A 72,089-nucleotide genomic window follows, 5' to 3' on the forward strand; every position below is an offset into this window, starting at 1 on the left:
AGAGGAAAGATTAAAGTGAATCTAATGAAAAACAAAGTTGCAGAGGGAATTTAAGCAAATCCAGTGATGGAAGGAAATACACATAACTACATGCACTCTTCGAGATATTTATTGGTCCACGTGGCTGACGCGTTGGCACGGTGCATGTCGAGTTAGCGAGAACGACTTTTGGTCGACAGATGCAAACAAATGCTCCTTATATTGATGTTATTACGTCTTCAGGTCAGAGTCTTCCGGGATCTTTTTAGCTCTGCTTTGTCACTTTTTCGCTGCAAGGCATGACGCAGGTGCGCTGATTCTGTGTCGTTTGTGCTGGTTTTAGCCCATTAGCATTGTAAAAGTTGCACCCAATTCTCATTGCCCGGAACCAATCTGGGTGTGATTTGAGGTCTTATATGGGCTAGATCAAAGTTTCTGGGAAATTCTTTGCGGTCACTGTTGTGATTTCGTTTTCAGGCTGGAGTGTGGTTACAGGAAACTGTAGGTGGCATGCGGGGGAGGTCTGCAATGGGGGAGACCTATGCCATGTACAAGCGTGTGCCTTCCAGAGAAGGTGTAGACAGAGGAGTTCAGGAAGTGGGAATTCCAGGTGGGTATAAGGGTGGTTTCTGTATTGGGTACCAGGTGCCATTTTGCGGGTGGATAATTGTTCTGTGTTTTTGATCTGGGGTCATTTCGTGGAGGAATTTGAGTAGAATTGTGATTTATTTCTGTGTTGGTGTGTGATTTTGTTTCTGATTTGTTTTATTGGATTTTGGAATAGTGTATTCACAGTTGGACGTGATGGATCAAGAGGTCATCAAGCCTTCATGGAAGCTGTCCCTGCCTCACGTGTGCGTCGCCACCATTGCCTCTTTTTTGTTTGGATACCATATTGGGTACGTGTGAACAATCTGCATTTGATTTCGTTTTAGCTTATTTTAATGGAAATAGGTCTTTTTTTAGCATGCGAGTGTTCGGTTTGAACGCTAAAGGTCTATATATTAACACCAGATCTGCAAGCCTGGTTCTGATGTACATGACATGAGGGTGAGGGTAGGGCTGGGGCTAGGGGTGGAGTGAAGTTGTGAGAGTATGGTGGGGTGAAGTTGTGCAAATGCATGAGGGCGAGGGCATGGGGTGAAGTTGTGCGAGTATGGTGGAGTGAAGTTGTGTAAATGCATCTTGAGGTTTCCAGGCTTGAGATTGCAGGTCAGGTTGGTCAGCACTGTGAACTGGAAACATGCATCCTCTTGCTCAGCATATCTGCGATGTTGAGGCACATATCAGGCCAGGGTTTAGATGGGTGCATATCAGAGTAGGGTTTAGATGGGTGCATAATGGGTTTGTGCTGGTATCCAGATTTGATGCGGTTAATGCACATTTTAGATTCAGTGAATCGCAGAAACTGCAGTGCTGATGGATCACCCCCACTCAGGCTGCAATTTTGATTGGTCATCTCCATCAGGGCTGTAGAATGTACACAGCTTCTGTCAGTTGGATTAATTTTGGTTGCATGAACGATAGATATGATTTAGGTAGAAAATATAATCTCGAAGAATTTACCGAAGATTGGGAGATGGTGGTAGAGTGGTGAACGCAGTCTTGGAGTACTCCACTTGGGCTGTAGAATGCACCTCATTTCTCTCGGTACAATTAGTTTTCCTTGTACGAAGGATAGATAGATGCCGTGTTTTTGAAGAATGTAAAGAAGATCTGGGGGTGGTGAACTTTAGGGTACTCAATGCACCCCTGGAGTACCACACTTAGGCTGTAGAATGCAACCTGCATCTTGCAGTGCAATCGATTTTCTTTGCGCTACAGATAGAGATAATTTATTTAGATACTGCAATCTTGAAGAATTTACTTAAAATTTGGGGGGGACGAATATATTCCCGGAGTTGCCTATCCCGGCTGTATAATGCACCTTGCTTCTCTCAGTGAAATTAACTTACATGAATGATTGATAGGGTTTAGTTAGATGCTGCGATATTGAAGAATTTATTAAAGACTGGAGTCTTGTGAAGTGCAGATTGGTGGATTCACCCCTTGGCTATCTCACCCCAGCTGTAGAATGCACCTCACCTCTCTCTGTGCAATTAATTTTACTTGCATGAAGGCTAGATAGGATTTAGTTAGATGCTGTGATCTTGAAAAATTTACTGAAGATATTGGTGTTGTGAAGTGCAGAGTGGTGAATGCACCCCTGGAGTACATTGCTTTTGATCTGGGGTTCTCAGGGAACACTCTTGCAGAAGGTCAGGCCATACACTTGTATTCAAAACAAATTCATCAACTTACCAATATTGTTGTGATGGGGTACCGAGTGTCCATCTTCTGTATATGACTGTTCGTTATCATTTTCAATGTAGGTCTTGTTGTGAGCATGTTTCTTGTGGGGGCATTTTTCGGTTGCTTAATCAGTGGTTGGCTTGCGGATGGGCTAGGCCGGCGTCGGGCTTTCCAAGTGAGTGCAGTGCCAATGATAATTGGTGCATTTGTCAGGTAGTTTGGCTCAACACACCCTGATCTCATTATCTAAATTATATAAAATTGTTTATCAATTCCAGTGACAAGCTCTAGTTGCATATCTAGATATTTGTGACTTCTAGTTAACTACAGTTCCTATATAGTTGCTGTATTTTTAAAAGTATTCTTAGTAAATCCAGTTCAATTTTGTGTTTTTGTCATTACATAATGGTTTCCCAGTCCATAATGCTACTGCAGATTTCCTCTTTTGTATTTCTTTAGTCTGTTTTTTTTTCTGATTTTATTGGCATCATTGTTCTAGATTTTGTTGCCCTAGGCTTTTCAAGAATAATACATGTATTTCTCATGTAATCTTGGGTGCATACAACTTGATTAATTATTGTAGGATTTTTATGCAACAATGGGTCGACAGCCAAGTCTTTCATCCTCATCTTACATCTAATTTCAAGATTCTGGTGTCTGTAATGATCTCTTAATGCAAGACAATTAGAATTTCCTTAGTCCTGAGAATGTTTACTGTATTGCTAAATACATCTATCTACATTCCTGTATTGCTAAATACATCTATCTACATCATTTCACCCTCCAGTGATAATCAGTGTGATTTCCGATTTCCAAGTGATATTTTCGCACAACACAGTCCATCCATTCTAATTCGTTCAGAACACTTTGAGGTTATTGCCTATAAAGGGACTTTATCCACCAGCTATTTCTGGTGCTTTTCATCTCCAGATTTTTCTTTGGTTCCTACTAAATTTTAAGACGGAGTTCAAATGCCGAGATATAGCTGATAAGAACAGTGTTACTCAACTTAATGGGCTTTACTGATGACACAATTTGTAAGTACTCAATTGTTTAATGAGTTCTGATTTCAGGTTGAAACACTTGGGTTTCCAAGATGAAGCCAATGTAATTTCAGCGTTATGTATAATATTATATGAGATGACTAAGTAGTATCATATTGCTGAAATCAGGCTTGATCACAAGACAGTTGTTCGTGGAAATGTGAATGTAAAGATACAGGATGGGAATAGAACTCAACCTATATATTATCAGTTAAATTATGGTCACCAAAAGCTACTTTCGCATTGCACAACAGTTTGTATTCAAGAACCCTCCCAAAGATATCCATTGCTCTGCTGTTTATGGAGTTCACAAATATGGGCACATAACACGTTGAATTTTAGCATTCAGATAAGAAGTTAAATTGAGATCAAGGTTTCCTAACTGGATAGGCATGCAGTGTGTCACCATGTTTTACTGACATCTTTGTAGTATGTATGTCATCATAATAGTACCACAACTAATACTGCTACATCAAAAGGGAAAAAACATTTAGTTATTTGAACTTTTTGCAGTATTGGGTACTGAACTGTAGGATGTGATGTTTTGTCTTTCTATGTATATTTGTTTATGATAGCCTGCTTGTATGATGCTATACTGATTTGTGACTATCCCATAATGCCAATCAAATGCTAAGACTTAGCATGTTTTTTTCTAACACAATCGGATATTGGTTTTCTATTCAAAAAAGGAGGTAGGAGCAAGCTCCCTTTACATAGATTTTGGAACCAGCCAAGCTGAGAGGGAAGGCAAAGAGAGCACAGTCCTGATCAACATAGAAGCTGAGTTCATATGTTCCTAATTTGCCAACTACAGACTGCTTGTAAATTCTTACATACTGAAACAAGAAAACTTGACATTTACAGTTCATAAAAAACTATTGATGCAAGGAAAATCTTAATTAAAACTGCTGAAAGTCCCTATTTCTGATTAACAGAAGGTTCTTGCTTTGGTTTGTTTCTGCTGCTTAGATGCCCAGAGTTCTCTCCAGACTGGTTGAGGAGAATTCCTTTCAGGTAGGCAATGGATTCCTCCACGTTCTTGAGTGCTTTGATTTCTGAATTCTGGCTGGCGAGTTTGCTCATGAGGAAAGCATTTTCAGACTTTGACTGATACCAGATATCTTTGACAGTTTCTCGAAGCTGGGCGATCATGAACTTATTAGCTCTGCAGTAGATGCACTTGTCGTTCTTTGAGACTGTTTCTAGAGGGTCCATGATCTCTAGGTTGCTGAAGAGGGCCATTGTGCTTTTTTGATTAATGCTGATGAGGAAGGAGTTCCTCGATGAGGTGGGAGCGAAGCAGGATTGATAGGCAGAGGAGATGAGAAACGAGGAGGGGAGAAGGCGACAGAGGAAGAGCGATTGAGGAAGATAGCTACGATGTGGGAGAGGAGAAGACTGCGAGGGACAACAAAGAAACAATATAGCTACGATGTGGGAGAGGAGAAGACTGCGAGGGACAACAAAGAAACAATAGGGGAGCGTGTTTAAATGCAGAGCCCAGGTGGGCACAGGTGATCGAGGCAGGGGGAGCCAAACTTAGAAAGAAGGATAGACAGAAGCCACATGAGACTCGGCCAAAGAGAGCCGAATGTTAGATGTGGCGATGCAAGAAGATGGAAAGCCGCAGAGAGGAGTGAGGGAAGAATCAGGGAAGAGTGAGTATAAATAGGCGAGGGGGCAAATGGGGATTGACAAGGTGGATGGGGATGGAGGGGTGTCATGAGAGACATGAGGGAGGATGTTAGTCTTGGAGATTGGACTTTGCCAGAGATTGAGAACGATGAAGATTTGTGAAGGATTATGGATCAGTTTTGATAAGATAGGAGCAGATTTAGAGGAAGGCCAACCCAGATTACAAAAAGACTTTGATTGGATTGGTAGGAGGGTGGAAAAATTAAGGAATTGGGAGATGAAAGGAGTCATTTGCAATGCATGCTTCTCCAGGAGGCCGTGCCACAACCTTATTTGCTTGGATATCTACTGTTTTATTATTTTCCCTTAGAATGTGCATGAAAGTGACCTGTCCCAAATTGATTAGATGTTGCCTGATCCTTTTTGTTATTTGGCTCAATGCTGCATTTTTTGGATTGGTCTTCTTGACCATGGCTTGAATAAGGATAGCTGAATCTCCCAAGATAATTGGATTTAAAATATTTCTTTTTCTTAAAATTTTTGCTCCCAAGAGGAGGCCATAAGCCTCAGCCTTATTGTTTGAAATTGTGCCTAATCCCCATTCAAAGGCAGTGGAATTGTGCCTGCCTTGTTCAATTAGAATGCCTCTTGCACCTGCTTTCCTCGGATTTGACTTTGATGCTTCATAAAAAAAAGACACGGTTTTTTGAGAGCGTTCATCCATAGGATGAATTCTTCCTCTTCTACTCTGATTTTGAGGGGATGCTAGACCAATATCTTTTGATGGTGTTTTATTTTTTAGAGAATACGGGTATTCTTTTTCCCATGCTAGATAAAACTCATTGAAGGGTCGTGAAAGGTTCAGATCTAGTTCTAAGGGGCTTGCTAGTAGAGTCTAGCATTCTTTTGCAAAAATACAGTCGAGAAAGAGATGTTGAATGCTTTCTTCAGCCTTGTGACACATTGGACACCAAGAGGGCCCGAAAATTCCTTTTTTTTTTAAAGTTGTCAGCAATGAGAATTTTTCCTTTTAGAAGAGTCCATATAAACATTTTAACTTTTGGTAGGCTTTCAGTTTTCCACACTGACTTCCAAGGAGACCAATCCTGTTTCCCTTGCTGTTGTTGGAGTTTCAAGTATCCTGACTTCACTGTATAATCTGCTCCAGAAGGGTCCCAAATGAAGGAATCATGGGTGTCTTGATTGATAGGGGCAGCTCCCTTAAGAAGTGAAGTTAAAGTTTCCCACTGCTTTTTGAGATTTTGGGGAAGATTAGGAGCATTCCAATTTTCCCAAGTGTTATCATGTAGATGCCATTGTGAAATTGACTCAAGTGAGGTTAATCCTTTTGCACTCATCCACCTTCTTAATCGTTGGATTCTTGGGAGATCGACTAAAGGTGGCTTTCCCATTATGCTGTCATTCCATACATTTATCTCACGACCATTCCCTGGCAGTCTTGAAGTGTTTTCCTTGATGAGAGGGAGGACCTTTTTAATAAGCTTCCACATTTGGGTGCAAGGCCTGATTGGAGTTCTTTCAGAGAGGAGGGAGAAGCGAGAGTGGTTAAGGTATTTGGATTCCAGAACCTGTTTCCACCAACAGTTGTCTCCAGTAATGAGTCTCCAGGAAATTTTAGCTCTGAGGGCCAGATTCATAAGTCTCGGGAGTTTGATTGAGAGTCCTCCTTTCTCATAGGGTGAAGTTACTTGTTCCCATTTTACAAGGCTGGTTTTTTTTTGTTTCTAATTTTCCTCCTTGCCACAGGAAGCTCCTTATGATTAGTTCTATTTGTTTGTGGATGCTTGTCGGAGCTAAGATTGCTGCAAATTGATAAATAGGTAGAGCTGTCAACATTGACTTGATTAAAATTACTCTACCTGCTAGATTTAACCAAATCATTCCCCAATTTTGGATCTTTTTTTGTTCATTTTCTCAATGTATTTAGTCCATAATTCTGATTTCAGATTTTCTTTTGATACAGGTAGTCCTAAATATAAGAAGTGGTTCCATCGAACCTGGAGGGGGATCCCCAAAATTTGTGCAATTCTTTGAAGGGTTCGGGATGGTGCATTCCATCCATAAATTCTACTCTTTTTATTGTTAAGAAGACCTCCTGAGACTTCCATGAAATTGTCCAGGACTTTTTTGAACCTTTGAGTGACTATACAAGATGCCCTCCCATTAGGAGAGTGTCATCTGCAAAGAGAGAGTGATTTATGCTTTTGACTCCAGAGCTTATAGATAGACCAGTTAAGGTGCGATCTCTTTTGCAGTTTTCAAGATGTCTACTTAGTGAATCTGCAAATAAAATATAGAGGAAAGGAGACAAAGGGCAGCCTTGTCTCAACCCTCGGGAGCTTTGAAAATATTCACTTGGTCTTCCATTGATGAGGGGTGCTATCCATGGGCCGACAATACAAGCTTTTATGATTTCTATTAATTCCTTAGAGAAGCCAAATTTTTTAAGAACAACTGCTAGAAAGGATAGATGATGATGCCCTGCTCATTTCTTGCTAAGCTTGAGTGCAACGCTTCTTGAACAATCATGATATTGTCCATGATTTGTCCGTTGGGCACAAATCTGCCTTGATTTTCTGAGATAAGATTGGGAAGGAGAGGTTTTAGACGGTTAGCAAGGATTTTGGTAATGATTTTATATGAAGAGTTGCACAAAGAGATGGGTCAAAATCGACTGAAGGTTGAAGGTCTTGCTTCTTTTGGGACAAGGGCTAGGAAGGTCGAGTTTGTATATCCTCCTATCTTCTTTTTTTGGAAGACATTTCTAATCATTCTTATGAGATCTTTTTTGATGATGGCCCAGTTGAAGCGATAGAAAGCTATTGAGAACCCATTTGGACTGGGAGCTTTGTCAGGTTGGAAACTCCAAACAACAGTTTGAATCTCACTTTTTTCGAACCCTTTCAGAAGATTTGAGTTTAATTCTTCATTTATCCTTTTTGGAATGTGCTTTATGAAGTTCTCAAAGTTAGGAATTATTGGATCAACTGTTAGAAGGTTTTTGAAATGGATGTATGCTTCTTTCTTCAAGGCTTCTTGCCCTTTGATTTCATGTTCTCCTTCACCTTTTAGAGTGTCGATCTGATTTATTATTCTTCTCATCCTTGTTGTGTTGTGGAAGAACGCTATGTTTTTATACCTAACTTGTATCCAGAGACTCCTGGATTTGAGCCTCCATTCCTCTTCCTCCTTTTTGTTATTTCTGTAGATTTCCCAATATAATTCTTTCTCCTTAACTTGGCTCTCTTTTGTTTCTTCCATGCATTCTTTCTTTTCCTGGATTGTTTCCATTTCTTTTTGCAGTTCTTTTTTCCTGTTTTGTGATTCATTGTGATTGATCTTTGCCCAAACTTTTAATTCGTTTTTCACAACTTTTAGTTTTGTTTCCCAAACGAAGTTTGGGAGCCAGTAATTTTTTGCGACCATGCTTTTGCTATTATTTTGTTTTGTTGCTTCTTTGCTGTTCCAAGATGGGCAAAATTGGAATGGGAGAGGCCCCAGATTTCCTAAGATCCCTAAGTTGATTACCATAGGTTTGTGATTGGAGGCAGAAGAGTGGATGATTTTTGAAATCACTGAACTGAATTTTGCTATAATGCTGTCTTGAATTAAAATACGATCCAACCTTTATTTTATGTTGCTTTGGCCTATCCTTTTGTTATTCCATGTGTATTTCCCATTGTTTGGAGGGATGTCCAAAAGATTATGGCTTTCTATAATACTTTCAAGGGATCCTCAGATGGGTCAGCGTGGAAAGAGCCTCCAAATTTCTCCTCAGCGTTCATAACCAGGTTTAGATCACCTCCTACAATGATGTTCTTGTTCTGATCCTGAAGTAATATTTCTTTAAGGGAGTTCCAACATAATTCTTTCTCTCTATAGTGGTTTGGAGCGTAAATGTTGAACATGCAAATTTGCTCTTCATTTACTTTGTTTCTTAACTCTGTTTTGATCCAATGTTGGTCTTTTTACTGATGTTGTAGTTCCCAGTTGTCCTTTCTCCATATTGTGCAGATTCCTCTAGATGCCCTTGTTGCTTGGAGAGCTATGCCATCATAATTCCTTATTTTTTGGATAATTTTCCCCATTTCTTGTTCATTTATTTTGGTCTCCTAGATCATAAATATGTCTGGTTTCTTAGTTGATAAGAGGTCTTTGACTGCATTGAATTTAGTAGAATGTCCCATTCCTCTGCAATTCCAGGAGACCAAATTCATTATTTATTTTGGTTTGGAGCGGAGGGACCTTTCCCTTGATTAGGGTGGTGATTTTCTCCTTATTTCCCTCCGTATTTCCCATACTTTTTTCAAGGAAAGCATCCATTGGTTGTTGAGTTCCCATTGCCATTTCCTTTGTTGCTGCTTCATCTCTTATTTCCTTGTTTGATTTTCTTCCTTGTCTTTTATGGAGGTCTAAGGAGATAAGGGAGTCTCTAGATTGATTCCTAGTGAGGATTCTCTCAAAGGAGGGAGGGGGAGGGCGATTGAGAGGAATGTTGGGGGAGGAGGAGAGGGAAAACGGGGGGAGGGAGGATGGGCTAAGGGGGAAAGAGGGGGGGAGATGGAGGGGATGATTGGTTCATGAAGGGCAGGAGGAGAGTCAAGGGAAGGGCTGATTAGGACGGTGCTTGTTGGGAGGTTGTTTTATTCCCACGTTCCAACAAGTTTCCGGGACATGGGGGCAAGGGAGTAGGGATACACTGGAGCGGGTTATGCAAAAGCTTCCCACCAATTTTTAGGAAACGTGGGGGGACGTTGGTGTCTTAAAAACTTATAAATATAAAAATATATGATATATCATTGAAATTTTAATATTTATTATGTAACTGTCTTTATCATTATATAATATATAACACTTACATCATGAAGGATAAATGATAAATCGATGAATTATATAATTGAAGTCCGAAACAAATTTAAAAAGAAAAGCATGATATCATATAATCATACATCATACATGTAAGTTTGTAATTGTATAGTGTGACTAACAATGTACAATGAAAATAAATTTATAAAATTTTAAAGTTTAAACTTTAAACCATATTGAAATTCCAACTATGAATACTGAATATTGAAATAAAAGTTAAGTCTGATATATTAAGAGTCAATTTTTTATAGAGTCAAGACTCAAGTCTAATATATCATATATCAAGATTCAAAATAAACTAAAGTCTACAGTTGAAGTATGAAACAGAAAAGCAAATAAGTTAATAACATAAGAACATATAAAATGATAAATCATATATGAGCATAATTGCTCAAGGTAATGCCTCGCTAGTCTCTGCATCTAGCTGCTACATGAATAAATCAGGATCAAGCATGAAAAGATGAAACATTGTGAAATGAACATTGAAAATAAATTTTAAAGTTTAAACCCTTCCCGGTTCATAAAAAATATGATTTTTTGTTTCATTAAAAAAATCTGTGATTTTTGTCTAGGGAAACGACCCCTCACGACCCCACACGACCCCTTTCGCCTAAGAAACAACCCCATTTGGAGGATTCAACCCTGAAAATCGAGGAAACGCCCCCTTACAAGTTTCCACGCGTACCTTGCTTTTTGGGAGTGTGGGGAAACAACTCGCAGTCGTCCCCAAGTCCCCAGAGTGCGAGGGAGCTAGGAAACTCGACCCCCAGGTGGGAGGACGCGACCCTTGCTGTCTTTTTTTTTGACTTGTTCCCATTTTGTTTCTTGGACTTCTACTTCTTCAGTTTCTTGGTTTTTTGGACATCTATTAGCAAAATGACTGTACTCGTGACATACCTTGCATTTAAAAGGGATTTGTTCGTAGTCCAATTGCTGAATGTGCGTCCAACTATCGACTTTGATCTTTACTGCTTCCGGGAGGCCTTTCCCCAAGTCGACTTCGACGCAGATCCTTGCACAAGTGTGCATATTCTCCTTTGGTTCGCTTCTATCTATATATTTTCCCATTGCGTTTCCTATTGCTTTTACTGAATCATCTCCCCAACAATGGAGGGGGAGGTGGGGGTGATGCACCCAAATTGGAACAACACTTGGGACATCCAACTCAGGGTCAAAGTTTGGCGTCCATCTGTTTAGATAAAGTCCCCTTGTGTCCATGAAATATGGCCCATTCCTGAATATCAGATCTCTGTCTTCTTTAGTTTCGAAATGGAATGTGAAATATCCTCTTCCACAAAAACGAATGGAGATTTTTCCATTGATTGAGTGTGACCAGTTCCGCTCAACCCATTTCTGCACTGATCTTGGAGAAGGCCAGAGGCCTGTAAACTGACCCACCAAACCTCGTTTTGAAAGTGAGAGAGCTGCTTGACGAGGCAAAGAGGGGTAAAACAATTTCTAGAATATCTTCAAGATTCTTAACGAATTTAGATAATAGATGGTCTTGATCGAGGAGGACCAAGAGAAGAGATAAAAAAGCGAAGGCTGAGGCAGACTCTTTTGGAGGATGGCAAGCCGAATGAGGAGAACCAGGAAGGTAATCCCCTGCCGTAGGAGGCTCCGTATTGGCCATGGAAGTGGATAGAGGCCAAGGCAGCGATTAGGTTTTGCGCAGGCAGAAGAGCGCAGTTCGGATTGTTGAAACAAACTCTTTGCTCATCCTAACACTTAGCATGTTGTCCATCAAAAGCATTCCCAGTTACAGAAGTGATGCAGTTAGATTGCTTGTTGTCCATCAGATTAATTCCCAGTTACAGAAGTGATTTAGTTAGATTGATGTGTTGTGTCGTGAGTGGAAAGTAAAAATAAAAAATTTGCATAGCAGGGGCCGTTACATATGTTCAAGTCTGTTACTATACTGTCTGATCCATCTGGGCCATGTGTGTAAGTAACAACAAATTTTAGCCTGTTATCTATTTCTAAATTAAATAGAGTTTCTGAATAGAATACCACTTTGTCCTGTTGATCATCCTGTGTCTCAGGCATAATTAAGCTGAGTGTGTATAGTGTCAAAGTAACACCATGTTTTAAGCTTTGACAACATTGAGATGGATAGTCTTATATGCTACCAAAAAATTGGCATAGGGTGGGCCCTTACACTTGTTAATGTCTGTTACTACACTGTCTTATCTATCTGCGGCATGTGTGTGAACAATGGCAAATTTTCGCCTGTTATCTGTTCCTAAATAAAATTTAGTTTCTGAAATGCATTCCATTTTGTCCTCTCAATCGTGGCCTGTCTCAGGTACAGGTGCCTTCTATTCATGCTCTGAATGTATAGAGGAAAATTATCGACATGTTCTAAGCTTTGACAACATTGTAATGATAATTCTCATATGCAGGCAAATGCCAAAGACTGCGATTTTTATTTGAGTTCACTCTTTTGCATCTCAGTGTAGCTATAAAACAATAATTCATGTTATCTTGTATGGTTTCATCCTTTAAAATTTTATTCATAAAAAAAGTTATTATTATTATGGAACGGTTATGGAATTTTCAGTTGTTTATGGGAATCATACCAAATTGGGGTACAAAAGGGTGTTCAGAATAAACTTTATTACCTGGTAATATATCAGGTTGTAGAAGTACAATGAATTTTTTCGGGTTTTGGATCATTACATCATATTGTTCTCGTTGTTTCTCAATATCAAATTATTCATGTTTTTTTGGGAGGAAATGATTTAAGCTTGACTTATTTGCAATTTTCTTTCAGTGCAATGTCAACAAATTCACAAGCTATGCTTCTTGGGAGACTAATAGTTGGATTAGGAGTGGGTGTGGGTGGGCCAGTTACAGCGCTGTATGTAACTGAGGTAAGAATGGAATAGGGATAAGTGTCAGTTTAAAAGTTGATGTCATTTTTCCAACAGTTTTCTGATGTTAAACTTATGTAAGTTTCTTTCTTTACATTATTTTCTGCATTTCCTAGGAGTTGCTCTTGCACTCCTACATTGTATTCACAGTGGTTGTACCCTTCAGTTTTAGTTAATCATTCTGCTATCTCTTACCAATAGGTCTCACCAGCCCATGTGAGGGGAACATATGGAAGCCTATGTCAGATTGCATCTTGTCTAGGCATTCTGGGAGCCTTGTTTATTGGGATCCCTGCAAAGAATATTTCAGGATGGTAAGATTTGGATGGCAAGGAATTGTATTGTTTTCATTATGTGCATATGATGTAAAGGTTCAAAGGTGAAGCATTGGGCAGCAAATTGGAACAATTCCCAATGCTTCAGTTTCTATTAGCTATGTACTGAAGTGTTTTTTTTTAATCACGATCGTTGGTCTTTATATTGTAAATTTTTCTCCTTTCGCTTCGCCAGCAGATTATTTGAAAGTACCTTTTTTCTGATAAAATTGGTTAAATACCAGGTGGAGGGCATGTTTCTGGATATCTGCCGTTCCAGCAGCTTTATTGGCTTTGGGAATGGAGCTTTGTGCAGAGAGTCCACAATGGCTGGCCAAGGTACTCTTCCCCTCTCTTTTGAGCAACGTTCAACAACCTCCTAAAATGTACTTCACTAGCTCTGCTTGGACAAAACTTTTACACCTGGTAGTGGTCACAGTGTAACCCTTTAGAACCAGAAAGCACATTACAATTCTCTTTTCAGTGTAGGAGGCCAGCTAAAACGTTTATTTAATATTTGACTTAGAATTTCAGGAATTTCAGTGTTATATTCTAGATGCTTGACAGAAATATGGTACTGTCAAATTTTGTGAAATGCATGAGTAAATCAGGTTTTACAAATATAATTGGGTTTAATTAAAGGAAATCACATATCATAACTTTTCTGAAATGGGATAAATAAACAAGGCTCTATTAACATTATATATATATATATATATATATATATACATATATACATATGATCAAGAATTCCTAGTTGATAAAATTAAAACATTTGCACCTTGGATTAAACTTTGAACATGTTTAAGAATGGCATTCTGGTTATCAAAGTTTGTTACAGAATCAGGATGAAAGGACAAGATGATAGCAACCTTGTACCCACACAAACATATTCACAATAGAAGCATACATGCCTACTACAGCAACTATAGAAATCAATTATGGTGCACAGTGATGGACCCACCACCAGAAAAAAGCTATATTGCCAACCAAAGACCAGTGCCCTATTTTATCACTGCCCCAATAGACTGTTCAACAAATGAAAGTAGGGAATCAATTGGAATGAAAAATTGTTAATTTTAGGTAACAATGGTATGTTCTTATGCTTTAGAGCAATTTTACTTCAATTTCTTTATTAGCCCAATATCAATATCCAGTTTAGCAATCACATCAGCATGAAAGTAAAATGCAGATAGAACAGAAACAGTAGAAGACAAGCCAAGACAAGAGGACACAAGATGTGGCACCAGCCAGGGACAAACCCCAATGTGGGGAAACCCTTGATCAATTCTTTTATATTCTTCAATAGTTCAGCAGAGAGAGAGATAGTACAAATTACAAATCTGATAATTTATGACAGCAGCAAGAAGCTGTAACCAAAAAAATCAACGCTGGTCAAACAGGGCAGAATTCTTCCTCTAAACAGCTTGGTCAAACCCAGTCAACTTCGGCCTCCAACAGCAAGCCCAATCAGCCCAAAACAGTCCAAAAAAGTCCAGTCAAAAACTGGTCAATGAAAGTCAAACTGCAGCCAGCCCTAGGGCAGTCAACGCTGGTCAAATGAGAGGTCAGATTGCCTCGATTTCAGTGCCCAGATCTGTGGCTTGCTAAGAAGGAGATATCTCACCCAATCCGCAGTCAAAACAGGTCAACGCTAGAGGTCAACACAGTCAAACAGTCAAAGAGAAAATGGTCCTTCGTTCGCATGTGTGAGAGACAGCTGCCCAAATTTTCGTACCCAATCACAAGAGGAGAGAGAGAGATGACGAGATGAGATGATGATGAAATGACTTGAGGTCTCCTCCTTTTATATACAACGTTGAGGATGAGCTGGGGGTTTGAATGCCTATTTTGCTTGCTGGCCAATCTTGACAATTTGTCCATAATATAAATCAATGTTTTAAAACTCCGACTCCGACTCGGCCGAGGGTTGACTCCGACTCCGACTCGGTATCGACTTGGCCGGCTCGATTTCAATGACTTGGTCATTGTAAAAAATATATTAAATATTTTCTTTATAAAAAAACATAATTTTAAAGATTTTCATTCATGTTTCCAAACACACAGCGTTAGAATATAGATAGAAGACAACATATGATCAAAGTAGGCTCATGAATATATCCATTATATCAAAATGGCACCCAATGCACTGTCCAATACATACATGATGATGATATAGAGATCAAAACAAAAACACATAACCAAGGAGGCTATAAATGGCCTCTACAACAAAAGTAAACTGTGACCAGTACTATTGGCTACTGCTAGAGGAGCCAACATCATCTGGCTCAACCTCTGGATTAGAGTCAGACAGGGAAGCCCAGGGAGTCCCCAAAAATGAAATTTCAAAAAAAAAATGCTGTTGAAGTGACTTGACTGGCCGCTGTTACTGAGCCGGCCGAGTTGGCTTGGACTCGACTGTAGCCAACTCGGCCGGCTCGGTAATAACCTGGTCGGCCGGTCCAGTTCAAAGGCTGAGTTGACCCGGTTGGGCTATGACTCAGACCAACTCGGCCGACTTGGAGTCAAAATGGGTGGTTTTTAAAACAATGATATAAATAAATTCATATCTTCATTTGTACATGTCGGAATCGGATGATCTTTAGATCAATCCTACACCTCTTGGAGAGAGGAATCCAAGAAAAATATCAGCTGTCATAAATAAGATGACCCATGTGGAGTTTGACCCTAGTTGCCAATTTTAACACTCCCTCTCACCTAGGGAAAACTCCATCTGCCAGTCGGTACTATCTCTGCCATCAATGCACTGTTCTGCACTACTCTGCTGTGCTGAACTATGAAGAAGAAGTGATTGAGAATGTATCATACCATTCTCTACTGACCCGGAGTCAGTCCCAGATAAAAGAGTGTCTCATACCACTCTTACTGAGCCGAAGTCAGTTCCAATCAAAAGAGTGTCTCATACTTCTCTTACTGACTTAAGTCAGTTCCCATCAAAAGAGAGTGTCTCATACCACTCTTATTGAGAAGTCAGTTCCAATTGATCCTAGATCAATATTAGTCATCCTAGCATAGGGAGTACGGTAGTACACCATGTGTCCATCGGTAGTACTATGGTCCCTATTCTCATTGGCCAAATGAGAGGTATTTCCCATGAGTCCCAGATTGCATGGGTAGGATGTCTCAGTAGGAGAAGGATGAACCACTCGTCTGGCATACATGTCGCCATGGGTATCACAGGGGAAGGTTGAACCACTCACCCTATACACAACAAATCACTAGTGGAAGGCTGAACCACACACCCTATGGTTGCTCATCGCTCCAAGAAGTACCCCGAGCCCCCCCGGAGCTCCAAGAGCTCAATGTCCATATCATATAGGACCCTCAGAAGAGGGTCTCTCCACGGCTCCAAGGCATTCTTGGAAGGCCAAAAACTTGACCTTCCCCAGGGGCTTTGTCAGAATATCGACGACCTGCTCATCAGACCCAATCTGATGGAGCCTTATTGCTCCTCGTTGTACCATATCCTGGATAAAGTGGAACCTGATATCTATATGCTTGGAGCGATCATGAAACACGGGATTCTTTGATAATCGGATTCCACTCTGGTTGTCACAGAGGATCACGGTGGTATCCAACACATGTCCAAATAGCTCACTGAAGAGCTTCCTCAACTAGAGAGCTTCACAGGAGGCCATTCTAGAAGCTATGTATTCGACTTTAGTGGTGCTGAAGGCAACTGATTTCTACTTCTTGCTCTTCTAGGATATCAAAGCATAACGCAAAGAAAAACAACATCCAGAAGTGCTCTTGCGATCCACCACACTGCCAGCCTCACATCTCTGGCAGTACATCTCAGTGCATGAGTGATTGTGCCCCGAAGATATCTTAGAAGATTATTGGCACCAATCCAATGTATATGATGAGGCTCAATCATATATTGGCTCAACGTGTTAACTGCAAAACATATGTTTGGACGGGAGTTCACCAAGAACATTAGTGCTTCTATGAGTTGACGATACTCAGAAGCATTTCCCAATTTAGGTCTAGCAACACTACCACATAACTTCTTGAAGTTAAGTTCCATCGGGGTAGTCACATGCTTGCAGTCCACCATCCCAAATCTTTCTAATATCTTCACAACATATTTTCCTTAAGATAGGGAAATTTGTCCTGGCTTTTGCCAGATTTCCAACCCTAGGAAGGAGTGCATCAGTCCTAGGTCCTTCATCTCAAATTCAGAAGCCAAATCTCTCTTACATTGTGAATGAGAGGGTTGCACCTCTCAGAAAGAGGTCGTCCACATAAAGTACTAGTATGAGAGGTTTATCATCTTCAAACTTAAAGTAAATTTTCAGATCGGCTTCACTTTTAGTGAATCCCAACTTCATCAGATCGCTGTCAATCCTCTCATACCAAGCCCCGGGTGCTTGCTTCAAGCCATAAAGAGCTTTCTTCAACCTGCATACATGAGATTCCCGATCAGACCCCTTGGGTTGTTCCACATAGACTTCTTCTTTGATCGAGCCATGCAAGAAAGCGGTCTTGACATCCATTTGATCTAGGTTCCATCCTTGCGAGGCAACAATGGTTATGATCGAGCAGATGGTGGTGTATCGGAAAACAGGTGCAAATATTTCATCGTAATCTACACCTTCCTTTTGAGAGAAGCCTTGAGCAACAAAGCGAGCCTTGAACTTTTCTGCGCTTCCATCAGTTCTATGCTTGATTTTGTAGAGCCACTTAGAGGTTTCAATCGATTTTTCCTAGGGTCTAGGGACCACATCCCAACATCATTTTTCATAATTGACTCGTATTCTTCATTCATAGCATCCTTCCATACTTGTTGCTTCACAACTTCTTCAAATGATGAAGGCTCATTTTGAATGATATTGTTCATGACGGTCAAGTATCCTTGATACTTGTTCGGCTTCTTGCTCTCACGAAAAGTCCCCCTTGGTATGTCTCTCGATATCTTCAAGAGTCTCCCTAAGCCATCAGGGTCTCCTCTTAGAGGAGGAAGGCTCTGGAGGAGGATCAATAGGATCCATAGGTTCATCAACATTTGGCATCATTTCATCTTCTTTTGCACCTTGTTTTCTAGTGTCAGCTTCTTTGTCCTTCCTTAGGATAGCAAGGTTGTTGCTCTTGCTGAGGGCCATATCTTTGTCAAAGGTGACATCATGACTTATCTTAACTTCCCTTTGAGCAACCACATAAATTCTATAACCCTTAGAATTTTCACTGTAGCCCACAAAGATTCCTTTCTTCCTTGATGCACCCAATTTGCTTCTTTTCTCTTTCGGCACATGAAAATATACAGAACTTCCAAAAATTCTAAAATGAGAGACATCGGGTTTCTTACCAGTGAACATTTCTTCGGGAGTCTTGGAGTCCAGTGCTTGATGAGAGCATCAGTTTTGAACATACACGACGAATTTGCAGCTTCGACCCATACAAACTTCGGAAGCCCTTGATCATGAAGCATGGCACAAACAACTTATACAATAGTACGATTCTTTCTTTCAGTCACACCATTATGCTTAGGGGTGTATGGTGTTGTAGTCTCCCTCTTAATGCCAACTTCTCTGCAATAATCATGGAATTCATTTGATTCATACTTAGTCCCATTATTAGTCCTCAATATCGTGATTCTCTTCTCGGATTGATTTTCAATCATGGCTTTGAAATGACGGAACCGGGTGAACACTTCATCCTTCTTTTTCAAGAAATAGATCCAGGTCTTGCGAGAATAGTCATCTGTAAAGGTGAGATAACATAAGTATCCTCCTAAAGAGTTTACGGGCATCGTACTAGATATGTCAGAGTGGATCAATTGCAACATATCTGTGGTCTTGCTATTACTTGAGGGGAATGGTACCCTTGTAATTTTTTCTTCGGCACATCCCAAACATACACCTTCATGCTCTACTTTGAACTCGGGCATACCTGTCACCATCTGTCTCACATCGGGTAGAGCCTTATAATGAAGATGGGCAAACCTCCGGTGCCATAGTTCAAATTGTAGAGACGTGTCGCAAGACATAGCTCCCAATGGACTTCCTCCAACTTGATACAAAGTGTCAACCCTGAACCCAAGAGTAAAAGCATCTTTAAAGTTTCTTTTTCCAAACACATACCTTTCCATCAATGAATGCCACCTTGTATCCTTTGTCTTCCATTGCCGAAATGGACACGAGGTTCTTCTTGAGATCAAGTACATATAGAATTTCTTGTAAATGAATTGTGTTACCTTGATTCAATTGAAGGGTAACATTCCCTAATCTCTTTACGAGATAGGTGGCATTGTCTCCAAGGATAATCTCTAAGTTTGTCTTTTTCTCTATCAGATTAGAGAGAGCTTCCTTATATCCGGTGAAGTGCCTTGGGACACCACTATCAATTAGCCAATTCCCCAAAGTGTTCGGTGAAGAGGTAGTGGAGAGGACCATATAAGATAGTACTCCTTTTGCTTATTGTTGACAACATTTGATTCTTCATACCTTGAGTTCCTTGCTTTCTTGGAGGGTTGACCATTTCCTTGATGTCCCACATTCCTTTTTCTTTTGCCATTGTACCTTCCATTCCTTTGATTGTTGTTATTGAAGATGCCCCTATAATGATTGTGATCATCATCATGTAATGTGTCCCATCTATTTGGACACTCCCTTGCATAGTGGTCAAACTTATTGTAAACAAAGCACCTGCCCTTCCTTCCACCTTTAGATCCAGGCTTTCCATTGAAATGACCTTCAGACCCTGCATTATTTCTCCTTTTGGCACGAGCGGAGAAAGCAGTGGGGTTGCTTCTATTAGAAGGCATTTCTTGCTCCACCATTCTTGTTTTTTCTTGAATGCATCTTGACATCAATTCTTCAAACCTTGGAATTTGATCATTATTGAGAATAGTGGTTCTAAATATATACCACTCGGGTGGGAGTCCTCCAAGGGTAGTGATAGTAAGTTCCCTGTCAGGAATGACCTCTCCAATCGAAAGTAGATCATTCTTGATCTCATTGATCCCCTTAACAAGTAGGATTGAATATCCTGTCCTTTCCCTTCTTAATATCCTTCAACTTATTTTTGAGAATTAAAATTTGATTAGCATCACTAACCTTGAACATGCTGACCAACCTGTCGTAGATCTCCTTGGAGGTGTTCAAATCAGAGATGTATGCCACCAAATGCTTGTCGATGGAATCTCTGATAATCTTCTTCGCTTTGAATTTAACCCCATTGTACTTGGTCTTCGCAGCAACCGACGCATTTGAAGGAGTCTTAGGATTTTACCCTTCACATAATCCTACACTTCTTGTTCTTCCAAGGTCAAATCAAGAGACATCTTCCATCCATGATAGTCAGACTTTTCACGGAGCTTGTCTTCAGCCGGGAAGTGGGATGAGGAACCCATTGAGCCTTTTGTCCTTGTCCAATTGTCTTTGGTGATTGCTCTTTCACTCTTGCTTGGGTTTTGTCTTCACCTCAGCTCTGATACCATGTTAATTTTAGGCAAGAATGGTATGTTTATGCTTTAGAGCAATTTTACTTCAATTTCTTTATTAGCCCAATATCAATATCCAATTTAGCAATCACATCAGCATGAAAGTAAAATGTAGATAGAACATAAACATAAATAGTAGAAGACAAGCCAAGACAAGAGGACACAAGATGTGGCACCAGCCAGGGACAAACCCCAATGTGGGGAAACCCTTGATCAATTCTTCTCATATTCTTCAATAGTTCAGCAGAGAGAGAGATAGTACAAATTACAAGTCTGATAATTTATGATAGCAGCAAGAAGCCCTAACCAGAAAAGTCAACGCTGGTCAAACAGAACAAAATTCTTCCTCTAAACAGCTTGGTCAAACCCAGTCAACTTCGGCCTCCAACAACAAGCCCAATCAACCTAAAATAGTCTGAAAAAGTCCAATAAAAAATTGGTCAACGAAAGTCAAATTGCAGCCAGCCCTAGGGCAGTCAACATTGGTCAAATGAGAGGTCAGATTGCCTCGATTTTAGTGCCCAGATCTGCGACCTGCTAGCAAGGAGATACCTCACCCAATCTATAGTCAAAATAGGTCAATGCTAGAGGTCATTGTAGTCAAATAGTCAAACAGAAAAATGGTCCTTCGTTCGCACACGTGAGAGATAATTGCCCAGATTTGCGTACCCAATCACAAGAGGAGAGAGAGATGATGAAACGACTTAAGCTTAAGGTCTCCTCCTTTTATATGCAAAGTTGAGGATGAGATGGGGGTTTGAATGCCTATTTTGCTTGCTGGCCAACATTGACAATTTGTCCATAATATAAATAAATTCATATCTTCATTTGTACATGTCGGAATCAGATGATCTTTAGATCAATCCTACACCTATCGGAGAGAGAAATCCAAGAAAAATATCAACTGTCATAAATAAGATGACCCATGTGGAGTTTGGCCCTAGTTGCCAATTTTAACAAAAATGAACCCAAATTATGTGTTAGCTCAATAACAAGTGTGCTAGAAAGAGTTAGCCCTAGTGGTCTCGAGAGAAATATGCCCAAGTACAAGTGCACTACACAAGAAATGCACAAGTGCACATATCAGACAAAAATGCCAAACTTTAGAACACCAAAGATATAGGCGCCCTTAGGCATATTGATACAACACTTTATAAGAGAGATCAATAAGATCAAAAGATGAGTTGATACAAATGAGAGCTTGACTTGTATATTTGTGAACAACTCAAGTGAGGTGTCCCTTCAAGAAGGGATCCCTCCCTTCAAGTGGGGGTTATGGGTATACAAAACAACTGCACACACTCCAAGAGAGTTATTGAGCCTACATATCAAGTTTGTATAGGTTAATGAGCCTAAATATCAAGTTTGTATAGGTGGTGGTGAAGATTCCTTTGATGGTGCTTAATTGGGCCAACAAGAAGCTCAATTGCATTGATTAATTTCGAAAACAATCAACACTAAGGGATGAAAGGTGAAGGAGGTTCCTCTCGATAACATGTAGAAGGACCAACGAGAAACTTGGTTGCATCAACAAGAGTGGAGATAACCAACTTAGGTAAGGCCTTGATCGATTTGAATTAAGATTAATTGTTATAGGTAATCATGCAAGGCATTAGCAACATAATTGAATGGAATCAAAATAGGAGTAGCTATGTCATAAGCATTGGTTGAGCCACTAACAAGAGCATCGACATAAGTTTTGGATTTGATTTACCTTTTCCTCTTGCTTGAATAATGGTATCCTTTAGGTTTTTAAACCTTGCAAATACTCATCAAGTGTGTTAAATTTACCCACATTGAGGTGGAGAGTTTGGTTTCAGATTGGTTGACTTGAGTGTATTCATTGTCCCAAAGATAATTTTGTAGGTATCCCAAATTTGTTGGAATAATATGCTTTGTAGGTTCATCACACCTCTAGTTCTTTTGGAGACAACTTACTAGGAGAGTCAATTGGGAGAGTCGACTAAGCGATCGACTAAATGGTTGACTAAGTATTCGATTGGTTGGGCAGTTAGAACAAAATAGTCGATTGCTGCATAGAACAAGGAAAAAATCAAGGAGTTTGTTATGTGTACTCATCAATTTATGTGGACCTTGTCTTCCTCACTAAAAGGGAGTTGGTTGCATCTTGGTGCTATATAAGTTGGCCCTATGGGTTAATCTGTGACATGGATAATACAATGTGAATGTATCATGTGTGGATTCCTTTGGTTTCTTATACTTCTTTCTATGTTGAACTATGCTCGATTGTGCTCAAGTATTGTAATAGTGTCTATAGACACCACCTCTCTCTTGGAATACTAGGTCTTTAATCTACCTAATCCTTTGATTCAATAACATTGTATTAAAGCTGGTGGTTTGAGATGTAGTCTGTTGTCTGTAAGTCTTGTGAAGGCATTCAATGCACTTGACTTGAGTTTCAACTTGCAGATTGAATCTAGGATTAGATAATTAGATTGATATAATGAATTCCAAGTTAGAGCTTATCTTGGATGGTCATAATTATGGAGTTTGGGAACAATATATAGAAATATTGTTGAAGAGTAAAGTGTTATCACAATTTTCAAAACACACGGTTTCATATTGAAGGATGACCAATGTAAGTTTGTTATCGATGGATAGAAGGATGACGTTGTAGTAGTCATAATGACCTACCTCTCTAGGGTGATTCATTTTCATACATGTTGGATCTATTGCCCTTGTTTAGAAGAAGCTAAAGACTTTGTTTGATAAAACCAATGAAAATGAAGTTATGCATATTGATTAAATGTTGATCTTTCAAGATTGTGTTTCTTTTTTAATAATTGAAGCTATTTGGCATGTATAAAGGAACTTCAGTTGAAATAGAGTGAATGTGTAATTTTTTTTTTAATAAAGATGGTTAGCTCATAAAATTGATCTTGTTGGATTTGAAGACACTATATGATGTGTTTTGTTAGACATTCTAAGCCAGTTGGACCTCCATAAAGATGGTGGTAAGGGCGATACCTTTGACTTTTTTTGGATTTATTGATTAGGGAATAGGAAAAATTGATCGATGAAGGGAAACTTAAGGTCAAGAAATAGGCCCATACCTTTGACCTTTTTTGGATTTATTGATTAGGGAAGAGGAAAAATTGCTCGATGAAGGGAAACTTAAGGTCAAGCAATAGGCCCATACCTTTGATTTTTTTTTGGATTTATTGATTAGGGAATAGGACAAATTTGCTCGATGAAGGGAAAGTTAAGGTCAAGCAATAGGTCCATTTGTTGAAGGGCAAAAGTTGATATAGCTAGAAAGAAAAATATCAACAAGAGCAAGAACATGATCTTGTTGACTAAATTAATAAGAAGAAGCATAGTGACTGGCTTTTGAATAAAAAAGGTAAAAGAATAAAACCTATTGCTATTGTGGGGAAATGGGACATATGGAGAGGTGAAGGTGAAGAAACTTGAAGGAGATGTGTCAATTGGAAAATTGACCAACCTGCAAACTTAGGTTCAAAAGGTAAGGCGTATAACTCTACATTTTATGTTAGTGCTTCTTAAGCCTTGCATGCTCGTACTTCTTAGAGTGAATGAATAGTCGACTTTGGTTGCACCCATCACGTGGCTAAAGCTACTTATTTCTTTTCTTCATTAAAAAAGCTACACAAAGGGAAATATTTGTAGTAGATGATTAAGCACTTACTATTGCTACTTCTTGAAATATTGAATGTAGGAATTGTGTGATCACTTATGTGTGTCTTATACGTAGTTCAAGTGCAAATTGGTTGGTAGTATCCTAACTAACCCATATTGGCAAGAAAGTAAAGTTTTGCCCAAATTGGTTTGTTGTAAAGGACATGTACAACAATTGTTGTTGTTGTTGTTGTTGTTGTTGAAGGTTTCTTAGACCTCAAGGATTGATTGTATAAGTATTATGGTTTTCCCAAAAGATTTGGATCGACTGAACTTAGCTCAGACTAACAGTCAGAGTAGACTGTGGCATGATTGACTTGGCCATCTGAATTTTTGAAGCTTGAAACTAATGGTAAAATACCATATGGTTGCTTGTCTACCTGTACTTGTTCCCCCTGACAGGTTATGCGAATGATGTAGGTTTGGCAAACATCATTAGGCTACCTTTGAAATAGGGAGTTGGAGAGCAAAGACTTTAATGAGATTTGTCCATATTGACTTGTGTACCATGATCAAACCATCACTAGTTGGTACAAGGTATGTATTGACCTTCATTGATGACTTTTCTAGGCATACTTGGGCATATTTATTGAAGAATAAGAGTCTCATCTTTGAAAAGTTGAAGGAATTGATGGCATTTGCCAAAAAAAACATGTTCGACCTGTGAACTGTTGTTATAAACCATAAGTGGGAGATTTTACATTGCTAAAAACTGTAACAAATTTCAAAGAGGAATTACAACAAAATTCTAATTTTAAGGTTTTGAGTAGGAACAAGAAATCGATTTTAACACAAGCCTTCTCCCATCAAAAGGAAGAAAGGAAGAGATCCAACGCTTCACCTTCTGTAACTTCGTCTTGTTGTTTTCTGAGTACAAGAGTAAATTCTAACAAATTTCTTGCATAAAGTAATGCAAAAAAAAAACATAGAGTATCTTTTGTGTAGATCTTTTATCATAACAACTGTTAGGCCAGGAGTAACTCCATGAATGAAATTGTTGTCTTTGCATTAATTGAAAGATTGGATATATACAAGGAGAGGGAGACTATTGGGTTTCATCTCCCAATGTCTTTTCATCTTCCATTTTGTTTGTTTATTTGTTTTTTATCTTTATTTGTTGTTGTTTTGTTCACAATATTTAAATAGATTTTCCTAATCCCAAAGATTAGGTGTCAACATTCCCCCCTTAAATTGAAGGGATGTTGGTGAGTCCAAGCATCATTATGAATTTTTTAAACTTTTCCCTTCCAAGCGCTTTGGTGAAGATGTTTGCAATCTGCTCATTTGTGGAACAATGTTGTAGGTGGATTGCCTTGGCCTCGACATGATGTCAATTAGATGATATTTTATATTAATGTGCTTGGTTCGATCATGGAACTTTGGGTTCTTGGCCAACTTTATTGCGGAAGTGTTGTCAGTCAAAAGAGGAGTTGAATGCACTTGTTTTTCTTACCAATCCTCCAAAATTTTCCCGAACCACACAATTTCCTTCGTTGCTTCAGTTGTTGCCACATATTCTTCCTCAGTTGCGGAATCTCTTGGAACTGATTGTTTGCGTGACCTCCAAGAGACAACTATTGATTTAAGACTCATAACATAACCTGAAGTAGATACTCTGGTTTCTTTATTTCCATCAAAATCTGAATTAGAGTATCCAATCAAGTTGAAGTCATCCACCTGTGTATACTTGAGTCCAAAGTCTTGAGTTCCCTTCAGGTACTTTTGAACTCTTTTTGCAGCAGACCAATGACTCTCACAAGGCTTTGCATAAACCTGGAGAGGATTCCAACAAATGAAATGTACGGTCTGGTATTAGTAATGTAGTTGAGACTTCCTATGAGCTGTCTGTACTTTGTTGCATCCTTAAATTCTTTTCCTTTAGTGGATGTGAGCTTTAAATTTTGTTCCATTGGAGTAGTCAAAGGATTGCACTAAATCATGCCAAACTTGTTCAACAAATCTCCAATGTACTTCTTCTGAGAGGAATATAAACTTCGGATGCTGGGTTACTTCAATACCAAGATACTAGTGAACATAGACCAAATCTATCATTTCAAAACCTTTCCTTAGTTCTTTCTTTATGGATGCAATGTAATTCTCATTGTTCCCTATCATCAAAAGATCATCTACATACACCACATGATATACAACTGTTTTGCCATCTTTCTTGGCAAAGTTGCATCATCAAGATCATAATGTTTGAAATTTAGTTTCAGAAGATGCTCAGTCACGGGTCCCTTGCATAACACAGGTTAACCACTTTATTTATTAACTATGGTCTGTTTACAACTAATTGTGGTCCCTTTTCTCTAATGCGGGTCAACCACTTACAATTATTAATGCAGGCTTTATTGATTCTCTATCTAACTATGACTATGACACAACCCATTGGGCTTATTACATAAATAAAGGGGTTAGTGTTGGACCCTAACATGCCCTTCCCCATCAAGAGCAACCTTGTCCTCGAGGCTGAAGCTGCAGAAACTATTGAATAATAGTGGCTGGTTCCAGGTCGCATCTTTTGGAGAGGTGTCTTTCCACTTGACAAGGACTTCCTTGATTGTGCGGCCATGGAGATGTCTTTAACAAGTATCGAGGGCATGTTCTGGTTGAAGCCAGAGTGAGCCTTCCTCATCCAATTCGGGTAGACTTGTTTGAAATTTGCAATTGTTCCCCACCACTTTCTTGAGGCATGATACATGGAAGATCAGATGTATTTTTGAAGTTAGTGGCAAGGGCAGTTTGTAGGCGACCACTCCTATGTGCTGAAGTATTTGATAAGGTCCATAAAATTTTGGTGTGAGTTTTTAGCAGCCCTTTTCTTTGAGAGATGTTTTCTTATATGGTTGCAGTCGCAAGAAGACTTGATCCCCTTCTTGAAATGTGTGCTTGGAACGATGCTGGTCTGCCTGTTGCTTCATGCGATTCTGAGCTTGATGTAGATTATCTTTGAGATGAGCTAACATGGCGGCACAGTTCTGTAGGAGTTGATCAACTGCTTGCACCTTAGAGCATCCAGGGATATAGGAAATAGGTGAAGGTGGGAGTTGGCCATACACTGCCTTGTATGGAGTAATCTTGGTGGCTTCATGATAATTAGTATTATACCACCATTCAGCTAAAGTAGCCACTGTACCCATTGATGCTTCTTTTCTGAAGTGAAGCACCTTAGATATGTCTCCAAACATTTGTTGACTGCTTTTGTTTGACCATTGGTTTGGGGATGATAGGCGGTACTTAGTTGGAGTTGCGTGCCTTGTAGCTTGAAAAGTTCTTGCAAAAATTTGCTGGTGAAAGTGGGGTCGCGATCAGACACAATGGAAGTCGGCATGCCATGTAGTTTGAAGATTTGGTCCAAGAAAACTTGAGCCACCAAAGTGGGGGTAAATGGGTGGGGTAGAGCGCAAAAATGAGCATATTTAGAAAGTCTGTCCACAACCACCATGATGACGGATTTGTTGCTCGACTTTGGGAGACTAGTGATGAAATCCATGGAAACATCTGTCCAGACAGAGGCAGGGAGTGGCCATGGCTGTAAGGTTCATGGTAACTTGACTGTTTCTCCTTTGTGGCGTTGACACACATCACATTCAACTACAAAAGTAAGAATGTCGTTTTTCATCCTAGACCAAAAGAAAGAACGCCGAAATGCGGGTTTTGAGGGTGGATGTCGGTGCTATAACTACTCGATCCCTGTAGCGAAGAATATCATCCTTCCAAGAGTAGTCGGTTGAGGAATTAGGATATTCTCTCAAATTATTAATAATTTGGGAGAGAGAGGGGTGTGAGAACCATCCCTTGCGGGCCTTGTCAATCCAATTTGGTATGGGTAGAGAGATTAATAGCAAGGTGCTTTCATACTCAAATTGGCGCGATAAAGCATCAACTAGTACATTGTCACGCCCTTTCTTGTAAATTATCTCATAATCATATCTCAGCATTTTGGCCAACCATTTATTTTGCTGTGGTGATGATAGATGTTGCTCCAGAAAATATTTTAGGCTTTGATGGTCCGTGCGGATTTGGAAACGTCGCCCCAACAAGTATGGCCTCCAGGTGTCTACAGCATGTAAGATGGCCATCATTTCTTTTTCATAGTTAGATTGACCCAGATGTTTTCCACTCAGTTGTTGGCTGGTGAAGGCCAATGGTCTAACTTCCTACATTAATACAACGCCAATACCAGTACCAGAAGCATCACATTCAATCACAAAAGATTTGGTGAAGTCTGGTATGGCCAATTCGGGAGTGGAGCACATGGCCTGTTTGAGAACCATGAAGGCTTGCTGAGCTGCATCAGTCCAAAGAAATGAATTTTTCTTGAGAAGATTAGTGAGGGGTCTAGCAATGCGACCATAATTGTGGACAAATTTGCGATAGTAGCCAGTGAGACCCAAGAATCCCCTCAAACTCTTCAAGGTTTTTGGTTGCCACCAATCTTGCATTGCTTGTATCTTTTTCGGATCAACCCTCACTCCCTCACGACCCACAATGTGGCTCAAATACTAAACTTCTTCTATGCCAAAAGAACACTTGGACAATTTGACAAATAATTTTGTGATTCCAGAGCAATTGCAAGATTAGGTCTACATGCTGAAGATGTTTATCCTAGGTTAGGCTGTAGATGAGAGTGTCATCAAAGAAGACCAACACAAATTTGTGGAGATATGGTTTCAGTAAGTGGTTCATGAGGCTTTGGAAAGTAGATGGAGCATTATAGAGACCAAATGGCATGACCATGAATTCATAAGGGCCTTCATGAGTGCGGAAGGTAGCTTTGGGAATGTCTACTTCCTTCATGCTTATTTGGTGATAGCTCGAGTGAAGATCTAGCTTGGTAAAGAATTGAGCACCATGCAGTTCATCAAGCAGATCATCAATAACTAGAATAGGAAATTTGCCTTTGACAATGAGCTTGTTGAGGGCCCCAAAGTCTGGACACATGCTCCATTCTCCATCTTTCTTTAGCACCATGACCAATGGAGATGAATAAGGACTGACGCTGGGACGAATAACACCAGCTTCGAGGGGTTCCTTGATGATTTTTTCAATTTCATTCTTTTGGGTGAAAGGATATCGGTATCGGTGCGCACATTAGGCGGTTGGGCCCCCGGGACCAAAGGGGGATGCTATGATAATGCTCACCCCGAGAGGGTGGATGCTCTTTAGGTTTGTCAAATACCTACTGGTGGCAGTCGAAGACCTGTTGCATCTTAGGATGAATATGAGTAGTGGATTCAATGGCCTGGATGGCATTAAATTGGGCGACAACGCCGTGATGGCCCTTTTTCAAAAGCTTCTCCATTCGATGCGCGCTGATGATAATAGGAGCACCTGCCTGGAGTCCTCGTAATGTATGAATGTGGTTGTTCTGTTGAAAGCTCATATATAACTCCTGGAAATCCATTGTGATCGGGCCTAGTGTGCGTAGCCATTCAACACCCAAGACAATGTCACAACCACCCATTTCAATAGCAAACATGTGGGTCTTTAGGTGGTAGTCGCCCATTTGAAGCTTAATATTTTCACAACAGCCTTCACATTTCATGGTCCCCCCATTAGCAATAAGGACTTGGAAATTAGATTTTTCCCACCCAAGACAATGTCACAACCACCCATTTCAATAGCAAACATGTGGGTCTTTAGGTGGTAGTCGCCCATTTGAAGCTTAATATTTTCACAACAACCTTCACATTTCATGGTCCCCCCATTAGCAATAAGGACTTGGAAATTAGATTTTTCCCTCACAAAGTAATGAACAACTTTTGCGACTCGCTTATTGATAAAGTTATGAGTGCTGCCACTCTCAATCAATACCACGACTGATTGATTTTTAATAAAGCCTCGAATTTTTAGAGTTTGAGGCGAAGAAATGCCAGCCAAAGCATGTAGTGATATAACGAGCTCCTTTGGTGTAGCTGTGAGATCATTGTCGGTTTGGGTTTCCCCAACTTCTTCCTCTCGCACCTCAAGGGATGGAGCTTCCTCATGTGAATTGTTATCAGTAGCATCAATTTGAAAGAATTTGGGTTCTTTGCATTTATGTCTCGGAGAGTGCTTGTCATCACAGTAGTAGCACAATCTTTGTTTTCTTCTTTCGGCCATTTCTGCCGGTGACACCTTTTGAACCTTAAGTGTTTGGGTGGGGCCCTGAGCCGGGATGGGACCCGCCTTGGCGACAAAATTTGGATGACTAGACTGGGCAATTAAGGCGATTTCCACTTCTAAGGCCTTTTTACATGCGTCCATCCAAGTAGCTGGGTGGGGCATTTGGACATGGGTTTGGATGGCTTCTTTTGGGCCATTGATGAAACACTCCGAGTAGAAGTCATTTGCTAGACCGTAAGTTCTGATCGCCAATTTCTGAAAGGCTTCCATGTAGTCCTTTACTGAGTTTGTTTGCCTGAGTTAAGTGAGACGACCCAAAAAATTAGATTTGCAGTCAAAGCGATCATAGATGGCTTTTGATAACATTTGACAAGTCAAGTTCCCTGGATAACATTTCTGATGCCACTACAACCATTGCCATCTCTCTTGGTCCAAATAAAGGGCTCCCACATGTAGTTTAGTTTGATCTTCCGAGATGTCATTAAGGGAGAAATACTGTTCCATTTGTGCTACCCATACTGCAGGGTTAGAGCCATCAAATTTGTACATGTCCAGCTTGGGTGTCCGGTGGTGGGAAGAGCGGTGATTTCCATGGAAGTGAATGTGATGGCTAGATTCTCCTTCTATGTGTGCATCAACACTAGGCTCCTCCATATGAGGCGAACTTAGAAGGGATGATATACGTGAGAGCTCTTTGAGAACCGTGCGCTCGAATGTGTTGAATTTTGCTTCAAGGCTGTTGACCCTCTCAAGTGCCTTTTCTGTAGCCATAACTTGAGATCTGGTACCTTGCATATACCAATTGGGGACAATTTTTTGAGCTTACTTAAGAGTAGTCTGCTTGGAAAGAGGGCAAGCTCGCGATTTTTGAGTCAAGGCTCCCATCGAGAGCCTTTAGGAATTTTGTCATCTAGTCATAAAAGAATAAAACAGTCATTGTCATGTAATGAAGTCATGTTGCATATTGTAAAGAGTCACACTTGTCTATGTAAATTCATCCTCCAAGACCTTTTAACTAGCCCGCTTTAAGTCGGCCTACAACAAATGGAGAAACCTAGAAGATCATGTCGGCTCTCCCTCAAGTAATCATGTCAGCCTAAAGGACATGAGGTAACTTGTATATATAGAAGCACTCGGCCTCATTTAGAGGCAAGAAATTCGGTGAAGAAGAGCCTACAATCATAAGTGCGAAGAAGGACTAGAAAAGAGAAGCGAAGGACAAAGGAAGGAGAGCGAAGGAAGGGATACTTTTGGGAAGTCTGATTTGGGCTTGTATACTCTCCCACGTGTGAAGGTAGTAGATCCGAGGGCATATAGAGAAGGTCGAAGAACTTGTTGCTGCATTGAGGTGACCTTGTTTGGGTAAAGGATCTCGCAAGAGGAAGCCGAGCAGAAGTGCTATAGGTCTCTCTCTTGAAGAGACTAATCAAGGAGCGAAGAGTGTGCTAGGGTTTCTGGAATAGGGTTAACCTAACAGAGCGAGATTCTCTAGGAAAGCCGAGAAGAGTAGTGTGGAAGAAAAGAGACTGAGATTCTCTAGGAACCCGAAGAAGAGCAGTTCGAGACTCTATAAGGAAGTTGAGGAAGGGAAGAGGAAGAACATCAAGGAGGTTAGTGACTTGGTCTTGGGAGGACTCTAGTGTCAAGGGTCTTTGTCATAGTCTTGGTATTCGTCAATTGAAGATTTATAAGAAGAATTTCTGATTGGGTTTTCCTCTCAAAGAGTGAGAGGATTTGGCCCTGGCTGACAAGCCTACATACTGTGTCTCTTGTCTCCTATTGTTTATTTGGTAATTGTCTTGATGAAAATAACACAATAATAACATAACAAAGAGAAGATCGTAATCCCAGAAGAAAAAGTATATCACATGCAATTATCAAGAAGAGAAATATCCTAACTTATGATGCCCTAGATTTCTCAACAACAAGAACGGAGAGGGCAGGGATCAGAGTGACAGCCCCCGCCTTAAGTCGTCGTCGCACCGTCCCTGTACAATTTGAGCGACAACATGCCTAACTGTTGGCATTGATGTCAAATGATCATAGTCATGTTGATGAGTTTGTCGTGTTGATGAGGGTTGTCATGTTGATGAGTTTGTTATGTTGATGAAGTGGGTTTCTCCAGGTTGATTGTGTTGATTGCTTGATGGGCAAAGGCTGATTAAGTGGTGTGATGTGCAAAGGCTATGATGCTTGACAATTGATGATTGCTTTGATGTTTATCTTTCAAACAAAATGAAGACATGACACATAAGAACCAGAGAACAAAGCCCGAGAACCAAAGGACCAAAGAACAAAGGCTAAAAAACATATTGATGTGATTGAACATAATCAGTTGTACAAAATAGTTTATATTTTTGGCCTCTTTACAATTGTAATGCTCTTGTTGCTCTCAGGACCAACGTTATAACACAGGTCATCTAGTTTTTAACCCGTGTTACCCTAGATAGTAACACACCCTAGCTTCAATGAGCCTGCGTTACAACAAATTTGTCTATCCGAGCCTTGTCTTATGTAATAATGAATACTTTACCATGATTCTTAGGATGTACAATCAGTAGAAAGCAAATTTGTCCTATTTTGAGACTTAGATGAAAATGAAGAGGTGAGATGCAAATAGTCCTGGAATACCAAGAGACAACTCCTAATTTCGATTACCTGCATAGAATACAAGTTGTTAGAGAGCCATATATATAAAGTATGCACTGTTGATTGAGAATTAAGTTGTGTGAATTGAACATTCGTTTAAGAGAGTTCTTGAACAACTTGGTAAGGAGAAAAGAGAAAGAGAAGCAGAAGTGGAGCAGACTGGAAGAAGAGAAACAGAGAGGATAAGCAACAAAAAAGATGACAGAAGCTAATTTCAAAACAGAGACAAAGACCAGGTAACCAGTAAATCTGATTTATAATTTGATTGGGGATTGTAGTCTCCTTTTATGTTGTAGCTTGATAAAGAATAGGTCGGAGCCTGTTGAAGTAGGAACCCCCTGTGGGTTATAGCCTGCAAAAAAATTGCGGGAGTTGGAGCGTCCTTGCAAGTTGAAGTTTGCAGAAGAATTGATGTAGCAGCCTCCTGTAGGTTGGTGCCTACATAAAATTTGATGTAGTAAGGGAGTAGGAGTTTGCCTTAATATCACTTCAGCCAAAAGTTCGTGGTTTTCTCCCTCTATGGATTTCCACTTATATTTGGTGTATTCACGTGTTGAATGCTGAATGTCTCACTTGTGTGAATGCTTTTGAATTCTGTTTATATATGCAAATATCTTTCTGGTAACTGCAAAAGCAACAATTAAAAGTTGAACACATACATAAGCCATTAGTTGCAAAAGAAAATACTTGAAAAAGGAAATTAAGTTGAATTGAATAATTGAAAAGACACAATCAGTTGTTTCACTCCCTCTCTCAGTAATTGCCAAGTATTTTGGAATGCATATTTCCACGGTCAGTGAGATGATGTTGTTGAATACTTCTGGTAAACTGTGTATTTTGTTTGATGATTGCCAAGTATTTATCACTAACCCCTTTAGAAGCTAAAAGCTTTGGGAAAAACTTGACAAATACAAAATATATAAAGTACACATTTTGGGAGTTTTGCACACTTTTTGGGCTTTTATAGGCTCCTTGACGAGTCATATCTGGGTTGGTGAGTATGAGTTGCTGACGAGTTCAAAAGCTCGGATGTACTTTTGATTAAAGTGTTTGACTTGTTGACTGACTACCCATGAGTCTTTGACCTGGTCAGCATGTCATACTCGTTGTACTTTTGATTAAAGTGTTTGACTTGTGAGTGACTACCCATGAGTCTTTGACCTGGTCAGCATGTCATACTCGTTGATCGTGAGCTTATAATTTTGCATAGTAGTAAAACATGACACAAGGTTTTGAAACCCTTGATAAAATGGCAGAATATTATCTACAAAAAGGAGTCTTGTGGATCTTTGAAAGCTATACCCAAATACCCATGAGAATATTTTCAATTAGCAATTTAATTTATTATCTAAAAAAAGAGTCTTGTGGATCTTTGAAACCTGCCCAAATACCCATAGAGAACATTTTCAATTAGCAAACTCTAAAATTTTAATATTTATGAGAATTGTCGAGAAAGAATGCTAGACAATTAAAGTATTAATGATATGCTACTACGCACAATTCTATGAAGCATTGAAATCTAAACTCTAAATAATATTTTGGATCATTGCATGAAAGATTGTGTACAGATATCTACAACTTGTCATAAAATTTCATAACATTGAGTTTAAAATAATATAGTTGATTGCATGTAGGAACTTGGTAAACATGCTCACATAAAAAATGAATGCAATAGGCGTAATATTGCTCAATGCTAATCAGTAGTACAGTTTTTAATGTTTAGTATATTCAGATTAAGAATCCAGTGTTAAGCCCAGACAAGTAGACAGTCAAAATATTTCACATTCAACTGTTGCTTCTTTACACATTTTGTTATTTCCTTCTCAATGTTAACTTATTACTAAATGTGATTTATGAAATAGTTCAAATTTGTTTGCTTTATTACAATATTAATATTTCTGTTCATTTTTGTGTTTTATCATTTGCAATAGCAATCAAAATGGGTCGAAGCTGAATATGAATATGAGAGGCTTTGGGGAGGAGCAAATGTTAAGTTTGCAATGGCGGAATTATCTCGTTTAGACAAGGGGGATGAAACAGAAGACATTAGCTTTATGGATCTACTAAACAAGCGGCATTGGAAAGGTATTGAATGTATATGGAGTTTAAAAATTAAAAATGAGTTTGCATTCCCTAATTTTGCACATAAGCTGCAGCATTTGTTTTTATATTATCTTGCCAGTTTACTCGACTTTCTGGCAGCATATTTTGAGAGACTATATTCAGCATGCTAGCTCAGTAGACTTCGTCAAAGCACAGTTTCTAAGATGGTTTTGTTTTTAGTCAAAAAGTGACCACCGTCTCACATTAGGGACCGCTCCTAAATTGTAAATGTATGCCTCTTCACTCTTGTTTATAAATGCATTCCAGGAATTATTGATTAATTTAAATGGAGAACAAGTGAGAAGAAACCTTCACCATGAAAAATGCTGATAATGTTTTGTAAAATAAAGCACTATAGGATTGACTTCTTTAGGGAACCGCATCCAATATGATACAATTATGGGTATCAAAATATCTCTTAACAGTTGTTCCAAATTAACCAGATATTTTGGAGTTCTGAGCTATTATTTTTCCCAATGGTATTTGGTCCAATCATCCAGTTTAGCCTACGTGAATTTCTTGAAATTCTACTCTAAACCTATGATTCTCATGTGGCAAGTTATCAGCTCCTTTAGTCAGGACTCAAAAGTGTTAATATATTCTCAGTAGATCTTTTTTCAATTATGCTAGGAGTCAGTTCTATTCTTTAAGATAGTATTTGTGATTTTATTGAATATAAATAGTTGCTTCTGGCATTTAATGAACATTATGTGCATGTGTACTTCACACTCATCATTCACACTCATTGCAACACTAGCCTTTTTTATCGAATTTGATATTAATTGGTAAGACAGTTCTTTTCTCAGGATGCAACACATGGGCAAATTTCATATCATAAAAATAATCTCCTCTTATCGCCCGTTTTCTTTGTAGCTTGCTGTTTGTTTGGTTTCCTTGAAGTTTTTTTGTAAATTTTCCGGCTGTCATTCTGCTAAACTGACATCGTTATGAGAGGTGTTTCTATGCCTGTCAATCACCGTGTACTTGCACCTAGCCTCATCTGCACCTACCCAAGAGGGTTTTGAACCTGGGCCCCAGTGCGAAGACAAGTTTGATCACCTTCACCTTGTTGCTAGACGATACACCTGGGGGAAAGCTGCTGTTATTTTAACAAATTGGAACCAATCAGTGCCAAGCCCCTTTATTCCTCTTCACAGCAATAAGATCAGATCCATTCCAAATCTGCTGCGGAGACACTACATGCCCTTGGGCCTTTACATCCATATACAATTCTGCAGATGGCCAGGACGAGCAAAATCCATCAGTATCTTCACCCTAACCATGGAAGGTATGGGAACCTAGATTTACCTCACATCACTTGTGCTCATTTTGATCCTGTTATCCACTAGACATACTGTATTTTTTGAGAATCTGCTTTGTATTAATGTGGTGTCATGGAGAACTGGTGTATAAACAGCTCTCTCTCTCATACATGGTGCACGCACAAAGAGACTTGTCGGGATCCTGCATAGTGAGGCTTTCACACCTTAGGTTGATTGTAGAGAGCATTAAGTGGTCGTTTTAGAGGTTACAGGAAGCAATGAAGGGGTATAAGGTATATTTCTAATTTTCAGCAAGTTTGAAAAGTATCAGAAGTAGATTAATGGTATCCTTTTCTATTTGTGTGTGTATGGTTTACTTCAGTGCTTTCCTAGAGACTTGCATATTTACGGTAGTATCAATAGATTAGGAACCCTTGTTGTCTCAGTTGCGGGTGCTTTGAATTTTGTGATTTTGTCCATCAAGATAGGAAAACACTTACATGCAATTTTTAAGAACTTGCAATTGTTATTGGCGTTGTCTACCAATGCCACAATTTTTCCTGGACGGGCAGATTTCTTGCTGGAATCCGGTATTTTTTTTTTTTTCAAAAAATCAGAATGGTGGAGTGTTTCTTGCTGGAATCCGGCATTTCTTTTTTCAAAAAATCAGAATGGTGGAGTGTTTGAATCATTTTTTTGATGCTGAAAATTGATTCAGCACCATCAAGAATCCCTGGGGCACCGAAAATCCTGAAGTTTGACAGCTGTAACCCAGATTTAGTCATAATCTTGCTGAAATTTCCATTATTTCTCTGGCTAATTTGTGGGCTCTTTAGGCTACTTTATTTTTATTTTACATGGTCTTGTTTTTGTTAATATGGTTAGTCATGATCTTGCTAAAATTTCCCATTATTTTCCGGGCTAATTTGTGGGCTCTTTAGGCTACTTTATTTTTATTTTACATGGTCTTTTTTTTGTTAATATGGTTGAAGTATAATTTGCGTCTTTCTGATTAGTGTCAGTCAGTTTTACCTTGCTTATAATAACAACCCCCCTTTTCCTTTCGACTTCCAGTTGTCTATGTGGGAGCAGCGATGTTTGTACTTCAGCAATTATCCGGAATAAATGCTGTGTTTTACTTTTCTTCTACAGTCTTTAAGAGTGCAGGAGTACATCCTGATCTCGCAAATGTCTCTGTGGGAATTGCAAACTTGACAGGTGCGTGTAAATCAGTTCGTAGATATCCTTTCCTTCATTAAATTACTCTTTCTAGGCAGTGATATTAATTTGCCATCGATAATTGGTCCTCAGCTTCGGCAGTGGCAACATTTTTGATGGATAAACTGGGGCGGAAAGGTCTCTTGTTATGGAGCTTTTTTGGCATGGTAAACAATCTACAAAACAAATTTAACGTTGTTTCTCTGCTTTATTAAAGACGCACCCATTTAGCCCACAGTTTTCTCGATTTAAGGTGTTTGTTTTTGCAATAAAGGCTGTGGCGATGGCAATTCAAGTAGTTGGAGCAAGCCTGGCAGGATCAGCTATTGTAAAAGTTGTTCTCTCCGTTGGTGGAACGTTGTTGTAAGTGCAGAAGTCTTATGCATTTCTTGATTATCTTATTACTGTTTTATCTTTTCCAGGTTGCAAATTTTCAAGGTGAACGTGTGTTTGTTCAGTCATTCAAATTAAGTAGTCTCTCCCTCATCATGAAAGATACAAGTCGTACATATATGGAAGAGGAATATTATTATTGTATTTATCTTCAGACTTGTGTGCAAGGTCACCAGATTTGACTCGGCGCAAGATTTGTTTTTGCCAAATAGTTAAACTCAACATCGGATTTGACAAAAACTCAGATGACTCGGTGCCATGAAAAATACAAAAAGTGTAGATCTTCAAGATTTTTTTTTAGATTGTTTTAGATTGTTTATATTCATCACGATTTAAATTTTCCATTGACCATGGTTCTTGAATGTCAAGAGACGAGACTCAGAGTCAAATGAGTTGAAATATCTAATTCATGGTTTTATGTCAACTCATCACGTCCCGCTAAAACTCAGCAGGTTTAGGGGTTTTTGGTGGTTTTGGATAGGTCAACCTGGCTCTGGGTCAGACCTGCCGGGACTGGGTCAAACCGAGCAGTCTATGATGTGACTCACGAGTATCTCTACTCCTGTGACTATATATGTAAATAATGTTCAATCAGGAATGCCGTTAAAGACACCTTTTTCTATTAGTATCATCCTTAATATAAATTAAGGATAGAGTGGGTTTATGCTCTTCCCTTAGCACTTTATATATTTCAATCTTTAATACTCTTAATAATTAGTAAAAACTGTTTTGACTTTCAATACGACAATACTGAAAAGCATGATTATTATTATTTGAAGGACTTTCAACTTTTATTTCTTCTGATTCTTGTCCTACATTTGCAGGTTTGTGTTCATGTTTGCAATGGGAGCTGGACCGGTGCCAGCATTACTACTTCCTGAAATATTTCCTAACCGAATTCGTGCAAAAGCTATGGCTTTCTGTATGTGTGTACATTGGGTAATTCTCTACCCTCTATAAATATCTTCCTATTTCTTTTAGTTCTTTGAACTTTGCACGTACTGTTCTCCAGTTCAATGTTTAAAACAATAAGAACACAATATTCAATTTTAACTATTTGATAATTTTAAAACATTATTTACGGCAATAATTGGGTTTGTTTTTCTGTGTTTCAGGTTTTCAATTGTATTGTAGGTTTATTGTTCCTGGAGTTTCTAAAACGTTTTGGAGCCCAAGTTTTGTATTCCTTTTTTGCATTTATATGCATAGCAGCTGTGATATTCGTTAAAAAAAATGTCATGGAAACGAAGGGCAAGTCTTTGGAGGAAATTGAAATTGCACTCCTGTCAGAGCATTGATCAGCGGCATCTATCAAGGGATTTGGATGTTTGGACATAATAATATATAGCGTCCCGCCATTCAGCTCCATGACAGTAGGGATTCGTTTACTTGGTTTATGAGGATAACTAGCCTGCCAAAGAATCGTAATTGATGACTTTTGGGAGGCAGGCACACATCCAATGCAATGCCAAACATATTAACCTAAGTTTTAATCCTGATGTAAACAGTAGCAGAGAATAAGAGAGTTTGTATCTATTGGCGGATCATAAGCTTACATTCTTTAATGGGCCAATCTCTAAGACGATCTACACTATTGTATAGTAGAATAGCAGTGTACAGGTTCATGCCAACAAAGGACTCTGCATCTCACCAGTCAGTCAGACTGGAGGAAGTTCTTACTATGGAATGTGCATAAAATTCTCTTTGCAGAATTCGAGATATAGATCACAACGTGGCTCATATTCTATTTTAGAGTAGTGTTACTCTTGCATTCTTATGTAGTTGGTATCCTCTGAAGAATTTACAGGTTATTTAATTGATTTTATAAAAATTTAAAATAACATGGGAGTTACTCAAGGGTTGGTCATAAAATTACCTTCTCACTTTCTTGGTTCGACATGGATTAAAAACTTTGCTGAGTACATGTACCTTGCCCTCATCATATCATGAATTTTTATCATCACTGATATTGTCCAAATTCATCCGAGAGAAATTGGGTAAATGAATCATGAAACTGCAAGGCACATCCTTGGGATAAAAAAGAGCATGTTTTAAGACTAGCTATGGCTTCATGGATCAGTCTTTTATAAGACATACTGCTCCTCATACAACTCCTGGGGTTAAAATATCTATTCAGCTCCTCATACAACTCCTGGGGTTAAAATATCTATTCAGCTCCTCATACAACTCCTGGGGTTAAAATATGTATGCACTTTGCCCCATCTGAGCAGGAAAGGTTGGTAGAAGCTAAGATATACTTATGCACGTTGCTCCATCTGTGAGCAGAAAAGGTTGGTTGAAGCCAAGATATTTGGTGTGACCTACACATTCTTGAAGTAAGTTTTGTTGTCTTCTCCTGTTGAAACATTTCCGATGTTTAAATTTGATTCCATGAGAATGGTGATAGCACTATCTGAGCAGGAAAGGTCGGTAGAAGGTAAGATATACTTATGCACGTTGGCGCGTCCCCATCTGATCAGAAAAGGTTGGTAGAAGCCAAGAAATTTGGAGTGAACTACTCATTCTTGAAGTAGGTTTTGTTGTCTTCTATTGAAATATTTCCCATGTTTAAATTTGATTCCATGAGAATGGTGATAGTCCCCGAGACGATATTATCTTGTTAAGCTCTAAATCTGGACATGAAGATTATCTCCGTTGAATCTGATAATTCTCAGCTCTAGATAAAATGTTTCTACTTGCATGAAAGTTAATTATGGTTAATTATTGTTGATTTCTTTTTTATTCATAGTTTTGATCTTGCAATTTTAAAATGTTTCTACTTGCATGAAAGTTAATTATGGTTAATTTTTGTTGATTTCTTTTTTATTCTTAATTTTGTCTTATGTTAGTGAATCTAGAGGTTCAAACCGTAATTCCATGCTTATAATGCGTTAATATTGTCAAATGAACATCAATAATTGATTTTTGAACAAACAACCTATTACTTTAGGCACTGCTATTGCCAAATGATCACCTGACAATAACTGATTTCAACAACCTAGTAGTTTAGTCAATTGATTTTCCACATTTCTACTATTCTTAGTTTCTTAAGTCCTAGATTGCTGACATAGATTATTCGGATACAAAGTTTGAGTTTTTTTTTTTGCACTGGGCGTGGCCCAGGATCAAACGTTATGGTGAATCCGTAACTCTTTCGTCTAATCTGGTCGAGGCCCAGGATCAAACGTTATGGTGAATCCGTAACTCTTTCGTCTAATCTGGGCGAGGCCCAGGATCAGACCTAGAGTATATCCAACAACCTGCAAGCTAGATATACCAGAAATTTATGATTTAACCAGAGGGCAAGCTAGATATACCAGAAATTTATGATCTAACCAGAGCTGAGACTCACAATTAAAGGTAGTCTACTCCTTGAACTGAGATGACCAAAATCATAATGAAGCCATATACTCCAGAGTTTTATATCCTTATTGACAATGTGGTACTATGGTACTAAGAAGAGATGACAACAAACCGAACCACGCAAAATTCAGGGGATTAACATCAAGAAGTGGGCTCACTCTAGTAATCCAGATTTTGGTGGAGATAGTATAGTAATCCAGAAGTTGGTGGAGGTGTTCCATTTCCACCCGTACCTTCTTCGCATGCATTGATTTATTAAGTACATGTTGGCATCCAATAGTGTTATCCTATTTTAAAGTTTGTTACAATGTACATAACTCATGAAGCTTAATGCCCTAAGAAGTTGGTTGATTAACCAGGCCATATTTTCGAATCGTTGGAGGCAGGGAGATATTGGCGACGTAAATGGTATGGCCAATTTCCACGCATAGTTGGTTAAGAGGGTAAAATAAAAAATGATGTAGAAGTGTTTGGGCATGCCTACATTGTGGACACATCATGTCCTTGAGAGACCCCTCGTAACGAAACATCATGCAAACGCAACTTTCTTGAATTCTAATGTTAGTTTTATTATATTGTAAAGCTACCATGACGCTTACAATGGCATGGAATTTTGTTTATTTATGGAAAATCGAAGAGATACGTTCCACATTTGTGGATGCCATTTTTTCTATTAATTAAATCTGATAGTGTAGGCTAGTTCCTCGATCCAGATCAGATCCCTAGTAGCATATAACTAGCCAAATTTGCAAATCTGATAGTGTAGGCTAGTTCCTCGATCCAGATCAGATCCCTAGTAGCATATAACTAGCCAAATTTGCAACAATGTAATTGCTAGTTCCTCGATCCAAATCAGGTCCCTAGTAGCATATAACTAGCCAAATTTGCAACAATATTAATTACGATGGGGTGAGATAACCATTTGGCTTTCAGGGCTTTTCTTGAGACGTCAAATGCCACGATTTGTGCAATAGAGAGTTCAATGAACAAGTTGGATCATAGCCACTCGTACTCCATAGCCAACTTGTATTATGAAATAGTCATTTTTTCGCCATTGCTGGTTGTGCCACCAATTTCGAGTTGTCAACAGGCTAAATTTAAACATCATCTTATCCGAGTATGTTCAAACATCATCTTATCCGAGTATCTTATACGATAGATGGTCAAACATATAATTCTAAAAATGGATGCTCGTTTTAAATGGGCTTAACGCTCAGAACCATGTAGCTGCTAGAGGCTTGTCTTCAAAGTTTAAAAAAGGCAACTAGAGATAATGGGCCCATTAGTGCTGAGAACTAGGTAGTTGCTAGAGGCATGCATGCCTTCAAACCTTAAAAAGGCAACTAAAGGAAAGGTTACTCCAATGTGTTAGAAAATCCAAATCAGAAAGGAAGAAATATTTTCTTTATATTAATAATTACTTGTAATATTCTTATGTTTTTCTTATTTTCCTCTTTTATCTTTAGTTCATCAAGCAATTACAAAAACAAACAATAGTACGAAGATCACAGACACCAGATGTAGGCGGACAACTAGGGCAAAACCTCTATTTAGGGGAAAACGCACTCAACAACTTTTCCTTAATAATTTTACAAGATGATCCAAGACTTTTGACTTAGACACACTGCCTCCACACCAAGTCAACGCTTTCTCCTTTTTGTAGATGATAACCCTTTCAACATCAACTTCAATTTAGCAGTGACCACTGGCAACATCAACTTTGACTTAGCAGCGACAACTGGCAACATCAACTTCGATTACAAGATGATCCAAGACTTTTGACTTAGACACAAATTGCCTCCACTCCAAGTCAACGCTTTCTCCTTTTTGTAGATGATAACCCTTTCAACATCAACTTCGACTTAGCAGTGACCACTGGCAACATCAACTTCGACTTAGCAGCGACAACTGGCAACATCAACTTCGACTTAGCAACAACAACTTCGACCCAACAAAATTTCGAGCCAGTAGTAGCCCAACAAATACTTCGATTTAGCAACAACACTTCAATCCTCTAGTAGTAGACCATAAAATCCACACGTGAGAGAGAGATGACCTAAAAACTTTGATTTTGTCCTTTCCAGCGATTCTCCTTATTCTCTTTTAATTTCGCACTTTTCCTGCTTCTTTTTCTTGGATATCGAACTTGTGTGAGTGAGTCTCTCCAAATGAATTCAAAGTGCTTGTATATATACCCTTTTGGTGAGGCCGAATTACCCTGTTTGAGGCCGACTTGGTGTGGAGGTGACAAGTAACTTATTTGACTCTATAATAAATCTTTTTACACGATTCAAAAGCCCGAGAAGGGTCTCTTTAAATGGACAACGACTCTAATGACTCAAGACAAAATCTAGAGGTCCTCAATGGGGACTTTGACCTAAAACATGATGACCCAAACATGAAACCTATGCTTTAATAAGTCATTAATAATAATAAAAATCCCTTTTTGTTTCATTGATAAATACATTTCATTATGACTCAAATACAATTATGAAGACTGAACCTAGTTACATTCTTTAACATTCCCTCTTAATTAGGGAGGTATTCATACTTACATATACAAGTACATGGAAGCTCTCAAAACACATGAACCATGAAGAGTTTAGGCAATTATGGTGCTATGGACTAGATTCTTGACCACAGTAATTTGTCCGGGTGTGACTAAGATGAACTACAGCTTTCGGCCTTTCTAGTTACCATTAGGCTTACTTGCTAACCATCAACCCAGGGAACTCGGTGCGTAACACAAGGTCAGAGCTCTATGACCAATGCCACCCTCCCTACTACTTCGAGAACTAGACATCAACACATATGTCGACCAGAGGTCCTCCTAGGCATTTTACACACATAATGCCTTAACACATCAAATCTCTTTAACCTTAAGCATGCTTTTAAAAAATTGTGAGAGATTTACCTAAACAATCACAACCCCAATACATAACAACTTTTCAAATACTCACGAGGAAACTCAAACCTTTAGGGTCTTTAAACATCTTGATGTTGCCTTACAATTCATCATAGGAGGACTTCGTGGATTCCCAAACAAATCTTGACAAAGGTTTCCTCAATCATTCAACTTCCTTTTCCTATTTCACATGCATCAATTAAATCTTGCTTTCCTTCTTGCAACAACACTTCAATATTCATTCTCCAATTTCTTCTTCAAGGTATCCATCATGACTATAATATGCCCTCCCTCTCAACTCGGGAGATACACTCTTTTGTTTATCCAGACTCCCTCTTAACTTGAGAGATCAACTTTTTTTCTATGACTTCGGAGAATCTTTCATGGCTTCCATCCTTATTGATCATCATCATTCATATAACTTTCTTCATCATGTTTATCAAATCAACTTTACTTACGAACATCTTCATCATCTTGAAGATTATGTATCTGCACAACATAGATAACAAGTACAACCAAATACATACATATAGAAGCAAGAAGTTAACTATATCATAATCATGGAAGCATTAGACTTTAGACAACAAATACATAAACTTAGTTAGGTTTACAAACATTAAGAAACACTTACTTTTATTACTTTAACTTCTTTGGCCCAGGTTAGGTTAATCAGTGTCATTATATCTAGGGCCTCGATATTTCTTCCAGAGATATGGCATACTCTACTATAATATATTGCAAACCTCGGAAGTAATTCAAACAGGTACAATGACAATGCATCTAACTATAGATTTCATATGTTGGACTTCTACTAGGGTTTAATGCAAACCCTAGATTCCATTTTTGGAAGAAATATGGCATACTCTACTATAATATATTGCAAACCTTGGAAGTAATTCAAACAAGTAACACTTACAATGCATCTAACAACTTTAGAGTTCATATGTTAGACTGCTACTAGGGTTTAATGTGAACCCTAGATTCCATTTTTGAGATACTAAGCCTTATATGTCAACAATCAAAATCAATCATAACACAATCCAAGGTTTCAACTAAATGAACAACTTCTACCAGGGTTTGTAGTGAACCCTAGATTTTATCATTATATTTGAAATAATATCATCACATCATATCCTAGAATAACAAACTTCTACTAGGGCTTAGTTACAAACCCTAGAACTTATCCACAATTAGGTTAGCACATATACATATGTAGGATGATCATGCACAAATATATCATAACATATATAGGACACAAATATCAATACATTTAAAGTCAAACATATAACAATCTTGATTAGGGTAGGGTTTTGATCATACAAACAAACACACACCTAGGATTTCATTCCTAGGAACTTACACTCGACGCATAAGGGTCTTACTCATAAACCCTAATTTATCAAAACCTCAAGGTCTAGGAACACATTACCATCCAACCCTAAAGGACTAGGGTTTCCATAACAATACTAAAACTCGAAACATGACATTACCATCAAAACCCCAAACATCAAAAGAATAATCTTTTCTAGATTTCATTGGAACCCTAAGTAAATTAGGGTTTTCACATTATTATTGACATACCCTTAGGTTAGGATTTTATAGGGACCCTATTAGGGTTCCACAAACATAATGATTTTAATGAGGGTAAGTTCAATCTAATGATTAATCACCCAAACAAGAATCTCTATGATTCAAAGGTTTGAGACATAACACTTGTTGGTAATATAAATCATATTTATTAGAATGAATGAATGTACCTTTGTCTTGAAGAGGACACAACTTATGATCTAAAACATACCTTTGGGTTGTTTTCTAGACAAATCTTATAGGACATCAATTCCAATGCTCTGTCTTGTGAGATCTTCCCCATAGCCCTTGAGCACATCATCAAGCTTTTCCTAAACAAGGATAATATAAAAAGAAATGTAATTAGCATATAGTATAAACATATCTATATAAGAAAAGGAAAACCAAATATAAAAGATAATACGAGGAGTAAGATACCTATCTTTAGAAAATGGTGAGGGCTCCCTCTTAATCCAATCTTGAGGGATACCTATAACTTTTAACAAAACAATTCAACAATGAGTTGCCAAAGTATGTTAAACCTATAAGTACTAAAAATAAAAAATACAAAACAATTCAAAAACTTAGGGTAGAAAGATAGAGTCGCTAAGAGTCCGTAGCAAATAAGTCTTCGACTTTAGATTCTTCCTTCTTCTTCTTCTTTGGTGGTCAATCATCAACAACATTTGCATATTCCCTTTTTCTCTTCTTATTTCTAGGATTTTTAGGACAATCACTTCTATAATGACTCATCTTGTGACAATTGTAGCATTAGATTTTGGATAGGTATATCTTCCTTCTAGGCCCTTTGGACTTCTTGAAGTTTCCTTTATTCTTGTGATGAGCAGAATAGACATTTGAAACTTTATCCTCTTCATTCTCTTTGTTGCTTACTAGAGAAATTCCGACTTCTTCTTGACTGCATGCATTCCATAGTTGTTCAAATGTAGGAGTTTCCTTCCAACTGTTGAGACCCGATGAAAAGGCACTCCAAGATATTGGTAGTCTTAGAAGTGTGGTGATTACAAGCTCATTTTCTAGTACTATCTCATTGGAGTTCATCTTTGATTCTAGCTATTCTCCCAAAGAAGGATGCCACAATGTCTTCATTTGTCATCTTTATAGATCTTAGTTCATTCTTAAGACTTGCTATTTGACCAAGATTATTTATTGTGAATAATTTGGATAATTCCTCATACATCTCTTGAGCAGAATCTATGTTGGATATATATGGGATGAGGTTATCCTTTATTCCATCCACCATTAGTGTCATGGCCAATATTTATGTTTCTTTGAATTTTGCCTTTTCTGCATCACTTGACTCATTTGTAGGCTTCTTTACCTTTTTTTCGATCCAAAACTTTATTCTTCTCAAGGATGAGGTCTATCCTCTTCTTCCATGCTCCGTAGTTGGATGCTCTTTCGAATTTGTTTTCTCCCTTCATTGAGTTAGACATTGTCCTTGAAGATGTTAGAATTGACTTCTTATATGATTCTTTCGATGAAACTTTTTAAAACTCCTTATTCTTCTTTCAATAGATCTTTGAGAGCCTTTTTCCTTATTTTTCACCTTAGCTCTGATACTGTGTTAGAAAATCAGAAAGGCAGAAATATTTTTTTTATATTGATAATTACTTGTGATATTCTTATGTTCCTCTTTTATCTTTAGTTCATCAAGCAATTACCAAAACAATAGCACAAAGATTACAAACACCATATGTAGGCGGACAACTAGGGAAAAACCCCTATCTAGGGGAAAACTTAATCAACAACTCTTCCTTAATAATTTCAAGAGATGATCCAAGACTCTTGACCTAGACACAAACTTCCTCCATACCAATTCAACCCTTCCTTCCTTCAGTGGATGGTAACCCTTTCAACAACAACTTCGACTTAACAACAACAATTGGCAGCAACAACTTCGACCTAGCAGCAACAACTTCGATCCAGTAGTAGCCCAACGAATATTTTGACCCAACAGAAAGACTTCGATGCAACAACACTTTGATCCTCTAGTAGTAGCCTAGAAAATCCACACGTGTGAGAGAGAGAGATGACCCAAAAGCTTCGATCTTGTCCTTTCCAACAATTCTCCTCTTGTAATTTCACACCTTTTTCTGCCTCCTTTTATTGGATATCGAACTTGTGTGAGTGACTCTCTCCAAATGAATTTGAATTGCTTGTATATATACCCTTTTGGTGAGGTCGAATTACCCTGTTTGAGGCTCACTGGATCTCCTTGAGACAGACTTGGCGTGGAGGTGACAAATAACTTATTTGACTCAATAATAAATCTTTTTACATGATTCGAAAGCCCAGGAAGGGTCTCTTTAAATGGACAATGACTCTAATAACTTGAGACAAACCTAGAAGTCCTAGGACTTTTACCTAAAACATGGTGACCCAAGCATGAAACCCATACTTCAATAAGTCATATTAATAATAATAAAAATTTCTTTTTTGTTTATTTGATAAATACATTTCATTATGACTCAAATAAAATTATGAAGACCGAACCTAGTTACATTTTTCAACACAATGAAGGAAAAACTTGTCTAGAGGGGAGACTCCTTTTATGAAAGATAGCGCTTATTAACTTCCCAAGGTTTCTAAATACATTGTAAAGCAAATGTTCCATTAACTTTACTTTGAGATGGTGTGTGCAAAAGTGTTTGAAACAAAATTTCTTGTCTATAATGCTAGATAATGCTTCTCACATGGGAATTCTTGTTTAATCTAATGTCGAAGCATAACCTTCAAATCTTCTTTCCCATCAACATCTCACAGCAGCTATTTGGGGCGCAAACCTTGTCCTTGCATTTGGGCTTTTGATAACTTCTAAATCACGATGTGCAATGGTGTTCTTAATTATCAATGTGAAACCCCAAAGCTTGTCGTTGCATTTGGGCTTTTGATAACATTTAAATCCCCGTGTGCGATGGAGTTCTTAATTATCGTTTGAAACCTCATATCCTTGTAGTCTTGTTCAAAGAAAGTTTTTTGAAAACCTTGTCTAGTGTCGCACAATAGTAAGTAAAGCATATATTATTTTCTCTATCTATAAAATTGTGCCTTTGGTTCATTGAGTGGTGGGTTTAGGGGTCGAGTCAAGGTTTTGGGATGGGAAATGGCATCTCATTGCTAAACTTAGAAATCAAGGTTTTGGAATGGGAAATGGGCCATTTTGAAGAAGGGATGAGGTGATTTCAGTGATGGTCTTTTAACTTAGAAATCAAGGTTTTGGGACGGGGAAATGGGCAATGCTTTTTAATTTAGAAATAAAGCTTTTGGGATGGGAAATGGGCAATTTTGAGAAAGGGATGAAGTGATTTCGCAATCAAGGTTTCAGGATGGGAAATGGGCAATTTTGAAGAAGGGATGACGTGATTTCGGTTATTTCCTTTAAAGAAAGAATTTTGATTTTGATTTTTTTCATAATTGTTTTTTATATGATTGTTTATTTATATATTTTTAATATATATATATATATATATATATTCCGAGGAAACCTGAAAACGTGGACAAAATTACATTTGTAGATGTTCAAAAGCATTCAAAACATTTCAGTGTTTCAACAGATGTAAACTATAAAAAAATGCATAAAATTTAATGGGGTTAAGTGTGATAAAAATCAACTTCCCATTTTTCCATTCTTTTTCTCTACCTTTCGCGAGACTCCTTGATTGGGAGCAGTGGTTACTTTTTCCTTTTGATTAACCTCTGCCTGTGGAGGTTCTTCTTTATCTGAGTTTGAACTCTCAAATATGTGAGCTTCTTTGTGCCGCTTGAATTCTTATCCATGGATGATTCCCCTTCTGCTACTTTGGAATTATGATTTCTGTAGATTCAATACCTTTCTGGATAACATCCACTATTTCAGACTTGTCCCCTTCGCCCCCATTTGACTGGCTACCAGGTTGAGTATGTGTTTCTGGATCTTGATGATTTCCTTCCATCTCTTCTTCTTCATCTTCTATGTTGTTTGTAAACTGCCATCTCCTTTGCTTAGGGGTTTGTCTCTTTTTCTTCTTCTTTTTTTGTATCTTTTTGTCTTGTGGGCAAGAATTCTGTAGATGTTGTGTTTGAAAATAGGTTCGACATCTAAAGGTTGTATTTTCATAGTCTAGCACCTGTTTCCACTGAAAATTTTTCACGTTTTATAAGAATACGATTAGGAAGACCTTTGCTAAAGTCAATCTCCACACATTTCCTGGCAAAGGTGAAGATGCTTTTTGATGTTCCGTCCAATTTTGTTTTTTTTGAATTTGCCCAAAATATTTCCAATATTCTCCAAAACCTAGTGGTGCCAGAAAGAAACGAGGGGTTTGATAGCCTCACCCAAACTGTCCTCGTTGTTACCACCATGTTTGTTGCATCAAACTCTTGGAACCATGGAGTAACAAAAAACCCGACTCTACCCCAAAACCATGGTCCTTCGTTTAAGACTTTTTCCTTGTCTTGTTGTGTCTCAAAATGTGTTATGAAAAAGTCTTTGGAGCACAAATAGATATCACACTTTATTGTCCAATAAGAGTAAACCCACTCATATAGGTCTTCTAGTTTTGGCCAAAAACCATTAAACCTACAAAATAAAGTTGTGGTTTGTAGATTTGCAAAGTCATATTTTACCTTTGGACTTATTACATTCATGGCTGGTACCTTGCCTGCTTGCTCAACAATGTGAGAACCTGGCATATTTTGAGGTTGGTTTCATTAGGATTTGAATGATATAGTTCCTTTAGGATTTGAATGATATAGTGCATCCTTGAATGATATAGTTCCATTAAGATTTGAATTGGGTTTTCTGTAGACTAAAGAAATCCCACACATCCTCACATTTAATGTGATAGTTGAGTCATTTCCCACGCCATAACCTTCAAGCATGCAAGAATCCCAAAGCACTTTACGCTTGTATTCCAAGCCCTGGGATGCTGTTGGTATCCCAATATTGGACTGTATAATCTGCTCTAGTTGATCCATTAGCTACCAACCTTATATCCATAAGACGAAGGACTTCCCATTTAGGTTTTCGATCAAGATTTGAAATTTCTCCATCTGCTTCTGTTTCGACACCTTAATTGACAGGGAGAAACCATAAGCCAAATCTAGTTTTCCACATTGCTCCACAATCATATATGTAAGAAAGTAAGGAACTGGAGGCCAACGAATCGAAAAAAGACTCACAACCCTGTCCTTGATCAGCTTGATAGAGGAATAGAAATTCAGACTTCGTGATTTTAGTGGCTTTTCTGGCCCCTCGTCCTTTTTTGCAAAAGATCCACATAAGAGAAAAACACCCAAAGAATATCCAAGCAATCAACCAGATCCGAGGGGAAATATAATGGATCTGCAACATAGATGGAAAAAAACCCTTTCCAAGTCTTTGTGATTTCAGATTTGGTAGAGAGAGATCGAGCCTCCACGCCATTGTGACCTAAATGAACCCCTCCCTCTGTGCATTAACAACGGTGTTGACCACTGGACTATAGGGTGACGTCCATGCCCTGTCCAAAATCACTTCTATACATTCACAATTTGCTCCATTCGCCCAACGAAAACACATATCTCTTGAACTGAGGATGTCATATGCTTCAGAGACAAGCCAAAGCTCAATGATTGAGAAAGACCTTATGAACTAAAACCTCTCTATCTCTCTCTCTCTCTATATATATATATATATTGTTTATTATTAATTTATTTATGTATTTTTTAAAATGAATATATATTTTTTCATATTTAATTTTAATTTATATTATTTTCTAATTTTAATTTTTTTTTTTTTAATTTTGTGTGTTTTTTTGTGTGTATATATATATATATATATATATAATTGCATCAAATTTTAAAGTTGTGGTTTTTAAAATGTTGTAATTTTAAGATTCCAAAAAGGGCATTAGTGATAGTCTTTCTTTTCAGTTTTGGAGTTGATTTAAGATTTGGTTCCAAGTGTGTTGATTGTCAAAGTTGACCTATTCCATAAAGTGAGGGTGCTACTAGGAGCATCACTTTTTAATTTGGGGTTGATATTGAGATTTTGATTGTAATGATAAGGGTCATCAAGTTTAAAGATTTCAATGAAGTACTTCAATCTAAAAAATAGACAAAATGCTAGTATTAGTGTCATTTTTTAATTTGAGGATTAATTTTAAATTTTTTCTCGACAATATTATGGAGAAATTAGGTCTATGATCACAAAAAGTGATAATTTTAACTTTGAAAAAAAAGTTTTATTAATAGTGTCACTTTTCAAAAGAAAGATTAAAGTAGCCACTAAATATGGTTTCCAAAAAAAACTTTAAATAATTCCAATATAGTGATCGCCTTTAAAAACAAGTAATCAAATATCAATGTCAAAAACAATAAAAATATAAAATCTCAAATCTCAAAGAATCATCACCACAACAACATAAGTGTAACGACATAAGACCAATAATTTGAAGAATCACAATAGTAAACTAGTCGAAAGAAAACAATGGCATAAACATAAGCAACTCCAAAAGACATTGTCCTAAACATAAGCAACTATGCAAGAGTTTGGAGAACTCATTTTCAAATCAATGGAAGAAATCATGCAATGTAAGGAGCACATGTCTTGTTTGAAAAGGCACTAGAGTACCATAACGCATCGAAACACGATATGAGTGAACCATTTAAGTGGCAAAACATAGTAATTGGGTAGGCAACCTAATGACCCTTGTTATAAGAAAAATGGAGAGACTTGATAATGCGCAGATTCTAGATGCATTAAGAAAGCTTATGGCAAAAGCAATTATCATTATATATTTGTTAATTTAATTATGTAGTTGGTTAAAGGTTAAGAGATGATGTCTTTGTTGCTAGGGTATACTTGCATTTGATTGATGAGTTCAAAATCATATTTATAATGGCATGGGAACTTATGCTTAGTTAAGAATGGCTTTTGCTTTGATTAATGTTATTTTCTAGCCGGTTATGGACACTGCTTTTTAGAGATTTTACAAATTAGTTCACCTGGAAGACACTATCAGAACAAAGTTGACACATTACAAATTAGTTCACCTGGAAGACACTATCAGAACAAAGTTGACACATTAAGTATTTCACTCATTTCATTAACCAAATTATTATAAATATGTGATATACATTAAGTCAAGAAGAGCATTTTTGCTTTTATTGAGGGGAAATCATTAGAGAATACTGTCACTGAATATGGGATCTAAGTGAATTTGGAAATGATAAGAGCCATATTTTAATTTCTTCTTCCCACCATTAAAAAATATGTATTGTTTCCTTTGCAGGATTAATTTTATTTCAAAATTTATAGAAATTATGAAACAACTGAATAACATGATTAAAAAAAATACAGTTCAACACCCGAATAACATGATTAAAAAAAATACAATTCATTTTTGGAGATATTGGGGTCAAGAATGGATCTCTTAAGGAAAATAATAAAGTTTTGGATGACGCTACCAAAACAAAGTTGACACATCAAGTACCTCACTCATTTCATTAACCAAATTTGTTATAAATATGTGATATGCATACAGGCCAAAAAGAACATTTTTTCTTTTATTAAGGGGAAATCATTAGGGCATACTGTCACTGAATATGGGATCTAAGTGAATTTCGAAATGATAAGAGCCATATTTTAGTTTCTTCTTCCCACTATAAAAAAACTAAACTATGTATTGTTTATTTTGCAAGATTAATTTTATTTCAAATTTAATGGAAATTATGAAACACCCGAATATTAACATGATTAAAAAAATTACAGTCCATTTTTAGAGATCTCTTAAGGAAAATAATAAACCATAAAAACATATGCCACACTATATTAAATTAAATGTGTTATGTTCTTCTTATTGAGTATTCTCTTCTAAGTTGGGTTGATGTAAAGTAAAAAGAAATAATAATGAAGAATTTATATTATTGTGCATATATAAGAAATGAGCAATTTAGTTTAATAATAATAAATTTTGAGTGCAAATTTATTGGAGAATTTACAACAATATTCAACTTTGAAATTGTTTTACATTTCAAATCCTCAAGATGAATCCAATTGAGAATTGAGAATGTCAACCAATTTTGAAAATAAATACTATAGTAAATTCTCTAAGAAACATGTTATCAAACAATCATTCCACATGAATCTTAAATCTATCAATAATAAAATTATATAAAAAATAAAAAAAAATAAATTTCAACTAAAACAAAAACCTATCCCATTTTCATATAAAATAAAAGAGAATATAACTAATAATATGCAAATTTATTGTATTAAATTTTGTGATAATACCAAATCATTTATTTATTTATTTTTTCTCGTCTCATGAGAATATTGTATTAAATCAAAATTTTCATATAGATCACAACCTATATAGTAGGTGAGTACAATGGAAATCCTGTGAGGTTGGTTATACCTGTAACCTAACAACAAACTTTATTCTCAATATCTATTAGCCATTTTACTATCCTAAATGACACATGGTCTTTGAAGGTGTAGATTCTCGAAAAGACCTATAGATATAGACACAATTTACACTGCATATCAGACCCACGGTTAAGGAATAGTTGTGAGGGAAGGAATACCATTACTCATTAGGAATCCTACGTCCAAGTTTACATCTTTATTGGTGAGATCATCTGCAACATAATTGTTCATTCTCAACACATAAAAGATGCTAATAGTAGAGAAAACTAGTTTCGGGTTCTGGATTTGATCAATAATGCTTTGCAACCTGCAATCCTTAGGGAAAGATCCATGAATAAGGTGATGGGTAACCAGTTGCAAGTCTCCCAACACCACCAAATATTTGATGCTTGTTTTTTTTGGATAGAAGGATCTCTTGCAGTAATCCATGTCTTTGCCACATCATTTGCTCAATTGCCTAACCCTTAACTCTACTCAATTTCAATTTTTTCAAATAACCCCTCTCTCCTACCACCACCAAATTATTTTATTTTTTTATAACCAAAACATAAAGTTTATTATATTCAAAAGTTTGCATTTATGGTAATAGGTTACATAGTGTTGGTTACAAATATTTTCCATAAACTATAGCATTTGCGTGAGATTAGCAAATTAAGAAGTAAATGTTCAAAGTCGGCTTACATGTGGGATGCATATCCATGATGTTTACTTGTTGATTGATGGATAGATGCTCATGCTGAATGACTTTAGAGGACATTGAAAGTAGTGTGCTTATGTGAATGAGACCCTCATGTCTTCTCAAAACTCTTGCACACCCTTGTTATCCGTGCTATCCAAACTTGTATAACGAAATTGATGAACAAAAGCTAAACTAACACTAGAACTTTTGTTGAAAGAAATGCAATGAATGGTATCATAAATTGTTTGAACCCAAATGTTCACAATAACAAATTTATTAAAATAAATACATGTTACAATTATAACATTATACTGAGTTGACAAGAACTATGATTTCAAAATGAGAACTCAATGTAAAAAAATCCATATTTGTGTTAAAAATATGAAAACCAAATCTCAAATAAAAAATTGGTGTTGTTAGAATCAATGTTTTTCTCAACCTTAAAATTACAACTTTTTGTCACCATAATCTCAAGTATATGTAAATATGCAATTAATTTTTTAAAATCAACTCTAATTGAAAAATGATGCATTCAAAATCACCATTTTTTAGTGGTTATTTTTGGGTTTGACCTACATTTTATTTGAAATCATGGTTTTGGAATTTGGTATTGTTGCAAACAAAAACCTTAAAATTGACCTTCAAATAAAAATAGGTGCTACTAGTAACCCCTAATTTTTTGAAGGTAGAATTATCTCTTTTGAAATTGCAAATGTCACTTGGTTTTGACAATTGCTACCATTGCAAATAAAAACCTTAAAATGGATCCTTGAATAAAAAGTGGTGCTGCCAGTAACACCTCATTTTTCAAATTTCAAGATTAAACTTATTACCATGACATCACAATTAGTGTTGTTATGAATGGAAATTTCAAAATTAACATTTAAATGAAAAATCACATATGCATATATAAACATAGAATAACAAAAATAAGTTAAAAAATGATACATGTACATACATAATAAATGAGAAAAAAATAAAATAAAAACATTATTATAAATTACAAAATAAAAATAAGTGAAAATTTAAAATAAAAATAAGATGCTAAATAAATAAATGGATTGGAAATCCAAATTAAGAGGAAAAACAATGGATTATATCAAGTTAATATATATATGAGGATGATGATTAACATCCATGAAGACCAATGTGGTCTATCAAACCTTAAGAAAGTAAGAAATTAATTGAGTCTCTTTAATATTTTATTTCTATGATCAAAGAGAAAAGAAAAAAGTGTTCCTAGATCACTATAGTTGTGTAGACTTAACAAGTTGAGAAGGTTGGTAGTGTGACAAATGTTTTGGAAATGAGAATGAATATAAGAGCTGGACAATCCAAGAGAAAATGCTTTTCATCTTCAACCCTTTTAGTATCGCAACAATGACATATTCTTTCATCCCAAGGTGTTTTGGGAATAAATCAATGTTCGATTTCACTTCGAAACTCATGAGAATTAGTTCTTATCTTCACAATGTTCATTTTCTTTTTAGCAATAATTCTGTTTAGCAATAGTGGAGTTGATCACCTCCTTATAATACTTTAGCTTCTTTTCGCCCTCTAGCTTATTATTATCCCACAACTTATCCTTAAATTTGGAAGTAATAATATTTTAATATTATTTTTCTCTAAAATGATCTCCTCCTTTATTTTCTAATGATCAAAATAAAATTAGCCATCCTTGTGCCATCTCCATTTTAAAACATAAAACATTTCTGTTTTTTTTTTTTTTTTAATTATATATAGTCATATATTTACTTAATATCATATTTATGTCTATGGGTTGTTCGATTTACATATAGTCAATCTCTATATCCTAGTTTAAAAAAGATTACATTAGTAGTTATGTGAACAAAGTTATTGGCGTAATTAAAATTGTGATTTTAAGATGTGAATTTCAATTCAAAAAATTTAATTTTTTATTAAAAAATATAAAAAAATATTTTAAAATGTAAAAGTGGTAATGCAATATCATTATCATTTTTTTATTAGATTAAAATTCTTAAATATGAAAATGGTGATGCAACATAACATATGTTAGAGTTAAAATTCTAACATTTTTCGAATATGGAATTAACTTAAGACCAAATATCATGACTACTAAAAAACTTAAAATTAAATCGAAAAGTAGTTTTACTAAAAACAATTTTTTGATTTTTAAAGGTTAAAATTAGCTATCTAACTATTCTATGTTTTGAATTTTTTTTGGATAGAATTCAACAATACAATTGTATTATGATCTTTGATTGTTTAAAATGCATTTTTAATTGTATAAATAAATTCAACCTAAAAAACGCCTAAAATAGTTAAATTATATAGATTACGCAAATCAAACCTGTAAATTTAAGATAAAATTGATTGAAAAATATGCTAAAAATATCCAAAATATAAAACAATTATATTACAACTTAAAATTATAACTCATTTAAAATCATAAAAACTTAAATTTTCATTAAAAAAATTCAACATAATACAAATTTTAAAATTTTGTAAATTAAAAAAAAATTATTTTAAAACATCAAACTAAATACCTTTAAAAATAAAATAAAATTTAAAATAGATCAAAAAATTATATTTAAAAAACTTTGGAAAAAAGGGAAAACAAAAACCCAACACGTAAAGGCTAAAGCGGAGGTGTGGGCTCGGGGGCCTATGCCGTGTGCTTTGTTTTTTTGGCTATTTTAAATTTAAATTTATTTTGTTTGGATTTTCTTTTAAATTATTAAACTGTATTGATTTATTTTAATATATATTTTGTAATTATTTAAATTAAAGTTTTATTTTTATTAATTTTTTAAAATATTAAAATTAAAATTAAAAATTTTTATATTTTGATTTATTTTTAGTTAATTTGAATTTTGAAGTTTTTGTTATATATATATATATTGAATTTTGTATTTTATGGTTTTTAGGTTATTATACAAAGACTATCTATTACAGAGTAATGATAGAGAATATCAAAATTAAATCGATGCACATAAAGAAGTGTTTTTTCAGTTGAAACTAACCAAACTAAGTCATTAGAATTTGAAGGCACTATTCATGTTTGTTTTAGGTTGCAATTATGGCGATGTTATAGGTTTAAATTTGGAAATTATTAAAAAAACCAATATTCAAACACATTTCTCTATTCAAACACATCTCTCTGTTGGGAGATAGATTTCCTATTAATTATAAAGTTAGTGAAGCCATATAAACTAAAATGGAATGGATAAGCATCAATTCATAATAAACATCAAAACACATAATAATACATCTCACATTGCTAAAATTAAAAAATTCCTAAAAACTAATTTTTATTAGTTATAAAAATAATTAATATAGTTAAATATATATACATTAAAAAAACATGGAACAAGATCCTTGATCATAGAAAATTACTCTCACTTCACCATAAAGATTCTTAATCTGTAAATAGGCTTTGTTGCAATACCATGGGTCAATACCATGCCTTATCAATACCACATGTCCAAAAATCCATAACTTATTTCATGTGAGACTCGTTTATATGCCATTTTTAAAAATTAATCAATTTAATTAAAAGGGAAAATAACATAAATAATTTGGAGATAAATCTAAACCTTTGATTTGTATATACTTTGCAAATATTTTGTGGAGGTCAAATTCCTACCACCCACCTAATAATTATTGATAGTTAAATTAAAATTCTTGAAGCCCTATAATCTTAATGAAGGAAGAACACACCATAAATGATTGGTCTAATCTAAAAGAAAATAGACATGCCCATGGGCTTAATCATGGATGTAATGTGCCCCACTTGTCAATCTTGGCCAAGAACCATCTCTAAATGAATGTTTTCTCATTGACATGTAATGGTAGAATGAAATTTTAGCCAACATAGTCCTAATTTTTTTTATTGCAATTTTTATCAATGCCACCCCCATATTTCTAATTACTAAATACAAGCCTAAGGAGCTTTAGATTAGACCAATCATCTATGTTGTGTTCTTCCTTCATAAAGAATATAGAGATTAGAAAATTTTAATTTAATTATCAATAATTTTTTTGTAAGCAAATGTATTTACATTATATTAATAGGCAAAAATGTACATAGTTTACATCCATGAGAGCATTCTTCGCCTCTGAATGAGGAAACCAGAGATAAGAGCTAGAAGTCTTTGCCCCAAAAAGGGGAAACCAGAAATAAAGAGGCTTACAAATAAACTGAAAGTTATCAAAATAATGAGCATAAGACCTAACTTCTTTGTAACTTGCATTTGTTAACCAAAACTGATGGGGTGCCAAAAGAACATCAACGAGCCTCATGGCTTTGTGCCACATAATCGCAAACCAAATGAAAATAGCCAACGCTGGGTCATCACCACTGAGCCAAACCAGACTAAAGATTACCAACTTGAGACTCGATAGTTGTCATGGAGCTAGAAGGTTAGAATTTTTTGCATTGGAACTACATAGCTGCCGGACTAGAGCCACACTGAACCTGAGCGTTGCCATGTGCCTGCACAGTGCCGAAGTCTGCATGAAGTTCCTCCAAGATGTAACAACCATAGGGACTAAGACGGGGAACAGAGGGGATGCGGTCGTCAGCTGTTGCAGGGATGAGAGTGTGGGTGGATGGGGGAAGAGCCACATGAGCACTAGTAACAGGTAGAGATGAGGAGTTGACAGGCGGGTAGCACAAGGGAGAGGGAGTAGGTGAAGAGGGAGATGGGATGTTGGGTGGAAATTCAATTTTGAGGTCTCTAACCAAGCACTTGAGGAAGGAGGAGGAGTTACTTTGATGGGTATAGCTCTCTGCAATCCAACCAGAGCTTTCAGTTTCTCTTGAGTTCTCTCCTTGTGCTAGTGAGCTAGGAGGTTCCAGAGGGCCCAGAGTGTCGAACGACCTTTGCGAGTCTCTTCCTCCTCCATGGCAAGGACCTCTCTCCTAATGGAATCAGAAATTCCATAATCGAACATGGCTGTGACAGAGGCTTTGTCAAAGGTGGTGGAGGGACATCCACGACCCCTGCCTCTGTTGTGATTTATCATTGGGTGGCAGTAGGGCATGTCGCAAAGCCGGAGCTGGAGGAGACGGAGGGAACCTTGGAGAGAATAACCAGGGGAGAATGAAGCTTGGAGGAGAGAATAACCATCGTCCTTGTCTTTTTATTGTTGGAGCGAGCATGCAGGAGAGCTTGGGACGGGGACTACAAGTGCTAGCAAGTAAATTTACGAGCCATAGCTGCCACTTGTTGGAGGAGTTGCGCTAGGTGGTAACTGTCATTGATGGATCTGGGGAGTCACGCTGGTCCTCCCACGAGCACCCTGATCCATGGAATTATCAATAATTATTATGGTAGGGATTATAATTTAGTTCATTCTTATGATTTTTTTGAATTTTAGCAACTTGAGACGTAAGTGTTTTGATGCTTATTATAAATTGATACTTATGAACATTTACCAAATATTTAATTTATATGATTTCCCTAGTTTTAATATAATAACCCCTCTTTTCTAAAGATAATGTGTAATTTGCATTCTTTTTCTTCAACAAGAAAAAACACTACATTTATATTAGTAAGTATAAACCAGTACATCTGTCCAGGAACATAATACATCTGTGCATATCATCCTTATAGATCTTTTCTCAAGCATATGTGACATACAATTCTATCTCATCACCATCAAACAGGTTACAGTAAAGAAAAAGTATCAACTATCCTATATATAAAACAGACATATACTTCATCAACTATACATTCAGTGATCCCATATAGTAGTGTTGTCCCAAACAGACAAAAAGAACAAAAACATAAAAACAAGCCAAAATATCCATCATCTACATAAGGCGAGACATAACATAATTATCCTATCCAGGGAGGGGTAAATTCCCCACATCCAAAATAATGTTGCCCAGTCTTATCTCTATATGCATCCCATCCATTGTATCCATTAATCCCATCTTTGACAACTTATCAACATTTTGGTTGTATTCCCTCCCAATGTGCTGAATCGAGTAGCCACTATGGGAGCCCCATAAAATCCCAATACGATTGAGCCATCCCTGTAGGTGGAGTTGTGTGATATTGTTTTTCCCCAAAATGTGTTCAATGATAGCCATTGAGTCGCCAAATATGTGAATATTGGGGATGTCCAAATATGTAGTAAAATAGAGAAGTCCCCATATAACTATAATTTTGCCTTCATATTTGTACCTTGGCCAGCACTCCAATGTACCCAGTATTCCTGTTCCTCCGATATTCTGAGCCAAAAACCACATCCACAAACATCCCTTTGCGCTGCCCCATCAAAAAAAGCAGCCGGATATATATCCCCAAGACCAGGCTTCTTAATAGTAGTGCTCGTAGTATCCTTTTTGTTATCCATAGAAAAGTGATACCACTCAAGGATTCGATCCACGACTTGTGTTGAATGTTCTATGAAATTTTCAAATAAAATCTTGTTGCGCCATTGCCATATTTCCCAAAAAATAGTTAATGGAATGGTCCACCATATAATATTTTGTTTTCTCCACTAGCTTAAGCATTCTGGGATGTCTGAGAAGTTTTTAAGTGGGAAATCAATATACTGCGCAATATAGCACTAGATCTTCATAGCTATCGGACAAGTGAGGAATAAATGTACATTATTTTCCGCCACTACCCTGCACAAGACACATACTCCTGGCCCTTGCCAATTTCTCTTCTGTAGATTTTCCCAAGTTAAATTCCTGTTTTTCCATACAAGCCATACAAATACAATCATTTTAATGGGGATTTTTGTTTTCCAGAATTTATAAAATTCACATACCTCATTACTGTGTGACCCTTGCAGACACAAGGAGTTGTATATATCCGCCACAACTATGCAACCAGTCTTCATCTTACCCTGCCAGGTAATCTTGTCACCACCAGCCTCCCGTCCGATACCCGCCCATCGCAACTCGGATCAAATCCGATCGCATTCTCCAGCGAAAGGTTTTCCAACCCCATCTCATTCGCCTTTTTAAAGATAGGATAGTGACCATTCCATGTAGAGATGTCCTGGTCCCAATAAAATATACCCATACTGTGAATGCGCTGTATAAGCACCTCCGTGATTGGGAAATCACTATTAAAACCCGATATGTTGTCCAGTCCAATCAAAGTCCGGTGCCCCGAACCAAAAGCCCAACATAAGTTCTGAAGGAAGCAATGACTGATTTTATTAAAGCTGCACCAAATAGCAGACCCCGAAGGAGTCCCTATGAGGTCCCGACGCATCCAAACAACGAAATCTTGATCCTTTAGATATTTGTGTTTTATAATATTGCTCCATATGCCACCACCAAAGATTCCCCTCCATAGAGATTTTTGTAACAACGCCCATCCAAATAGTCTCAAATCTAGGATACCCCACCCTCCCATCCTTTTTGGAGTGGTGATTGTGGCAAGTTTTGTCAAGTGACATTTTTGCTTGGTAATACCACCCGTCCAGATATAGTGTGCCATGATTCTATTTAGTTTCTTGATGATAGCAATCAGTATACAATATAAGTGTGCCCAGTACACACTCAATTGTGTAATCATAGATTGAGAGAGAGTGATGTGTCCCCCCAGTGAAAGGCATATGTTCTCCCAACACGAAATCCTTTTATAATACCGATCCACTAGCCACATCCAGTCAATAAGTCTATATTTATTGGGTTTTATATGATATCACAAGTATTTTAAGCCTCCCTCTATATTATCAGCACCAATATAAAAAATGTCCTTTATGAACTCAATATTCTCCTGTAAGCAACTATAAATTTATGAAAGTTTGTATAGAGCCCCGAAGCATTTCCAAATTTGACAAATATATAAGATAAAGCCATCCACACAATCCTATTTATCATGCCCATAATCAAAACATCATCCACGAAAAAACTGTGGGAAACCTTGATGTTGCAACCCATAACCAAAGGAGAGAAAATACTAGTCACCACAACATGCTTGATATGCACACTAAGACCATCCATAGCCAATATGAAAAGTAACAGAAATAGGGAGCAGCCCTGTCTAAGTCCATGGCCCGCTGCAAAGTATTTAGTGGGAAATCCATTGATTATAACAACATATCGCACATTAGTAATACAAGCCATAATCCATTCTGCATTTCTAGCCTGTAACCCTATTTTGTATAAAACCATTCTCAAGTATCCCCAGTCAAGACAATCATACGCCTTTTGTAGATCAACCTTCATGACAACAACATTTAATTTTCTTATATGTATGGTATGCAAGCATTCCTGTGCAATGGCGACAACATCCTGGATTTGTCTATTTTGTAAAAAACCAAATTGCTCAGGCGATATGTGTTGAGATAGAATGAGCTTCATCCTGCCAACAATAGTTTATGATATAATCTTATAAATAAGATTACACAATGAGATCGGTCTAAAATCCGAGAAGGTTCCAGTGGATGACCCCTGTGGAATGAGAGCAATATAAGTCGAATTTATATGTAGATGTATATACCCGCGGATTCTTGTTTCCTCAACCATGGCCAAAATATCCCCCTGGAAAATGTCATAGAAATGTGTAAATAACTCAACAGTGCATCCATCAGGACCTGAACATTTGTCTTTCTTAAATGATTTAAGGGTTCCCATGATTTCCTCCCTAGTGACTTCCTTGTAAAGCACCTCATTTATAACAGCATCAAACATATTTGGATATACATCCACCCCCCAGATTTGGTCCTCTACATTGTCCGCCACCCTTTTCCTGTATGCTGAATCAAAATGCTGTACAACCGCCCTACAAATCTCTTCTTGTGTGAGACATCTGTTTCCATATGAATCCTTAATCTCCCATATGATGTTTATGTTCCTTCTGTGGTTGGCAAATCTATGAAATAATTTGGTGTTTCTATCGCCTTCTTGGATCTAAATTGCCCTTCTTTTCAGCCTCCATGAAGCCTCCCGAAGCTTCAAAATTTGATTTCTCTTCATTTCTAATGAGTGTATGTCCATCTTTATAGAAACTGGGGGGTTTGGGAGAATGAGTAGTTGTTGTAGCTTATCTAGAGCCACAATGATATCATTTAATTCCATCTTCATTTGGGCCTTCTTCCGCCTGTCCCAATTCTTGGCCACCACCTTTAAATCCTTGAGCTTGTTTATAATATTTGTCATAGGGGAAGAATCTTGAGCTTGATCCTTTTGCCAACACTCCCGTACAAGAGCATGGAAATCAGGGTTCGTTAACCAAATTTGATTGAATTTAAAAGGAACCCCATATCTGAGATCCCCCTGCCGCCACAAAATAATAATGGGTCTATGATCCGAAATAAAATTACGTATGATGCCCGACTATACAGACCCAAGTATGTCCACTAGTTCTTCATGTAGAAGGAACCTATCTAGTCGTTTAGCAACATAACCATTACCTGCCCTCCCATTATCCCAAGTAGGACCAATCTTGGGTGGACAAATATCAACAAAGTTGTGGTCCATGATAATATCTTTAAACATATCAGCCATAGTATCAACTTTTCTGGTACCTCCCCATATCTCGTCCATCCCAATAGTGCAATTCATATCTCCATCCATAATGAGGGATTGTAGAACTAATATCTTAGAAGCAACCAATCCTTCCCAGAATATGAGACGGTCTTTGTACGAGGCATATATGTTAAGAATATGAATGCGTCCCGGGAAACCTCTAATACAACCGGCAAGCAATATACCAGCAAAACAAGAGAAAGCCTTCATATGAACCCATCTGGGGTCCCATAAGGCAGCCAGTCCACCCAACTGACTAACAACATCAGTTGCAACCATGTACCAATCCGGGAGCATTTTTTTGAAGTAAACAATCGCCTGTTGTGCTGAGTGCATAGTCTCCTGAATAAGAATAATATAGGGGCGGGAAGAAAGGAATAGTTATTTGAGAGCCAAGAATTTCGGAGCGGCCCTTAGTCCCGAATGTTCATAGATAAAATCAAGTTCATGAGAGTCCAGAGGAGGCCGCATTTGCTCTAAGGGCCCATGTAGGGATGGATGAAGCAATGGGAACATCTACCAGAACATTAGATTCAGAAGGACTGAAAGGGATAGCCCTAGCACGACCCCTAAAATGGTGGCTGTCCCGGCTTTTTTTGCGACGAACAGTGATATTACCCATAGAAGTGGGACTGATAAGTGGAGATGTGGCACCAGAGGGTTTATGAATGGTAAGAGAGCGAAGATCCAAGGTCTTACGTTGTAATAAACATTCCAGGTCACTGTCCATCGAGTTGATAGGAGAAGATACAGGGGACCGTGGCGACATAGGACAGGGCTTGGCCACCGGAGAAGTATGTTGTACAAGTTGTGAATAGTTTTCAGGTAAGTACATAATATGTGATGGGGAGGTATCACCATGTGACATCAGCAGGGGAGGCATCATCCCTAATGATGACAGGTCCATACAAGAAAAAGGTAAATTCTTGTCCGACATGGGCAGTGAGTCATCAGACAGTGGAGTTCCAGTGCCTTTAGAGGTAATAGGAGACGAGGGAACCTGAATAGGAGCGGGATTTACACATTTTTGAGATATAATGCCAGAATTAGTGAAGGGGAAAGAGAAAGGTGGTGTACCTGATATATCATGTTTATCGCCCGATATATCACCAAGAGCCAGTCCAGCAACAAACTTAGCAATCCCGCCACCCTTCGAAACTGGAAACCCATGATATTTATGTCGATACGCCAAGTGCCTGCCACCCAAACTACGTGGACACTGTGCCATCAGATGACCTGTATGATGACAAATGAGATCTCTGAATGGAATACCCCAGAAATCTAATCTTTGAACCAGATGTGTATCTTCCCAATAGATTTCTATATGATCAGGGAAGCCCCCATTGTAATATTTCTCAATCAGAATCCATGCAATACGCTTGTCCCAGGCACCCAGGCATTGGGGATCAACGTAAATGAACTTTCCAATGGCATTCCTAATGTCCATGAAAACCTGTTGCGTCCAAAATTCAATAGGAAAACCAGGTAACTTGACCCAAATCAGAGTATTTTTAGGGCATCTCCTTTAATGGATTGAAGCCAATGTACCATGCATGGAGGGTCAAAAAACCTCGCCCCTGAATCCATGGTAACCCCTTAATCTTTTGTAAATCCTCCTGACACAAAAAATGGAAACTGTACCAATCGTTTATGAGCCTCACCACCGATGGCATGTAACCCAACAGAGTCTTCCATTTAGTTTCCACACATTTTCTCACCCTGCCTTCCCCCATCACAACAAAGTGCCATCTACCAACTAATCCCTGTTTCCGTAAATTGCGCCCCGATCAATCAGTTCGTCGTGGCCAAAACTAGGAATTGGCGCAAGGGATGAATTTTTGATAGAATGTTATTCCGTGAAGGCTTTTCCTATTTCCACCTCTATAGCATTATAAATGCTATCTGACATGCGAGGGGAATAGCCATGGAGTGCCCTCTCCACGCTCGCCCTCTCTCTCCACGTGCTGTCACTGAGAGCGCAATGCCCTCTCCACGCTCGCCCTCTCTCTCCACGTGCTGTCACTGAGAGGGCAATGGCTATTCCCCTCGCATATCAGATAGCATTTATAATGCTATAGAGGTGGAAATAGGAAAAGCCTTCTGTGAACGTTGATTTCGGTAACCACGCGGTCCATGCCGTGGAAGAAACCGTACATGCGCATCACCTGGCACACCTCCAGAGACATATACCTGACATCTAGAAATTGTGCCATCCGGGCCATTCCCGAGCGCCAACCCATATGGAATTTTGTGATATGTCTCCGCCTCCAGCGTAACACGAATAAATTCCACATGTGCCGACATATCCGAAGCAAAGGGGTCCATGTGATCTCTCATGGGAAAACAAAGGTATAATAGATGAAATGACCCACTCTTAATGGATCCAAATATGATAGCTCAAAAAAGAGTGGATCCAAATATGATAGCTCAAAAACACCAGTAAATCTGTGACAAATTATACCACCATGGCATTGAGATCCACAATCCTATCAGGGACCAATATTCATGACATGCCACATGCCGCACACATAACGTCAAATAAGAAAACCGCCGCCGATTATCAACCCGAAAAAGGAAAGAGGCATCCGCGTATAGGCAACTCCTATTTCAGACCCTATAGAAAAGTTAATGCTCCGTCCTTACACCGTCACTGGGACCATTGATCATGGGCATGCATCCATGCATCCATCTCTCCTCACCCAGTTCCGGCGATGCGTGTTCCTGCCCGCCTACGGTTTGATGTCTTAATGAGGTACTCATCTCCCTACCTCCCATCAATGCCGAACTCCGCCCCCGAAATTTTCAAATTTCAAATGTTATCTTCCCACCTAGGTACTCATCTCCCTCCGGTTTGCCTTCTGCTTGCACGTTACAGAACGAAACGAAACTCTTCGTTTTCCGTACACCTCCCAGCATATTCGATTCGATGACTTTTGTTTGCAGTGACGAAGTTGGAGCCACAAAGCTCTGTCCAACAATTTTTTGAACCCAAAGAACCCTCAGTGTGAGACAACGTGCAGTCGGCTCTCTTTAAAATCGTGAAAAAACCCAAGAATATTTCGGTATTGTTTACTCTTTCTGTAACAGAAGTCGTTGTTTATGCACCTTCGATTGGAGATATTTTGTTGTTTACATTTCTTTTTGATATCTTAAAATTCTAATACTCGACGTTCTTTCCCTCGCATTTTCATTGCTTCCCTGGAATTTTAGGTGAAGATGTGGAAGAACAATCTAGATTTGATGATAGAAAGCTCGCGCAGCAGTTTCATCCGAATCATGCGGCTTCTTCCGAGGAAAAAGAAGAGAAGACCCAGATATTTTTGAAGATACACAATGTGTATGTGATTTTGTCGGATCTGCATGATCGCGCGCAAATATGACCACAAGATTTCGGCTCCAGTGTGGGGCTTCACTGGCCAGGCGTGGTGCGGAGCGAGTAATGGGCAGCCGCCCACTTATAGATATTCTGGTCATATGGGAGGGAGTTGGGAATCAGATCAGTGATGGTGATCTCCATCTGTAATCTGAACATTTCCATGTATACATACATTCTTTTCGTGGACGGTATGTATCCTCGAATCGATTAAAAAGTTGTGGCGTCGCTATGAATTCCATCTATTATAACACTGGCATTACATGAAATCGATTAAAAAGTTGTAGCATTACTGTTTGTCTGTACGGCTTGCAAACTTTTCCCCAGCTTTTTCTGTAAAGCATTTTCCTCGGTTCTTGAATATTTATCCCCTCCCTTTTTCTTGATGACTCGTTGTTTTCCAATCACAGCTGATATGTTTGGTATTGTTCTGTGACAGCTGAATTCTAGAAATGTCTGCTTTAATATGCTTTTCGTATATTGTAAAAGAAAATTAAGCGCCGAGCAAGGCTGGATTTTAGTGGGTTTGGTCCATAGTTACCAAATTCGAGTTCGAATACGAATTTGAATTCGATTCGAAAATTCGAATACTTAAAATTCAATACTGAAAAAAAATTCAATATGAAAAAAATTTCGAAAATATAGATCTTATAAATTTTAATTATTTAAAAAAATAAATTTATATTTTTTCTTTCTATCTACTTGAACTAATTATTTATAAAATTGATTATTTATAAGCTAAAACAATTGAAAATACTATAAATATATTTAATATTATATAATTCTATAAAAAAAAACCATAAACCTATATTATTTTTAGAAAAGAGTAATTACCTCAAATCATACATTTTAATATCTCTTTTAAAAATGAAAAATAATTTCATTATTAATCAATAATTAAAATCTAAATTCATGCTCATAGATTTAGCCGTTCCAAGTGGATCTAGTTGAAAGCACACTTTCAAAAGTTGATTTTGTTTTTGGAAAAAATTCCAAATTATATATCTTACAAATATTTATAAATAAGAAATTATTAATCTTTGTTGTAATTTATTATTTTAGTAACTATAAACTTACTATTTTCTACCATATTTCAATATGACACTGATTGTTTTTCGAAAATGCAAATTTTCTAATATACAATTTACTATTTATATACCTTTTAATATAGAAATTTCCATTTTATATAGCAATTATATATCTTACAAATATTTATAAATAAGAATTTAATGACCTTTGTTACATGAATTTATTAGTTTAGTAACTATAAACCTACTATTTTCTACCATACTTCAAGATGACACTAATGGTTTTTCACAACTGCAAATTTTCTAATATGCAATTTACTGTTCATATACGTTTTAATATAGAAATTTCCATTTTATATAGAAATTATATATCTTACAGAGATTTATATATAGGAATTTAATAATCTTTGTTACATGAATTTATTATTTTAGTAATTACAAACTTACTATTTTCTCCCATATTTTAATATGAAACTGATTGTTTTTTATAAATACAATTTTTCTACTATACAATTTATTCTTTATATACTTTTTAATATAAAAGTTTCAATTTTTTAAATATTAAATTTTTATTGACAAAAACTTTTACAAAATTAAATCACAATTATAATTTTTTAATATAAAACTTTATTTTTAAATATTAAATTTTATATTTACAATTATTCTTTTTATCAAATTTCATATTTTTTCATATGCAATTAACCAATGATAACTTTTTTTAAATATATCAAATTTATATTTTTTATACCAAAACTAACATTATTAAATTTATTATTCACGTGACCCCTTACCGAATTCGAATTAACGAATTTTCACTCGAACCGAACCGAATGGCCGTATTTCCGAATTTTCTAGGCCGATACGGCCGAACTTGGTAAATCGGTAGGTTGAATCCAGGGGCCCGCATGAACAAGCAGTTCCCAGTGAATCGGTATATTTTGGTTTATTGTCTTTAATTTAGCTTCATTTATTTAATATATTACAGAGTAGTTGATGGATTTTAAATTTTAATATAGTAACTTGAAAGTGTATTTTTCATGAAAAAGATTATTTTTCATGTTTCATGTGATTTCTTTTTCATGTTTCGGTGAAAAGCACATGAAATACCATTTGTGATTTTTTTTTTAAGAGATTTTTTTGTGAAAATTACATGAAATACCATTTGTCAACGCGTTTCGAACCAAACAGTGTGGTTCATCGTCATCATAAGGATAATTTAAGTAAATATTTAAATGATACCAAATATTTATAATATAATTAAATGATACCAATTTAAATATTTATAATATAATTTAAATATTTATAATATAATTAAGAAGTTAACTATTAATTTTTCATATTTTATAATTAAGAAGTTAATTATTAATTTTTTTAATATGAAAATTAATTTTTTAAATAATAATTATTATTATCCCAATTTATAATAATAATAATATTTAAATTAATTTAACTATAAATTATTTTCATATTTGAAAGTAAAATTTTGACATGAAACTTTAAATCATTTAGAAATTAAACAGTATTTAGATACCATTTTTAATATAAGTGTACTTTATTATAATTAGAATATTCAGATAACATTTTAATGTAAGTGTATCTTATTATAATTAGGATATTCAGATAGTATTTTTAATATAAGTGTATTTTATTATAATTATGATATTTAGATAACATTTTTAATACAAATATACCTTATTATAATTAGATTATAATTAGAATATTGAGATAATATTTTTAATATAAGTGTACATTATTATAATTAGAATTAAAATATTCAGATAACATTTTTAATATAAAACTTTAATATAAAATTTTTGTTTTGGAATATAAGATCACAATACATTTTTAATATAAGTGTACTTTATTATAATTAGAATTAGAATATTCAAATAACATTTTTAATATAATTTTTTAATCTAAAACTTTAATATAAAATTTCTGTTTTGGAAATTAAGATCACAATGCATCTTAAAATATAATCTGAAAATTCCATATAGAAATGGAAAAATGATTTCATATTCAACTTAAAATTGCTGTGTATACACTACAAAATATAGAAAGATTTGATAAACAAATTTTATTAATTAATGTGGTTATCGAAAACAATGGTATATTAATAAAAATTATAGAAATTTGATCAAATCAAGACAATTAACCTCTTGGAAATCATAATTTGTTCCTTCTTGTTCACTTGTTATAAGTTAAAAAAACAGTTAAAGAAAAAACAACCTACTTTCTAATATGCAATGCCCTTTCCTTCTTTTATCATCACTATATATATATATATATATATATATACACTAGCAATTGTCCCAAAAGGTACAAAGAGAGGCCGATAGAATTATTAAAAGGAAGAAACCTCTACAGATAATCAAGCATATACAAAGCTCGCTAGTGACCAAGGCAATAACCACGATGACCATCCCGTACCAGCACATTTGATACTAAAACAACAAAACCAAAACCAAACCATTCATATCAATATATAAGTTTAAAACGCATTCATACTTAAAACTCAATAGATTATTGGCAACACACTTTATTTTTTTAAATAAAAAGTAAATTACACTGTTTTACATGGTAAATGGAAAGCGGAGAAATTTGTGATTTGGAAATATTAAAACAAATCACTTACATTGCTGGTTGACACTACAACTAAAACATTAACTAATTGTAAGCTGCTTTTCCTAAACATTATTATTATTATTATTATTATTATTAATAAAATTAATTTAACAAAAATATTTTAATTAATTATGAAAATTAATATTATTAAAATTTTGAAACTCATTATAAATTCATATTTGGGAAATCTTCCTAAAAGAAGTAATGCAATTGCTTATATAACCAACTTGTATATAAAATATTTTTTTTAATAAGTAATTGATTTTTAAAATTAATATATTTATTACTCATTTTTATATTTTAATATAACATATGTAATGTAATAATTAACTCTCGTATGCAGGTGTTTAACCGCAGTTGTCCTGGTGGCATTTATTGCTCTCAGGCCTTTGCACCACAAGTGGTGCCTGCAAGTCTTATTTCCTCTCAAGTGACAGTCACTCCCATCGATCCATGTTTTTAACTCATTCTGTCATCTCCGTAACTATAACGAGATGGAGATAAGGTAGGCCCCGTAATATTATTTACTTGGTTTAGGTAACCATAACCTGATGGAAATAAGGTAGGCCTCGTAATTGAATAATGTGATTAGAAAGTCAAATTATAATATTTTTAAACCAATACTTATTGTATTCTTATACCTATATTCAATGTATTTAAACCTCTTAAAATATGCATCCTTGCATTATCATGCTTCACATAAATATCAAACCTTGTTATCCATTTCTATTTAATGTACTTAATCCTCATGCCACTCACTGGTGTGGTTTAC

The 72,089-nt window shown here is 36.8% G+C and overlaps 1 protein-coding gene across 1 annotated transcript; it reads left to right on the plus strand.

Annotated features, from left to right (window-relative positions):
- Positions 1-213: 213 nt before the first annotated feature.
- Positions 214-39,730, plus strand: LOC149258316 (Major facilitator superfamily protein). The gene is made up of 13 exons (XM_089415157.1): positions 214-589; positions 764-878; positions 2,170-2,237; positions 2,352-2,484; positions 12,610-12,709; positions 12,911-13,023; positions 13,269-13,362; positions 34,834-34,987; positions 37,342-37,485; positions 37,579-37,652; positions 37,760-37,848; positions 38,703-38,817; positions 38,994-39,730. The coding sequence occupies exons 1-13, from the start codon at positions 490-492 to the stop codon at positions 39,174-39,176; spliced, it is 1,482 nt and encodes a 493-aa protein (XP_089271283.1). The 5' UTR covers positions 214-489; the 3' UTR covers positions 39,177-39,730.
- The last annotated feature ends 32,359 nt before the right edge of the window (positions 39,731-72,089 follow it).

This window comes from Pinus tabuliformis, chromosome 6 (assembly GCF_031772625.1).
Source record: "Pinus tabuliformis cultivar Carrire ecotype Pingquan chromosome 6, CPIR1, whole genome shotgun sequence".
Taxonomy (NCBI): domain Eukaryota; kingdom Viridiplantae; phylum Streptophyta; class Pinopsida; order Pinales; family Pinaceae; genus Pinus; species Pinus tabuliformis.

Bases quoted from the DNA above. Each gene is read 5' to 3' on its own strand.
- LOC149258316 (XM_089415157.1), top strand. From the start codon at position 490: ATGCGGGGGAGGTCTGCAATGGGGGAGACCTATGCCATGTACAAGCGT. The intron at 37,486-37,578 runs GTGCGTGTAAAT...ATTGGTCCTCAG, and splicing joins GGGAATTGCAAACTTGACAG to CTTCGGCAGTGGCAACATTT. The intron at 38,818-38,993 runs GTAATTCTCTAC...TCTGTGTTTCAG, and splicing joins TCTGTATGTGTGTACATTGG to GTTTTCAATTGTATTGTAGG.